We start from the raw sequence: 71758 nt of genomic DNA on the forward strand, positions 1-71758 counted from the left end.
GACTTGGGTTTTCTTAAAAGCTACCAACTTGCCAATCATGTAAATCAACCTATGTTTCTGCATTAGTTGAAAGAACCAGAAAAAGGCCAAAAGAGAAGATATTTGCAATACACATGAAAAGGTGATGTTTCCTTTTTTGTATAAAAGGTTCACATAAATCAAAAAGAAAAACATTTGCCACTCCTTCCACTCCTTCTCTATTAGTCAGGGTTCTCTTAGAGGGACAGAATTAATAGAATATATATATATATATATATATATATATATATATATATATATATAGAGAGAGAGAGAGAGAGAGAGAGAGAGAGAGAGAGAGAGAGAGAGAGAAGTTTAAGTATTAACTTATACAATCGCAAGGTCCCACAATAGGCTCAATAGGCTCTCTGCAAGCTGAGGAGCAAGGAGAGCCAGTCCCAAAACTGAAGAACTTGGAGTCTGATGTTCAAGGGCAGGAGGCATCCAGCACGGGTGAAAGATGTAGGCTGGGAGGCTAGGCCTGTCTCTCCTTTTTATGTTTTTATGCCTGCTTTACATTCATTGGAAGCTGATTAGATTGTGTCCACCAGATTAAGGGTGATCTGCTTTCCCCAGCCCACTGACTCAAATGTTACTCTCTTTCGGCAACACCCACACAGACACACCCAGAATTAATACTTTTTATACCCCAATCCAATCAAGTTGACACTCAGTATTAACCATCACAAGTTCACCCCTAGTCAACTTGAACCCATACACATCTCCTGAGATCATACATAATCTCCAAATAAAGACAATCGTAAGGTCATATTTACATCTAACATAATACAACTGTCCTTTGCACAACTGCAAACACACCAATCCCCAACCCAAATACTATTACATAAAGTTAACAATACTTAAATGTTCATATGAAGTCAATAAATCTTATGTCACATGATAAAAGAAAAGGAACTAAAATGAATATATTTTCTTAGTACAAGTGTATACAAACACAAACATGTTTTTAGCAAAAGAATGAGGAAATATTCATGACAATTACAGTCCTGGTTTCTGCAGCTGGTCATGTGGTCGTAGCTGGTATAGATGACTACCTTCTTCTACTACCTATTCTGTATTCCCTTTGCCTTTAGCAAGCACCTCAGCAGGTTTTGTTATTTTTCCTGGTGGAGTGACCCAAACCTTCATTCCTGAGGGGTCTGGGCCATCTGTAGTCCTGCCTGAATTGAGCTGTTGTAGTTTCCCATTGACCTTGATCACAGGGCATGGTAATACTAAGACACCCCAATGGATCTCTTGTATTCCATGCTCACTTTCCCATACCTCCATTGTGGAGTAGTAGACTGATTTCATCTTAGTAGTCCGGGTCAATCACCCTAGCCAACACAGTAACTCCCTTCTTAGCCTGTTGACTTAAAGGTAGGAGGATCCCAAAGTGTCCAAGTGGCGATCTTAACTTCCAGTTTAATGGAATTGTTCTTGTGTCTCCTGGTGGCACTGTTCCTCCCTCTGGAACTGAGACCTCTAGCAGCAGAATGTAATGTCATGGGAACAGGAAGGAAAAATTTTGAGGGGTGATGGTAAGTGATGCCATTTCCATTTCCACCCTGTGATTCCTGGACCTGTGAATCTTGGCTATGGGAGAAACAGTACCATATACTGGATGCTGATGCAGAGCATACATGGCCTTCTGGAGAACTTTGCCCCAGCCCTGCAAAGTATTGTCTCCTAGTTGGCGTTGTAATTGTGACTTCAAAAGACCATTCTACCATTCTATCAATCCAGCTGCTTCAAGATGATGGGGAACATAGTAAGACCAGTGAATTCCATGAGCATGAGCCCACTGCTACACTTCTTTAGCTGTAACATGAGTGCCTTGGTCAGAGCCAATGCTATGTGGAATACCATGACTGTGGATAAGGCATTCTGTGAGTCCACGGATGGTAGTCTTGGCAGAAGCATTGCATTCAGGACAGGCTAACCCATATCTGGAGTGTCTGTTTCAGTGAGGACAAATTTCTGCCCTTTCCATGATGGGAAGAGGTGCAATATAATCAACCTGCTACCAGGTAGCTGGCTAATCACCCCAAAGAATGGTGCCATGTAGAGGGCTCAGTGTTCATCTCTGCTGCTGGCAAATTGGGCACTCAGCAGTGGCTATAGCCATGTCAGCCTTGGTGAATGGAAGTCCATGTTGCTGAACCCATGCGTAACTTCCATCCCTGCCACCATGGCCAGTTTGTTCATGGGCCCATTGGGCAATGACAGGGATGGCTGGGGAAAGAGTCTGAGTGGAGTCCACAGAATGAGTCATCCTATCCACTTGATTATTAAACTTCTCCTCTGCTGAGGTCACCCATTGGTGAGCACTCACATTGGATACAAATATCTTCACAGTTTTTGACCACTCAGAGAGGTCCATCCACATACCTCTTCCCCAAATTTCTTTGTCACCAATTTTCCAATCATGTTTCTTCCAAATTCCTGACCATCCAGCCAAACCATTGGCTATGGCCCATGAATCAGTATGTAATCACACATCTGACCATTTCTCCTTTCATGCAAAGTGCACAACCAGGTGTACTGCTTGAAGTTCTGCCCACTGGGAAGATTTCCCTTCACTGCTGTCCTTCAGGGATGTCCTAGAAAGGGGCTGTAGTGCTACAGCTGTCCACTTTTGGGTGGTGCCTGCATATCATGCAGAACCATCTGTGAACCAGGCCTTAGTCTTCTCTTCCTCTGTCAACTGATCCTAGGGAACTCCTTATGAGGCCATCGGTGCAGGCTCGGGGAGAGAAGGCAGGGTGGCAGGAGTAGAGACCATGGACATTTGAGCCACTTCCTCATGTAACTCACTTGTGCCTTCAGGACCTGCTCGAGCCTGATCACGTATATGTCAGTTCCAATTGATGATGGAATGTTGCTGTGCATGACCCACTTTATGGCTAGATGGGTCAGAAATCACTCAGGCCATGGTAGGCAGTTAAGGTCACATGGTGACTCAATGACCCATAGTCAAACATTCAGTTTCCACCAAAGCCCAGTAACAGGCCAAGTGCTGTCTCTCAAAAGGAGAGTAGCTATCTGCAGGAGATGACAGGGCCTTGATCCAAAATCCTAGAGGCTTCCACTGTGATTCGCCTATGGAGCTTCCCAAAGGCTAACACCTTAAGCACCACTGGATCTGATGAGTCATATGACCCAAGTGGCAGAGCAGCTGGCACAGCAGCCTGGACCTGTTGCAGAGCCTTCTGCTGTTCTGGACCCCACTCAAAACTGTCAGGCTTTCAGGTCACTTAATAAATGGGCCAGAATAACACACCCAAATGAGGAATGTGTTGCCTCCAAAATCCAAATAGACCCACAAGATGTTGTGCCTCTTTTTTGGTTGTAGGAGGGGCCAAATGCTGCAACTTATCCTTTATCTTAGAAGGAATATCTTGACAGGCCCCACACCACTGGACTCCAAGAAATTTTACTGAGGTAGAAGTTCCCTGAATTTTAGTCAAATTTACTTCCCATCCTTTGGCACATAAATGTCTTACCAATAAGTCCAGTGTGTTTTCTGCTTCTTGCTCACTGGATCCAATCAGCATGATGTCATCAATATAATGGACCAGTGTGATATCTTGCAGAAGCAAAAAGTGATCAAGCTATCTCTGAATAATATTATGACACAAAGCCGGATAGTTGATATACCCCTGATGTAGGACAGTAAAGGTATATTGCTGGCCTTACCAGCTGAAGGCAAATTGCTTCAGGTGGGCCTTATGGACAGGAATGGAGAAAAAGGCATTTGCCAAGTCAATGGCTGCATACAAGTTACCAGGAGATGTGTTAACTTACTCAAGCAATGAAACCACATCTGGTACAGCAGGTGTAATTGGAGTCACCACTTGGTTAAGCTTACAGTAATCCACTGTCATTCTCCAAGCTCCATCTGTCTTCTGCACAGGCCAAATGGGAGAGCTGAATGAGGATGTGGTGGGAATCACCACCCCTGCATCTTTTAAGTCCTTGATGGTGGCAGTAATCTCCACAATCCCTCCAGGGATGTGGTATTCTTTTTGATTTGCAATTTTTCTAGGTGATGGCAGCTCCAATGGCTTCCATTTGGCCTTTCCCACAACAGTAGCCCTCACCCTACCAGTCAGGGAGCCAATGCAGGGGTTCTGCCAGCTGCTAAATATGTCTATACCAATTATGCATTCTGACACTGAGAAAATGACCACAGGATGAGTCCGGGGACCCACTGGGCCCACCGTAAGTCAAATCTGAGCTAAAACTCCATTAATTACCTGACCTCCATAAGCTCCTACTTAAACTGGAGAACCACAGTGACAGTTTGGGTCCCCTGGAGTCAACATCAGCTCAGAGCCAGTGTCCAGTAGTCCCTGAAATGTCTGATCATTTCCCTTTCCCCAATGCACAGTTACCCTGGTAAAAGGCTGGAGGTCTCCTTGGGAAAGGATGAGAGAAAGATTCATTGCATAAACTGTCAGTAATGTAGTGGGGTCCTTCATCAAGGGGACCCGGCCTGTAAACTGGGTCTGTAAACTGGCTCAAGTATGCAAATTGATTGAGGGGCCATGATTCTCTGTTTTCATAATTCAGATTAGTATTTTGTCCATTTGACCTAGAAGTTTTCCATTTGTATAATGTAAGTAGGAATGTGGTAGACTTCCTATCAATTTCACTTCTAGTAACACCATGATTATTTAGCTGATGCCAGAGCTCTACACAAGTCAGACTATTCTTATTGCCGCTTTGACTCTGCTGTCCATTATGGTAGCTATGGCCACCTTGCCTTTGACAGTTGAGTGTTGCCACGTGGCCCCTGCCACCTCAGGATCCAATTATTCCAATCGTATTTAAATTTTGTAGCTGAGTGACTGCAGTTCCCACAGTTAGATCTGACATACAGAGAAGAGCAATACAGGGCTCTTCAAAGATGCAGTTGCTGCCCTCAAAAATCTATTTCTCAAGGAATTGGTCAAGAGTATATCTTCTGGACCCTCCCAGTTGGGATGAGTAGGTCTAAAGTGACTAATGCACTCCACCATCCCAATCTCTCTAAGCTTCTGGATCCCTTCCTCTACATTAAACCAAGGGAGATCAAGCGTTTCCAGCTCACTCACAGTGGGCCATCTTTTAACCCATATTTCAGCTAACCAAACAAATAAACTATTAGAACTTTTTTTTAACTCCCCAAGCTGCAACATTAAATGCAGAGTCCCTACTTAGTGGGCCCAAATCAATAAATTCAGCCTGATCCAACTCATGTTCCTTCCACCATTATCCCACACCCTTAATGTCCATTCTCATGCCTGTGCTCCAGATTGCAGTTTACATAAATTAGAGAACTCAAACAGTTCTTTTCGAATGTAGTGCACCTCCTCATGGGTCACGCTCTGCACCTCACCTCTAGGGGCCCACCAAGCCTTTAGTCTAGTTATAGGCCTAGAAGCAAACAGAGTTGTTGGGGGTGGCTTCTGAGGAGAATCAACATTATTTTGCCTGGCAACTGCCTCAGGGAAGGCAATTACTGTTGCCTCAGGCAGCGCAGGGTTTATCTCTTCAGACAAAGGTGGAAAGGCTGATAGCAGCATGGGTGGGGGAGAGGATGTTGCCACTACTGGGGTTGGGGAAGCTGTTCCTTCTGGCCAAAAATGTTCATCAGAGTTTATTAACTCAGTGTCCCCAGCTTCATCAGGGTCCTCCCACATGTCCCCATTCCAAGTTGCAGGGTCCCATTCTTTTCCAATCAATGCCCTCACTCTAGCAGTAGACACCTGGTGAGGCTGCGCATGCATCTTTCATTGCAGGTCAGCCACTAGTATAAGAACTTGTGACTGTTTTTCCACAATTTCAGCTCTTTCTCTATAGAAGTTCAGACTTTCGCTCAGGGCAGTCTTAGCAGATTTGAGGCTCAGTATCTGCTTCTGAAGCCGGGAGACAGAATCCCTGAGTTCATCATTTTTTTCATCACTTTGTCCCTGAACTTAGGAGCAACCAACCAGCTTCAATATGTTCCTTGTTTCTCCACATATGGTCAAAGGCATTATGTATAGGGTTACTAAACTACTGGCCTCTCACGAGTGAAGAATCAGGAGTGTCAAATGCATTTATTTTGCATAACTCTCTAAACAGTTCATGCCAAGGACTATCAGTGTTCTCCATACTATTATAAGTAGATTCCTTAGCATTTTGGGGTCTAATCATCTTAAGCAGCCAACTCCAGAAACCCCAAAACAAATGAAGGAACTCCATCCTTCATATTCTGTTCCTCTAGAACCACTCCTGGTACCAAAATCTGTGTTAGTCAAGGTTCTCTTAGAGGGACAGAACTAATAGGATCTATATATATATATAGTGTGGAGCTTATTAAGCATTAGCTTACATGATCACAAGGTCCCACAATAGGCTGTCTGCAAGCTGAGGAGCAAGGAGAGCCAGTCCAAATCCCAAAACTGAAGAACTTGGAGTCTGATGTTCCAGGGCAGAAAGCATCCAGCACGGGTGAAAGATGTAGGCTGGGAGGCCAGACCCATCCCTCCTTTTCATGTTTTTCTGCCTGCTCTATATTCCCTGGAAGCTGGTTAGATGGCGCCCACTAGATTAAGGGTGGATCTGCCTTCCCCAGCCCACTGACCCAAATGTTAATCTCTTTTGGCAACCCTCTCATAGACATACCCAGGATTAATACTTTGTATCCTTCAATCCAATCAAGTTGACACTCAGTATTAACCATCACACCTCCAAATGGGGAAACAGTGTGAACAAAATATTCACCTAAAAGAAGCTGTGATTTGTAAATAAGCAAGTGACAGCATATTCGGCCTCTCTGGTAATCAAAGAAAATGCTGACACAAATAACTATGTATGTTTCTTTTCTACGGAATTAACTATGATTTTAAGTTTGCTGTTTAATTCTGGCAAGAGACTCTGAGATAAACACTGGTACTCTTGATTGGGAAGAAAGTAAAGGTTACAGCCAGAACTTATGAATGTATCAAAAGCTTTAAATGCATTTGTAACCTTTGATTGAGTAATTCTGCTTGTCAGAATATATGCTGAGGAAAAAATTATGAAATCCAGATATTTATGTTCATATGGTTATCACAGCACTATTCAACCAGCAAAGAAAATGAAACAACCTAGTAATTAAAATGAGTTAAAGAGCTTTTCTACTTTTATATGAGAAAATGCTCACGACATAATGTTTGGTAGTAAAAGCTCAGCACTTGAAATCATGTATTCAGTAAAATCTCAAGAGTATAAAGCAAATATTCGTAAATGCATAAAAAAGACTAAAGGTAGATAACCTTAATGTGCTGGAGATTGCAAGCAATTCTTAGGGTTTAGGTATCTTTTTGGCTTTTTCTTTATTGTTTTTTTCTTTTTGCACAAAGAGCATGTGTTACTGTGAGGAGGGGCAAAACCTTTCATTAAAGGCCCAAGCAACATCTACCTACCACCGTCTGTAAGGGCTCACCCAGGAGACAGCAACAGCAGCAGGGGACCTCCAACTCCGCTCCCAATAAGGAACTAGCACTGAGGATTTGGAAGGCAGTTTCCCATGAGTAGTTTCTTCCCTGAAGAGGAAGAGAAAATTCATCTCCAGGACTGGATCATACCATCTCACACCTTGGAGGGCTCTGCAGCTTGTATCAGCCACAGTACAGTCAATGAAGACACAGCTAGAACCGTCCATCCCGGCTGCACTGCAGAGCAAGTTCTTGTCACTGTGCTGAACTTCTGGGTTCTCATCTTTACAATGGACTCTTGGCAATACTCCGTTTAAGAGTATTTATGGGAACTAGACAAGATAAGAACTGGTTTATTATTGCAAGATATAGCTGAGTTTTTTTTTTTAATTTCATTAATAAATATCCAACACATGAAGACACACTAATAATACATTTCTTGACTTATGTCAGACTGTTACCATATAATTAAATTTTTCACATAATTATTTTCCCTTAAGAGTCATTTATTTAACATTAGACACTTTCATAGTTAAATTTTCTAAAATATATCAAATGTTTCCCTGTTAGCTAATTTGCTACACACTAAGACACACTATTTACTTTCTTTTTCAAATGACTTGGGGTCCTTACTATGAACAAAGTATGTGTTAGAGGAGGAAGGGGGCCAATATCTTTAAGTAACTCCAGTGTACTCTCCTTGTAATTACCTCTTTAATTATTATCGAATATATTACTCACAACAGCCTAACTTTGCAGATTGCTCCAATTTCCAGGCTGAGAAAAATGAGGCTCAGAGAAAGAAAGTGAAATGCTGAAGGTTATGCAGCTAGTAGGCAGTAGAGTAACTAACCCAGATTGAGTTCCAAAGCCCTGTGGTCTTTAATAGCGCAAGGAACTGTCACATCCTCCAGTGATGGCTGGAGCTGAGATTGCTTTAGTTCTGTAACAAATGCTACTTCGTTCTTGTATCTGACCTCTGCAGTTTGTGGGGCTTTCAATTTTCGCTGTTTAGTTCGTTAGTTTATTAATTTTTGGCTTCTTTTCTGTAAGGAATTCTCTGCAACATTTTGATGCCTTCAACCTGTCTTACCCTAAGAAATTAAGGAAATCTCTTATGATTACGTCTAAGGCCAGCAGTTTCTAAATGAGTCTGTAAAAGTGACTTCTCTAAGTGTGCTGCAATGACCTAATGACTTGTCCGTTGTTACCTGGCAGAACTTTCTGCTTCTTTCCAACTTTCCAGCTGCATTTCAGATAATTAAAGTTATTTTCTCTCAGGACAGGGGAGCAGGACTACTGTTCCACGTAGACATATGTGTATGTATTACCAAAAAAAAAAGTTAAACTGTTGAAGTAATCACGGGTGCAGTGGCTCAAGCCTGTAATCCCAGCACTTTGGAAGGCCAAGGTGGGTGGATCACCTGAGGTCGGGAGTTCGAGACCAGCCTGACCAACATGGAGAAACCCCGTCTCTACTAAAAATACGAAATTAGCCAGGCGTGGAGGCACATGCTGGTAATCCCAGCTACTCGGGAGGTTGAGGCAGGAGAATTGCTTGAACCCAGGAGGCGGAGGTTGTGGAGAGCTGAGATCACGCCGTTGGACTCCAGCCTGGGCAACAAGAGCAAAAACTCCATCTCAGAAAAATAAATAAATAAATAAATAAATAAAAATAAATTAATCGTTGCTCATTGCTGTTTATTAAATGCCTTTTCTGTTCCCACTGTGATTCTACAATCACTGCTTCTGTAAAACCCCGGAATGCAGGTGTTCTTGCCTCCATTTTATAGATGAGGAAATCAAGACTCAGGGCTTCCCCACCAGGCCAAAGGCATTCTGTGAGTAGTTTATTTCAATTCAACATGGCTGTGCTGCACATGGCAGTTGGAGTAGAGATCTATCAGCATCGGGGGTTCTTCATGATTTAACTAAAGTGAATCACCAGTGCTTTCCCACTGCGTCAAGAAGGCCTGGAGTTTGTGCAGCCCGGCTAGAGGTGAGCAAAGCCTCTGTGTTGCATATCTCCAGGGCGCAGCCTCTCATTGTATTCAATGTAGATGACAGCCCCAAAGGCACCGCCCATACATTGTACAGACAGCTGGCCTGGCTCTCCGGATTGTGCAGGACAGGCCTTAATGGCAGAAGGTAGGGGAGAGGTGGGCATCACAAAAGTGCTTGGGGAACTATAAAGTAAACAATGAAAAGCAGCACAGGAAGGTTCAGACATCACACAGGAGAAGCACAGGGTGTTCCCCTGGGTGGGGATTTAAAACAAGGGCCTCAAGTTCCCTGCCCTTGTCTCTGGGCAGAAGGGGCAGATAATGCTATGATACGTTTTTTGTAGGTGGTGCCATTTGACTGCATTTAACCAACAAAGGTATGTATCGAAATCCACGTGGAGGTTTTCATGGCAAAAGTAGAGAGAATTCACAAACTGCACTGTGTCTGGCAGCTTCAGACAAAAGCAATGGGAACAAATCAGGACTCTTGTCCAGCAGTTCTTCCTGTTTTGGAATGATCTTTGCTCAACAGCCCATCCATGAGTACAGGGCCCCCAAAGGCCAACAAGACAGGGACTCTCTCCAGGGACAAATGCCCCGCAGCTGAGAGAGGCCGCCCAGCTATCCAGCGGCCGCGCAGCCAAACAAGATTTCAACACAGGTCTGCCCTATTTGGTCACCATCCCCGACAGTGCTGGGCCAGGCCATCATGTCACATTGGGGAGTTTTCCCTGCACTCCAGGGGGAATTCTCAACTACAACCTCTGTATCCGGTAGTGGCAGATGGAAAGAGAAACGGTTAGAAAAGCGTGGTTCTTGCGCAGGAAAGTTGGAGCAAAGAAGAGTTCAGAAGTGGGCGGGTGTGTGTTTAAAAAAAAAAAAAAAAGGGGTGGAAACCCCACCAGCCAAGTCTGCAGAAAAAAAATAAATGAAGTCTGCCTATCTCCGGGCCAGAGCCCCTCCCCTCGGCCCGCGCGGGAGGAGTGTGACCCAGGTGCCGCTTCCTCTCGCCGCCGAGGGTCAGGAGACCGGGAGCGCGACCCTCCCCCGGCCCGGACCGGCCCGGCCTGGCCAGTCCCCGCGGTCTCTGCCCGGGCTGACGCCCAGGACTGTGGTCGACGAGAAGCCCCAACAGCACAGCGTGGCCCCTCAGCCTCGGTGAGTACCCGTCGTGGGGAAGGGTCCTGGGGACCCACTGGAGGCCGCGGCCCGCAGCAGCCAGGGGCCGAGCCACGGCCACGGACGCCCTGGTGTCCCGGTCCGTGCCCGGCCTCCGCTGGGCTCAGATCCCCGACTCCAGCCCCGGTTCCCCGGCGCCTGGGCTGCGCGGAGTCCCTGTCCCGCGTCCCGGACCCCTACGCGCAGCCTCCACGCGCTCCGAGCTGGAGAAGCCGCCAGCCCGCCCTCCCAGGGCGTGTCGCCCGCTTTCTGTTTCTTTGTGCGGGGCATGTGAAATGTGTGGGGCCAGAATTGTCTCCCTAAAGAACAGTTAGGTAAGAGTTCACATCACAAGTTGCTTCTGTGCTGCTCCCCAGCCAGGGTCCGACCGGCCAGGCTCCGGTGAACTCCAGGCAACTCCAGCCTTGCCCAGGGACTTGCTCGCTCCGCTGGGCGCCGCAAAGGCACACAGATGCGAGGGAATCCTGCAGCCTGGATCCTTTGGGGATTTGTAATTCCTCGCTGCTGGTTTTCTCTTTTAAACCATCACGTTTTCTTGCTGAGAGGAAATCATATGCGATGAAAGTCTTTGTAGATGCTTGGAAACATTGCTGGGCCTCTCTCTGCCCTCTTCCTCTGCCGTTGGACTTTTGCAATAAAAACTACCATTTGATTTTACCAAAAAACCTAATGTACATCCCTCTTACCCCCACCCTGCCTCGGTCTGATTCTTGGAGTCTGTCAGAGAGGAGATATCCTGAGCCTATCATGTGACAATGATACCTTATTGATATGATAATGATATGGGTATTGGAGACACCAACTCTTTTATAAGTCTTTGAAATCCAGGGAGTTGTGAGGCCTCACCCCTCACCCCGCCTGAGCTTGGAGCTTGGCGTGGAGGAGTGCTGCTTTGGTCTACGTGTGTACACGGCACTCCATGTGCCTGTGGTTGTGCTTGCGTCAGCCTGGGAGTGCGCAGGCATCAGTGGTGCTTGGGAGTGAGGCCCCTCAGTCTGCACTGGGATCATCTGCACTGCCTATAAACAAGGCAGCCTCTCTTAGCTCCAGTTTCCTCATCTGCAAAGTAGGAAAGTAGAAATAATAACAGGAGATAACTCATCCAGCAGTAAGAAGTGCGTATAAATGTCCCGGCACGGAGACTGACACATCCTAAGTGCTGGATCCGTGCTGGGCATGTTTATATAATTGTACATGAGACTGTGGTTCTCGGAGCACGTAACTTGAGCATATGTTTATGTGTGTGTATACGGCGGGTCCTGGGTTAAAGGGACAGAAGCCACTGTCATTATTCCAATTCAGTCACTGAGGAGGTGAGGCTGAGAGGCATTCTCATGTCTGAAGAGGATGGGCTTGCCTGACCCCCGCCCCCGTGAGCAGCCCAGCCCAGCCCAGCAGCCCAAGCAGTTCTCCAGGACTCAGGTTTCAGACCTTCAACACTTGCCTTGGGAGACAAACAGCGGTGCAGCCCTTGCTTGCAAGCCATTCCACATTAGACTTCGGATTGATTTATGGCACGATCCCTGCTGTGCGAGAACTGCAGGGGGTGGGGGGCGGCTATTTCTTGCTGCTAACTCAGGCAGGATGTGTCTATATCCTGTCTCAGTTTATGTAGCTGCTCATCAGAGCCAGAGGTTAGAGCGGAGAGGACCCACTTCCGCCAGGCCGGCCTGCTCTGCTCAGCTCAGCTGGGCTAGGCCCCAATGCCACAGTTACTGCGCGTGAGTCATGCACAGCAATCCGTTGCCTTGCCCTTGGATGGAAGGGGTCAAGGCTCAGTGAGAAGACGGCCAGGTTTGGCAGCTTTATATAGAATTCACTGCCTCTGGCAGAAGCAGAGGACTGCATTAAGTGCCAAATGAAATTCCACCTCAGCCATTGCTCAATTCCTCCAGATGTCACTGGCACTGGGAGTCACATGATGTTGGTGGTCAGCAGCTGGACCCTTCCAAGGGTGCCCGTGGTTGGGCAAGTATTTCTGCGGACTTGCAGAGCTCCCTGGGGAGCAAAGGGTTGTGAAGTACAAGGCATTCTGCACTTGTAGTGGGAACAAGTGAACCCATCTGCAGTGAGTAGGAAGAGGTCCCCTCAACAGAGGTGAGAGGTTGGGCCAAGTCAAGTCAGTTTGCCTCTTCAGGTGGCAGACCTGTATGTACATCTATGCCTCAAGTGCCTGTCTGAGGCCACAGCCAAAACATCTTCCAGTAACTGAGCATACCCAGTGGGCCAACAAGCACGCTCTAAATACAAAACCAAACAAACAGTAAAGTTAACAGTGAATGAAGAGTTAAAAATAGGAGAAAGACACCTTCTCCCTACCTCAATGGCAATAACCTTATTTATTGAGGATAATCCTTCTAGAAGTAAATTTGCTGATACAAATATTTCTTATTTTACATAATAAAAATACATTTTATATATTTTACTTCATCTTGTTTTTTTCCATCAGAATATCTCTTAAAGGTTATACCTTGTTATTTTCTTTAACCAGTTCCTCTGCTGATGGGCATTTAGGCTGTATGCAGACTTCATTTAATTTTTTTAAACCACACAGTAGTCCTGTGACAATGAGTAAGGAGGATTTTACATGCATGTGTCTGTAAACTGTTAGGAGAAATTCTCCCACCTCAGCATTTGATTTCTGGGACAAAGTGTGTATTCATTTAAAATGTTAGTAGATCTTAAGAAACTACCCTCCTAAAGGTCACACCGGTTTCTCATGCTCACAAATAGCCTATGAAAGTCACTATTTCCCTGCATCCTCACTTACACTGCATTTTTTATCTTGGCCAAACCGAGAGGTAAAAAAACAAAACAAACGCTGTCACTTTGGAATGAGCCTCTGTAATTAAGTGAGACTGAGCATGTTTTCTTACTTCCATAAGAGGTTGTATTACTTTTCTGGGAAGTGTCAGTTGATGCCTTTGTCCATTTCCTGTCAGCACCCCACCCCCGTGAGGAAACGTGCCCCAGAAGTGAAAGGACGTGTCCTCATCACATGATGAGTGAGGGGCAGAGCAGAGGCCAGAGCAACATCCGTGCTGTGGAGTCAGCCCTGGGTTTGACTGCCCTCCAATGTTCACCAGCTTTGGGAGAGAGAGGAAATACCTCAGCACCTCAGTTTTCCCATCTGTGAGTGGGAATGATAACAGCCACTTCCCCAGAGTCACCCGATGAGCAACAGCAGAAGGGCCTGGACCTGCTCCCAGTGGCAGAGGCTTGGGAGGTGGCTTTTGTTAGCGGAATTTATTGTAGCAAACCTGGCCTGAGGATGCTGGTAATTTCAGGAGTCGCCCTCCAGACAGCTGTTGTTTTTCGCTTTTGATAAAATAACAACAAACTTAGATGCCGAGCCCTGGTAAGGGGCTTTCCTGGGTCTCCCCTGCATACCTGCTATGATAGGCATTTTCTTTTCTTTTTCTTTCTTTTCTTTTCTTTTCTTTTTTTTTTTTTTGAGACAGAGTCTCGTGCTCTGTCACTCTGGCTGGAGTGCAGTGGTGTGATCTCAGGTCATTGCACCCTCCACCTCCTCCACCTCCTGCGTTGAAGAGATTCTCTGCCTCAACCTCCCAAGTAGCCAGGACTACCGGCACACGCCACCACACCCAGCTAATTTTTGTATTTTTTGTAGAGACTTTCGGATGAAACACCAGAGGCTTGGGGGAGATAAGCTGCCACAGGGCACCCAGGCACTGAGGGCGCAGCCAGGCTGTAGTTACAAACTGCCAGACCCCACAGGCAACTGAGGCCAACCCAAGGGGAGAGTTGCAGGGTATGTGGGCCCACAGCTTGTATGTGCCAGGCAGGGCCTGCTGCTGTAGCTCTGCACACTGAGGAACTGCACGCACAGACACTCAGGACCTGCCTGCCTCCCCCAGCTCCTCAGCCGGGCCTGTGTCCCACCCCAGTCCACCGTTGTGTCCATGCTGTGCTTTCTGTGGTCAGGCCTGGCCTGCTCTGGGCTGCGGCTGCCCTTGCCCGCCTTAGCAGCTGGCTCGGGGTGGCCCTTGAGCCCTCCCTCATGCACCGTCCCAGGCTTGCTGCGTTTCCAGCTGCACCTCTCACAACTGCTCACGACAGGCCCCTCAACACACCGCGGGCCTGGCACACACTCACCTGCTGGTCTGCTAGGACCCAGTTTCCCAAGCCTAGAAAACGACCCACCACAGCCTTGGGCACAGTTTGCAGCCCTGACAGATTCCTGAGTCTGCCTTTTCCCAGAGTTCTGACCTCTCCAGGGGCTCTGTGACCCTGCCTGTCCCCCACTCAGGGCCTGTCACAGAGAGGGGTTTGCTGAGCCACTTACAGGCAGGTGGATGATTGCAGGGATGACCCAAGGCCCACGCTCCCAGGACTGCCACCATTCCAATACCAAAAGAGCCTTTAAAAAGCCTTCACTCAGGAGCTCCTGGTCCAGAACTTGGCATGGACTTGGAGGCCAGTAAATACTAAGTTGAAATGGACAGGAGTCAACCCCAAACAAATTCTAAAGGCATAATTGTTGGGCCCCAGGGATCCCACCTAGTCCTTCCCACCTTCTCACCCAGCTGGGGTTCATTTTCATATCCACTCCCTTCCCCTACCCCACCTCCCTCTCATCTTGGCCTGGGGTTTTCTTCAGATCCTTACATAATCAGAACTTCTGACAGAATGCTGGCTCCTCTCCTTAGACTATACATTTTCATTTTTCTACATTCTTCCAGAACAATGTTCCTATACAAAATCTTAACCCATGGCAGAAACTGGCAAGAGCCCATTTCCCATGTGCAGGCAGAGCCAGGCCCGCAACACTGGGTTCCTTCTTAGGCAAGGTGAGGGTTGGGTGGGCCCTGGCGTGACTTCTCCAGCCCCTGGAGAGCCTCTGCAGTTCTGACCCCTTCACAAGTGAGCCCTGGGCTTGGTGAGGGGTGCCTGCCTCTCCTGGCATCCCCCAGCTGCAGATGGGGGCAGAGCAAGACTTGCTGCCGACCTGCCTGGCTCTGTGGTCCCTGCTCCCTCTCCTGTTCTGCTGGCGTCACCACCCCTCCTTCAGAACTCTCTATGGAATTGCATTCTAGTCTGTCTTGCTTCTGCTTATGCATGTGAAAGCCAGATGCCCCTTTTCTCTCTCTCTCTTTTTTTTTTTTTTTTGATATGGAGTTTTGCTCTTGTTGCCCAGGCTGGAGTGCAATGGCGCAATCTTGGCTCGCCGCAACCTGCGTCTCCTGGGTTCATGCGATTCTCCTGCCTCAGCCTGCCGAGTAGCTGGGATTACAAGCGTGCACCACCATGCCTGGCTAATTTTGTATTTTTAGTATAGACAGGGTTTCTCCATGTTGGTCAGGCTGGTCTCGAACTCCCAACCTCAGGTGATCTGCCCTCCTTGGCCTCCCAAAGTGCTGGGATTACAGGCGTGAGCCACTGTGCCCAGCCTACCAGATGCCCCTTCTCTTATTGCCAAAACACTGTGGTCACACACTGCTTGGGGCCCAGCAGGCACAACAGTGACCCCTTTCCAGGGCTCAGGGGAGGAAGCTCCGCTTCGGGGCATGTAGAGCCAGCCCTGGGCAGGGTGGCCTTGGTTATCTCCCTGCACCCCTGGCACACCCTGATGGCGCTGATGGCACTGTTTATCTGCACTTTGCACATGATGGTCTTGACTGACACATCCTCGCAGGGAGCCACTGCCAGGGCGCCTCACACCCGCTGCTCCCACACGCAGTGGGCATTTTTACGAGGGGCTCAGGCACAGGGTCTCCAGCTGACCCAGCCCAGCACTGCCACTCTTCCTCCTTGAACTCTGGAATGGAGAATCTTCACATGTTGTCAGCAGCCGATGGGCACATGTATTCTCAGCACAGTCTTAAAAGGGGGGAAATTATGGGTTGCCAGATCAAAACCTGATAAAACAATGATGCCTCTGGTGTGGGGCCCAGCCAAGCCCTTCTCCTGTATTCACCGGGCAACAGGGGCCTATTGGATATGAAATCCACTTTCGCTTGAGAAACTCATCCAGTGCTCTTGCTGAAACCTACACACAGGCCTTAGCAATGCTTGAAGCTTCAAGTTCAGGTTCCCCTTCTGTATTTTTTTTTAAACCTTTAGCTCAAATAGACTTTGTGTCAATTTGCTAGTGATAAAGGGTTAGCTTTGAAATCTGAGGATCAGGTTTTGGGTCTGGATCCACTATGAGCTGGCTGTGACCTGGGACAAGTTGCTGGTCCATCGTCTGGCACAGGGATGGCTTCACAGGGATGGGACCTGCCCAGCAGGGTCCTGCACTTCCTAGGTTTAATGCTCTGTCACTGCTATATTCAAATTCTTCTCTTTCGAACAAGGGGCCTCATGTTTTTATTTTGCACTGGGCTCTGCAAATTCTACAGCTAGTCCTGAACCTGTCAATGGAGCTAATAACCGTCTCTACCTCAGGGCTTTGTTCTGAGGATTCAGTGTATTCTCACAGATAAACATCCTAGTGTAGTGCCTGGTATGTGCTCATAATTGTGCTTAATTGCTTCCGCTCACTTAAGCTTCCGCTCACTTAAGCTTGCGTGTGTGCTTAAACGCCAGCTTCCTCCCCCCTGCCCTGCTCCCTCCTTGCTCTCCAGACTCCTCAGATGTTTGCCCCTTTGCCACTGAAAGTCATACCCAATGACAGGGGGCCATCTGCATCTGTGTGGTCCCACAGAGACCAGGGCAAGGCCCTCTTGCTCCTGATGCTGCTCCTTCATGGTTTTTATTGTTTTTGTTTTTCTTTTGAGATGGAATCTTGTTCTGTCCCCAGGCTGGAGTGCAGTGGCATGATCTTGGCTCACTGCAACCTCCGACTCCCTGGTTCAAGCGATTCTCCTGCCTCAGCCTCCCGAGTTGCTGGGATTACAGACATGTGCCACCACGCCCAGCTAATTTTTGTATTTTTAGTAGAGATGGGGTTTCACCTCGTTGGCCAGGATTGTCTCAATCTCCTGACCTGATCTGCCCACCTTGGCCTCCCAAAGTGCTGGGATTACAGGCATGAGCCACCACACCCAGCCTCCTTCATGTTTTTATCCAAGAGTCAGCACTGCAGTGGAGACAGCCCAGAAAACACACGCAGGCCCTGCTCTTGGCCACGCACGCCAGCTGTGTGATGGGGAGCAAGCCTCTTACCTTCCGGAGCTCCATTTCCTCACATCACCCTGGAGAGAGGTCATCTTTACCCCCACCTCATCTGGGCACCAGCCCCTCAACCACTCATACCTTGGCCATCTGGTTCTCCACGGAGAAGAGTAGGCTCTTTGAAAGCACCGTATGAGTGAAGGAATGAGTGAATGAGTCAGCAAACGGATGGAGGGATGTGAAGGTCCATCCATGTAGGCAAGCAGGGTCTGCAGAGAATGCCCTGGGCCCCAGCATTCACTGCACCCTCTCCCTGCCCTGGGCGAGGCCCTGACCCTGGTGCACTCTAAGCTCCTCTCAGCTCAGCCCCGACCTCTCCCCCTGCCTGCCAGTGCCCCTCCCCTGAGTGTGAAGCGGGGGGCCTCCTTCCCACGGCTCACCTGGCCCTAATGCGCCCTACCTTTCAATGTCTTCTTTAGGCAGTCATTTCTCCTTTTTCCTTCATGCTCCCCTTTGAATGGGCTTGGAGCTGGGTCTCTCTAAGGTTCTGCTCTCTCTCTCTCTCTCTCTCTCTCTCTCTGGAGAAAGCTCCTTCTCAGCCTTTTCCAGCTTTTCCAGGTCCCAAACTCCTGGGAGGGGAGCCAGGCCTTGCTTGATCATGCCCTGGATGGACTTGTCATATGAATCCCTTTCCTTCAACGTCTGCAAAACTTCTCATTTTAGCGAGATTAATTTCAGTTATGGTTGAAAATCCTGAGTATTCCCTTTTTAAAAAATTTTCATAGTCTTTTTTTTTCTTTGTCACTGATTCTCTACACTATCCTGAGCCATCCTCCTCATCTGGTGACTGTAGCCCTGTCTCAGAGAGTAGAGATGAGGCTCCACTCCACAGACGCCATCTCATGTAGCCCTCTGGCAGCCCCAGGGAGGTATTTTTATCTCCATTTTGCATGTGATGATACCGAAACTAGCAAGTGGATGTGACTTCCAGTCCCTCACACCTCCTTCTCTTCCCCCTCTACATTGAAAGCTCGGCCAGGGCCTGACCCCAGATGCAGTGCTCAGAGACCACAGTGCTTCTAGAGGCCCACAACAGTATTAGAGCTTCTTTTAAAATCAGAAGGAAGGAAATGAACCTCTAAGATCAAATAGTACATTTGCCTTTATACCAATGCAGCTATACAATATGATTTCTAACATTTGGGAGGAGAAGGGACCCGTAAGGTAAAGCACCTTGGCCCATGGAAGTCACCCTGTGACCTGAGCTCAGCCCATTGGAGGTTGAGGGGCTGAAGCCCACTGCCTCTGCTCTCCCTGCCTGAATCTGCCCCTTGCTCCCAGGGCTCTGATCCTCCTCTACGTTGGCAGTCCTGGTTCCTTAGCAGTTCTGTCTGTCACGGGAGGACTCCCTGGGCTGGGCATCTGCAGGGGCAGCCTCTACCTCTCCCTGTGGGACTTCACTAACACAGCTGGAGTAGGTGCTAGGGAGGCTCAGGTCATGCACTACTTGCTGTCTTTCTCTCTCTCTCTCTTTCTCTGTGTCTCTCTCATTTTCTATCTCCATCTTTCTCTTACTCTTTTGGCCTTTTAAGTCAGAAGAATAGGCTACTCTTCACTTACAAGTTTAAAAATAAGTTGTCTTTGCCCTATTTCATTATTGCAGAAGCAATTCAGGTTCATTGTAGAATTGTAGGAACAAGATCAAGAGGAAGGATGTAGGAAGAATCTCTATGGGGAAGAGGGTGACTTTGAGATACAGTCTCTTGCCCTGATCTGAGCTTTCAGTTACCTAAGGTACAGTACAGTAAGATACTGAGAGAGAGAGAGAGAGACTAGTTCATATAACTTTTATACAGTACGTTGTTACAATTGTTTTACTTCATTATTCATTGTTGTTAATATCTTACTGTGTCAAATTTATAAAATAAACTTTATCATAGTTATTCGCATATAGGAAAACTATCATGTATGTAAGGTTCAGTGGTATCTCTGGTTTCAGGCATCCGCTGGGGGTCTTGGAAAGCATCCCCCATAGGTAAGGGGGAACCACCGACTCATGGGACAGATAGATGATCACCCAGTGGCAGCTCGGAGGGAGATTAGGGCACAGATAAGGCTGGAGGACGTCAGTGTAAAGAGGCCACCCTGTGAGGGGCCCAGAAGGGAGCCCTGGAGACCCTCTGGGTGCATTGATCACCTCAGATGGGGGCCCAAGGGATGCCGACGCAGGGCAAAGCACTACAGCAGACTCAGCACAGGTGCCTGGGGCTGTGCACGCCCTGGCAAGCGCCCACTCTGCCCTGCTCCGCGCCTAGTGAGGATGTGTAACACACACAGTGCCTCCTTTAATGCTGAAGGCATCACACAGATGCAGATATTATTAATTCCAGTTTAGGAAGACAAAAAGTGAGGCTCAAAGAGGTGATTTCCCCAGTGCTTCCCTGTGCATCACTGACACGCTCTCTCCTGGAAGCCAGGTGTGTCTTCCTCCAGCTCTGGGACTCTGCAGCCTGCCCTGCTGGGGGGGGGCTGCCCATGACCCCTTGCCCTTCTGCTCAGCTTGTTACAGCCCTGAGGTCGCTCTCCTGGCCTCTGAAGAAAAGGCCTTTCTTTGTTCCCCCCACACCCGGAACCACTTGTGTTCCCTCTGCCGTCCTCCGCAGGCACCCACCTGTGTCCCAGCAGCTGCGAATGCAGTGCTCAGAGTGGTACACAAGGGCTGGGTTGTGACAGTCCTGCCAGCCCAGGCCAACCCACTCTTCCCCCGGGGAAGGAGTGGGCAGCTGCCTCCCAAGGTCACTACAGGGGCACTGGGAGAGAATAATGCCCCCACCAACTCCTGGCCAATTCCTGGAATGCCTCCACCGTGGAACCACCCCTGGGCTGGCAACTTTATTCTGTGTTAAAGTACAACAAGCCAGCCGGAGGATCATTGTCACTGCATGACAGCAATTTCTGTTACACTTTGCTAGGCACTTTCAAATCTGTTTCCTCTCTTCATTCGAGAGATACTAGTCTCCCTCTTTCGCAGGTAAATAAAGCAGACCTCAGGAAAGTTCAGTGACTTGGCAGAATTTACACAACCAGGTTGCAATAGAGGAGCCAGAATGGACCAGTCCTCGGTCCCTGACTCCTTTGTGAGTATACTGTTCAGGCCACTGAAACTCATTCATCATTCTTAAGTGGGAGGGGCTGAGGCTGAAGAGTCATTGCAAGTAAGAAACTGTGATGCTGGCCTTCCATTCTCCTGCCCCCCTCCCCTCCCTCCCTACACACACACACACACGCACACACACACATATGCACGCACACACACAAGCACACACACATTTCTTCCTACACACCATCTCCTTGCGTTTCTTAGCAGCAGACAGGTATCAGCCCCAGACCTGAGGCAGACCCTTGGGGATCTGGTTCGGGACAGGGCAGACAGGCATTTGGTGCATGGATCCTACTGACCTCCCAAAGATAACTAGAAACAAATGTAAGAACTGCTGCCTACAACATCTTTTTGCCTTGGGTGTTAGGTGCCCCATGCTTTTGAAACTTTTTCTACTCCACTATTTTTAGGACTCTGTTCCCACTTCTTTGCTCAGTGTAGAGCATCTGCCATGTAGAATATCTCCTCATAGCCTCTTCTGTCTGCTTGTCACTCAAGGTCGTTGTAGCCATCAGACCCCACCTAGCAGACAGAGGATTTAGAGACAGAGGATTTAGAGATACGTGGATTTAGAAAATTCAGCAAGACTGTTTTGCTTATTTTTGGTTTGGGTTCAGCACTAAGTCTCCCATACCCTTCTGCAATGAATCCCTCCGGAGTGTATCAGTAAAGAAAACAGAAACAACCTTCCCCAATCATACCCCAGCAGTTAAATATTTGGGTCAGTTTCCAGACATGACTCCTACATGCATTGCCTATCACATGATCTGGATATCTTTTTTTTTTTCTTTTTCTTTTTTGGAGATGGAGTCTTGCTCTTGTTGCCCAGGCTGGAGGGCAGTGGCATGATGTCGGCTCACTGCAACCTCCTCCTCCCAGGTTCAAGCAATTCTCCTGCCTTAGCCTCCCGAGTAGCTGGGATTACAGGCATGCGCCACCACGCCTGGCTAATTTTATATTTTTAGTAGAGACGGGGTTTCTCTATGTTGGTCAGGCTGGTCTCAAACTCCCAACCTCAGGAGATCCGCCCGCCTTGGCCTCCCAAAGTGCTGGGATTAGAGGCATGAGCCACCACGCCTGGCCTGTGGAGTCCTTTTCTAAGTTCCAAGTCTGCAGGGACCTCTTGTGTAGCAGGTGACCTGAGCCCTGAGCCTTGAACTTTTCATCCACTTATAGTGAATACAGTCAAGAGCCCCACCATTCAGATCATCCCAGTCCAATCTGATGCATTTGATTTTAATCCGGGGAGTCCCTCCTGCATGCAACGTGCTGCACAGGAGACATAAAGGGACAAAGACCATATCTTCAAAGGGGCTTCAGCCTAGTAAGGAAGGGGAGATCCAGGAGCATCAGAAAACAGAATAAGTCAAAATGCTGATTAGAGACACGTGGCCCAGCAGACTGCTTGCTGCACCTGGCTCAGACACAGGTAACAGTACCAGGCTGCTTTGAGATGAAGGCCACATCTTCCTGAACTTTCAAAAGAAGGGGGTCTTCACCTGGGATCCCCACCCTAAAAGTCACACACACACAAAAGAGTGTCACAACTACCAATCTCTATTGCAGTATTTTTGTTTTTGACTTTTTTTGCAGCAGTGGCGATTTTATAAAATTAATTCTTAGATGAAGCCTAGAGATACATAAGAGATAAAAGTCCATCTGACCCATTTGAGTAAGGAATAAGGCCTGGTGGCCACACCCCCAGGGCCGCTTGTGATGGCTCACTCCCGAGACAAGTTTGAGATCTCCTGCCTGGTGCCTTCCAGAGCCAGAGCAGTTAACTGATGCTCGGTCACTATTTGCTCTCAGGGAGGACACTTTGAGGCCTGGATCTCAGATGATCCCTCCATAGCAGACGTCTCTACCCCAGGCAGTTGTAAAATGCTCTCATTGTGGTTAAATATTTGCCTACAGCCAACTACAATGCACACACAGCTGTTTATCACTTTACCAATTAGTTCCATGAGAAAAATGCTTATCAAACTTCAGAAGGTCTACGCTCAAACTCCAGGAAGAAAATCTGAAATGTTAAAAAAGAGACTGGATACAAAATTGGATTGCGAGAGCAATTCATCCGCAAGCAATTACTGATCACTTTATACATCCCTGGTTCCACCATCATTGGAAACACTTGGCGTTATGGTGGTTCTCCCCTGCCGTCAGTCCTCAGAATTGAGAGGGGACAAAGATGTGAGATGAGATGGCTGCCCTCGAAGCCTTGCTGGGCTTCTTGGGACAGCAAGGTTCACATCATGACAGGAATAAAATGCATCCAGTCTTCCTGGTGAGAAATTTCTTATCACACGAATTCAGGTTTCGGATCGAATTGCCTATGACTTACTGCGATTAGTTGCTGAACTGGCTCAATAGCTATCTAGCTACTTAGAGAATAACTTCAAGGAGTATAATTCCCCCAACGTAAATGGGTGCTTTTCTAGCTAATAGGAAATTATAGTAAATTTTGACCTAGTTAGACATCGTCGCAGCTTGTTGAATTAAAATCTTGTGCTTGAAGAGACAAGTTGTCGGTGATCAATGCTGACTGCTGAGGATGCTCTAACTCTGGAGAATGAATTGGTAAAGACAAGTTGCAGGGATACAAAGCAGGAAGAGCAGTGCTAATGTCCAGAGCTCACTACGTGCGCAGTGTTGCCTGGCGACATTTGTCCCTGGTCATCATCCTGTGCTGCGAGTGGATGCTCCAGGCCGTGCCCCATCCTCAGGGTACAGGACACGTCTGTGAGTGTCAGGGTTGTGATTCAAGCCCAGGGGTTCCAACCCCTAGGCTATCTCTTCATCCCTGCACAGCACTACCCCTCCCTCATATGTGCAGAAACTGGGGAGTTTCAAGGAAGAACAGAGTATCCTCTCCCAGAAGGAGGGAGAGAAAGTTGGTTCAAGCAGGCTGTCGAGTACATTGATTTATATCAGGCCTTGGTAATTCGCCCTGGGTCATTTCTTATTTCAGAATCCTGGAGCCTCTGAAAAACCCTTTTGGGACAGGCTATTTTTAAACAATTTATTTGAGCGAAATGAAGCTTGTCACTCACTGAGAAAACCAACAATGCTAGAGGAAGTCAAAATGCCTCTTTCAGGACGTGGCGGTCACAGGCGGATGAAATCCACGGTGTTCGTTCGAAGTTCCTATGAGCTAGTGTTTCCCGCTCATGGGCACTTCTGAGCCTTATTATTATTATTTCCTGGAGGCTTTTGTCCTCTGCCTAACTCTCTTCATGGTCCTAATCTCTTCTGTTTCCAGGGTGGTGCTTTTGGTAAAAGTCTTCTCTGAGGTTGCAACATCTCAGAGGCACAATTATCTGAGTTTCTGGCCACATCTCGTCTTCCTCGGCCCAGGGCTGTGGGAACAGAGGCTGAACTGTCTGGAGGATGAAAGGATGAAAGGCTGGCCTCTCACTGCCCTGCCTCCTGCCCTGAGAGCCCCAGTGGTTCTCAAAGACGGTTCTCCTTTGAATTCCCTGCGTGTGAGGCCCTCCCCAAGGAAAAACAAGTTCTCTCTGCTCCAGTTCACGATGTCTCCTTCTGAGACCGCAGCTCCCACTCAGGGAGGCTTGTGCTGCAGCACGCCACTGCCCAGAGCTGCTCTAGCCTCACTGGACCAAGCCTTAAGTTTAGCCAGGACTCACTTGCTGGGGCCCTTCTGGGACACCCCGATTCCACCCCGGGGCTCAGGATTGCCTGGAGAAATCTCACTGTGCAGCGCCTCTCCAACCAGTGCACTCACAGAGGGGCACAAAGAGCCCAGCAGGCCACCCACCTCACCTCCCCATTGCTGTCTCGGCCCTGCCATGAGCCAGTGAGGGTGGCTTTGGGGTACTGGTTTCACCCCCTTTGGCCTCTGCTTCCCCAGCAATGCCTGTGTCCTCACAGGCACTTCTGTAATCCCTAGAAGGGACTGAGGCAGCAGGGATGTGCCTGCGCTCTGACAAGAAGCAGGATATCGCATGGGTCACAGGCTTCGAGGGGGCCAGGCTGGGCTACAGGCACAGCTCAGCCTCTTGGTGGCTTAGTCCCCACAGGCACCTTGCGTGAGAGGCTGTGGATGAAGGCCCAGGCCTAGCACGGGGCACACACTCAGTAAATGTTAACCAGGGAGGGACCACAAAGACTCAGAGACAGGGAGACTTAAACAGGAGGGCTGCAAACTGAGACCCACTGCCAAATCCAGCTGCCCCCTATCTGCACACTTGAAGCTTTCTTGGGGCCCAACAGCACCTATCATTTACGGAGTGTCATGTGCTGCTTCCCTGCTACAATAGCAGCATTGAATCTTTGCCATAGAGACCGGTGGCCCCCAAACCTAAACTATTTACTGTCCAGCCCTTTATAGACTCCTGACTTTAACCAACAGGAGACTCTCTGATGGCACAACTTCTAGGCCTGGGCCCACCTGACCCCACTGCACCTCAACCCCATGAGTGGATGGGAAGCCATGGAAGAAAAATCCACCCCGAGGTCAGGGAGCAGGCAGCAGCCAGGGAGGCCCACTAACCTGGGCCCACGAGAAGAGCATCCGTTCCCGTTCCCTGACCTTCCACTGCCCAGGCTGCTAGCAGGTAGGAGGGGCTCTTGTAGTCTTCCCCTCTCTCCTGCCCTCCTCCTACCTCCTCTGGAAATACAGGCACTCGGGGCTTTGCCTCTGCCCTGCAGAAAATCCCCACCTCACTGGGCAGGTGCAGGAGGGAGAGCCAGAGCAGGTGCAAGCATGCGAGGCAGGCTTCCCTGAGCCCGACAGCCAGGGACAACCAGCTAACACCCAAGTTCAGAAAACAGTGCTTTATCACAAGCACAAGCATAGGGGAGCAACCTCTCCATGCACGGGGCCAGGTGTCAGCTGTGCACTTGCATGCTTCCTTATTGAAACCTCTCCCTACCGGGAGGCCATCGTTAGATTTGGAGATGGAGCCTCGGGGGTCGATGTGTGTCCATATTCGTCCAGTCATAACCTGGTAGCTCCTGAGCTCAACCGTGGTCTCCTGGAGTCCACACTTCTGCCAACTGTCCTAGCACACACGTGGCCTGGGAGCTCAGATTCCACAAATGGTCACTGAGCACCAGCTGTGTGTCAGGCCCAGGCCAAAGCCCTGGGAATAAGACAGTGAACAAACCAGCAGGAATCCCAAGAGGAGCTCACACTTTGGCGAGGTGGACACATGGGTAGAATGCCCAGTACATCAGATGGCACTAAGGGCTGGGTGGCCAGTGAAGCCGGGAAGGGAGATGGAAGGTGAGGAGTGAGGGGGTGCCATCTTATAGGGTGGCCATAGAAGGCTTCACTAAGGGTGGCAATGTTTGAGAAAGCCCTGAAAAAAGTGAGTGATCCAGACATGGGGCCATCTGAGAGAAGCATGACAGGCAGAGAGCACAGCAAGTGCAAGGGTCCTGAGGCAGGTGCAGGCCTGGTCTGACCAAGACACATCCAGGGCCAGGTGGCTGGGGGAGGAGGGAGGGAGAAGGTAACTGAGAGATGCAGGTGGACAGGTGAGGTGGCAGATAGATGAGGGGACCACCTCCCGGCACCTGTTACAGCATCCAGAATTCCACCATCCCCTCTAAGTCTTGGAGCCTTCAAGGCCCCTCCAGAAGGCTCATGACTCTGAGGAGGTGCCCTTCTGCATCTCACCTTAGCCCTAAAAAGAGACTGAGAGGAAGGCCCGGGCAACCTGTGACATGAGGTGGGAGCTGAGAAGGAGGAAGAGAATAGTGAGCCCTCCTGCAATCCCTGAAACGGGGGGCTTCACACAGTGCCCAATTTGCACATTCACCTGCACACACACAGACACACACATACACGCATACACACACATACACACACACACACAGAGGCCAGCTTTCAGAGCCTGTCTGAAATTGTCAGTTGTATCTTTCGGGTGCCTGGCCCTTCAGGGAATGAGTGTGAGTGTGGGTCCCCTGTCCCCTCAGCACCTGCAGTCCACAGAGCACACAGGACCGTTAGGGAGCAGGGAGAATGTGCATGGACCCCTCAACCGCAGCTCTGGGTCAGTGCAAGCCCTGGAGGCATCAGCCTCAGAGAGCACAGAGCAGCAACCTTCTCCCCTCACGGTGGAGGGGCTGGCCCAGCAGTGGACAGAGAACAGAACTGTGAAAGGAGGTGGATAAAGGAGGTCTCGACCTGCTGCTTCTAGGTCCAAGCTGCCACCTAACCTGGGGGAGGAAGGCCAGGAACCACACTCAGCCCCACCCACACTTCCCTGGCACAATGAAAGCACAGCCCAGATACATAGCCTCCTTCTCCTCTCTGAAATCAGAGAGGCAGAGAGAACAGCTCGGGCTCACACAGCTCAGGCTAGAACCCAGTATTCCACCACCTCAGTCTTATCCTCACCCATGTCAGAGGTACAGACTAATGTAACTCACCCAGAAGGCAAGTCACACTCGAGGTCAGGATCCTAATACCCAGAAGGGTATTGGGAGACCCAGAAGGGTATTGGGAGGTGCTTTTCATCTGCTTAATGTGATGAACGGTCCAGGGAGGGCAAGCGAGCGAAGCCCTCCAACCCAAGCACAAGGGCTCTTTCTGTGCTCTTTCTGTGTGCCTCCTGTCCTGACTAGTATGATGCCAGGGCAAGAATCCAGTTGCTCCGGAAGAGACTGACTCCTGATTCCCGCGCTTCTCATCTTCACCCAACATCTTGGAAGTTGGCCCCTGGGCATCTGTCTGTACTTGGAATCGCTCATGCACACCAAAACACATTCACATTTCGTATCCCTCTGTCCTCACCACAGCCTGGGACAGTGGCAGGGTAGGGGTGGAGAAGGTGATCACGTTCACTGAGCCCTCCGTGTGCCAGTCGAGCTGCCAGTGTGCTCTCGGGAGGAGAGTGTCATTATGACCTTGTTTAAAAGACAAGGTCTGGGGTCCTAACACAACTTGGTATCCTGAGTGTTCCTAAATAAATGGGATTGGAAAGGTGTGAAATAACAATCCTAAAGCCACACCAATAGCAAATGGTGGAGCCACGACTAGAATTCAGGTGTTTTCCACAACCTCTGTCCCCCACAGATTCCTGGGCAGGCAGACTGTGCCAACTCCTCTTCTCAGTTCAACCAGGTGCTTTAGGTACCATAATTTTAAGTGGACAAATGGTTTCATGCTTAAACACTGCCAGATCCTCTCCATGAGATGCACACGTGTACACACATACATGCACGCACACTCACACACACACATGCACATGGGCACAGGCACACTGTTGGGAGACTTAAATGACACCTCTTAAATCCAGGAGGATCAGCCTCTTGGATTTAAGCTCGAGTCTCTGCTGAGCTTGGACCCTACGCGACCTGAGGGCTCCCAAGTCCTTCCAGAGCAGGACTGTGGCGCCTTGTCCTAAGAGACCCTGTCTCTGAATAGAAAGTAAGACACCCGCCTCCTGTCTGCAACATCAGGACACAAAGCCCGGACTCACAGGCAGGCTGTATGTGGCTGTGTCTGAGTGTGCCTGGGCATTGTATTATAATATTTCTTCCAAGGGCCTTCTTTCCATCCTCTTATTCAAGCAGATGGAAATGGCTCCTCCACCCAGGCCTGCCTCTGATAAGCCTCCGAGCGGGAGAAGCAGAACTGAGCCTCTTATCAGTCAGCTGCAGGGGTACCTGGTGGGCCTGTGCTGGGTGGCCTGGTGCTGATAAAATGGGCTTGGGCCAGCCGCTCACCAGCTGCTCCCTCAGACCCATCCCCAGGCCCCAACCTCTTAGAAATGGGAGCAGTGAGACCCAGAAAACTTCTTTACTTTCTGAGATACCAAAGCAAGGCAGGCTTCTCGGGGCCATGGGCAACAGGAAGGACCTGATGGGAAACAAGTGGGGATACAGGCTCGGCAAGGCCGCGGGTGGAGAAAGGGGCACTAGAGAGGCCCTCGAGCCCTGAATGTGGTGGTGGGAGCTGGTGCCTCCCACAGGTGTGGCAGGATTTTGGGTGTGCTGAGAATTCCCTGTGAGGCAGACTCTACTGCTCCCATGTGACGGCACTGAGCCTCAAAGAAGATGGAAGCTTTTTTTTAAGTGTTTTGTTCATTTAAGGTATGATGTGGTGTGGTCGGGTTGGAAGCCAGATCTGCTGGTGCCGAAAGCCCAAGCACCTTGCTCCTTCCTGGGAGCTCTGGCTGGAGGGGTTCACCCCTCCGAATCCCACCCCTGCCACACACACACACCCTGTTTGAGACAGCACATTTTACCTTCAGAAGTTAACTTTTTTCCTCAGCTTCTGTTACTGTTAACCCCCCAACACATTTGGTGAGTTCAAACGGAGGCTGGCATGCAATATTTGGGACATACTTGTATTCAAACAATTTTCATTTTTTATCTGAAAGTCAGATTTCACTGGCTTCCTATATTGTGCCTGGCAGCTGTGGTAGAAAAGGACCTGAACATGGGTGTTTCTGAAAGGGTCCCAGATGATTCCAAGGTGCAGCCATAGCTGAGTGCCCAGGGTGAGTGGCTCCTGCTGAGCACACCCACCTGCTGCAGCCCTACCAGGCCCCACCGCAAAGCCCAGGGTGGACGGACCCTTCGTCATCAGAAACATCCTCCAAGGGGCTTTCCCAGATTCCCTTCCCATCCTTTGCATCCATCTCGTGGATTCCTCCCACAATGAACAGAAATCTATTTTGTATGTAAATGTAGAATCTGAGACACATCTTAATTTTTAATACTTTACTGTAATTGTGGAAGTGATTCAATAATGGGGCATGTGGAAACAGAATAATAAATAATTATTCATAACCCTCCTACATCTCCCATCACACTGATGTTCCCTTCATTCGCTTCTACTCGCACTCCTGCTTGAACCCCAAATTCTCACACCGCCAGCCTCTCCTGCAGCTCCTACCTCACACCCAGACCCTTGTCTCTGTCCATCATTCACTCCTGTGAGCCTCTCATTGTGTCATCCTGATTCTTTCTCAGTAGCTTCTAAGTGCTATTCTAAACAATGGGCTCTCCTTTCCATCCTTACCCTGCTTCAAAACTCTAGAGAATCCCCTTCTCTATGACCTCTTCACCTGTCGTGGCTGTTCGTCACTACCCGAGAAAACACAGACTTCTTAGTCTGATCTTCAGGATCCTTCATTGCCCTTTCCTCACCCAAGCAGGTGAGTAATAAAATTTATTAGTGATATTCACCGTAGTAGTGATGGTGGAAGAAGTAATAAGACAAGGAAAAGAAAAAGAGAAAAATAAGCTAATGATATGTACTGGGTTTAGCCATTTATATTCTTTCATTTTTTCCCACCTAAAACCACAGATTTTATACTTTCCAAAACAACTCAGAAGTAGTTATGTTAAATGTGTAAAGAAAAATTAATGCATTTGTTTCATTATGAAACCATCTATACTTGAAAATGATACAATTATTTGAAATCTGTACAACCTGGCTTCTTCCAGCTGTGCTGTGAGCCCTCCACGCAACCTGGCTTCTCTAGGAGCCTCTAATCCTGATTGAAAAACAGATCCGCCCCTGTAACTGCCTCATGTCTTTTTGGGTAACTGCTTTCACTCCATTACTTGGTTTGCTTAAGCAAAGGCTTCTTGCCTTTATCAAGGAAATTAGCACACCAGTCTGACAGAAGAGTAGATTGTGTTTGCGCTTACCCTTCTTCTCCTAAAATTAAGTGTTAGCTTTCAAACTTGCTTTTGAAGTGCTAAGAACCCTGATGATAAATGAAGAACAAAGCCTCCTGTTTACATTGGAAGCATCAAAACAGCAGGACTGGGCCAATTCACCCATTCCTGTTGATCATTAGACATTAACTGGTTGTCCAACTTCAACCACATCAACTACAAAATCCTGAAGTGAAACAAAGTCTAAGTTAGTTGACTTTTCTTTGATTAGTCTCCAGTGCATTTATCACTTTCTATGAAACAAGCATCTAATTTAGATGGCAGTTGATTTGTGTCATGGGATTTCTTCTGACAGGAGGCAGAGTTATGTATGTGTTTATGGCTTCTTTGCCTTTAAAAGATTAATGTTGGGCAAATATAAATCACAAGACCTGGATAGGGGGCTGGGAAGATGGAGCAGGAGCTTGCCAGGGTGATGGATTGAGATGTATTTTAGAGGATTTTCATCGCTAGAAAAACACTGGGAAGATGTGGCAGAGGGGTGGTGGGGCAGGGACAGTGAAGAGAGATGGCTTTTTCTCCCTAAGCACAGAGAAAGGACAGGATGGGCACTTGAGCCAGGGCAGGTGGCTTTCTGGCTCTGTTTCAGAAGCAAAATGAAATTGAATTGGTAACTTCCTGAAGCTTCTTTCCTGCCCTGATACCCAGAAGACAGGATTGGAGGACAAAGGAGGGTTCACAGCACAGCTGGAAGTGCTCAAGGTACCCAGCTGCTCCAGGAGATAAAGCACTCCCTGCCTGCCCCAGTCACAGGAACTGGCCCCTGAAGCCAGGCTGCCACACCCTATCTTCCCATAGAGCAAGTTTAGGCTTCTGTCCCCTGAGGCTGTCTGTGTGTGTCAGTGTGTGTGCATGTTTGTGTGTGCACCTGTCTGTGCATATGTGGAAGAGTGTGAGAGGAATGTGCATGAGAGTGTGTATGTGCATGTGTGCCTGTGTGTGCATATGTGGGAGAGTGTGTGTAAGAGTATATGTGTATGAGTGTATGAGTGCATGTGAGAGTGTGTGAGTGTGTTAGAGTGTGTGTGAGAATGTGTGTGATAGTGTGTACAAAAGAATGTGAGTGTGTGAGTGTGAGAGAATGAGAGTAGGAGTGTGAGTGTGTTTGAGTGTGTTAGAGTGTGTAAGTGTGTGAGAGAATGTGAGAGTAGGAGTGTGTATGAGTGTGTATGAGAGTGACTGTGTGTGAGTCTGTGAGCATGTGTGAGTCTGAGTGTGTGTGTGTATGAGAGTGTGTGTGAGTCTGTGTGTGTGTGAGTCTGTGTGTATGTGAGTGTGTGTATGTGAGTGTATGTGTGTGAGTGTGTGAGTGTGTATGTTCATCCTTAAATATATGAGGACAATAAGAATAGCTCCCATGTGCCAGGCAACACCCCGAGAGCCACACTCAGTGCTGCTTTGTGTGTGTTGCCTGCCGTAATCCTTCGCTAGGGACGAGCACACGAGGGTCCGGGAGGGGTGCTTGGAGTTGGGACCCAGAGCACCAGGACTTACTGTCAAATCTCTCTGGCACCAAAACCCATGCTCCCTATGCCACCTATCAGGATGCACCCTTAAAGCACTTTTAAGATGCTTTTTGGAAAGAGCCATTTGTTGGTGTGCATTTGTCTTCACCACTGCCCCAAACATAGCTGTCCAATATTCAGGTGAAAATGTCCCCCATTGGCCGGGTGCAGCGGCTCACACCTGTAATCCCAGCACTTTGGGAGGCCAAGGTGGGTGGATCACGAGGTCAGGAGATCAAGACCATCCTGGCTAACACGGTGAAACCCCTTCTCTACTAAAAATACAAAAAAATTAGCCGGGCCTGGTGGCACGCACCTGTAATCCCAGCTACTCAGGAGGCTGAGGCAGGAGAATTGCTTGAACCCAGGAGGTGGAGCTTGCAGTGAGCCGAGATGGCGCCACTGCACTCCAGCCTGGGCCACAGACCGAGACTCCATCTCAAAAAAGGAAAGGAAAGGAAAGAGGAAAGAAAGAAAAGAAAGAAAAAAATAAATGCCCCCCTTCTTTCCAACAGGCTTTCAAATGCGAGTCTGACCTAAAAGACAGATCACAGCATCACCAACAGCAATGGCTAAGATGTACAGTGTATACACTTCCACGACCTTCACAGGCATCCTTTCCTGTGAGCCTGGTCACCACCCTCTGCTGCAGGCTCCCTCCCCATCCCACTGAGCCTGTGTGCCTCTGGCTCATACAGAGCCAGTGTGCCTCTGGCCGGCCTGAGTAGGGAGAATGCAGTGGCCTTTCCTGAACCCTTGAGTTCTCACGGAGACCTCTCTGGCTAGGGAGGAGGAGAAGCCTTCTAGGGAATGAGGAGAAGCGGCCCCCTGCATCCTGCTCCTGCACTTTTCCTTCCTTCCAGCATCCTTCGCCACTGCATCTCCACCCTTTGCGCCCATAAACTGTGGGTTCTGTTGTCTCTGGGCCACTTTGGCCTCCCCTTCCTCAGCACATCTCCTGGGGAAGCATGGCCATCTGCCTTGGGATGTAGCCACGAACCTCCTCCTTGGAGCCAATCCTCCTGAATGTTTGAACTGAGCTTCCAGGCAGCAGAATGTTCCCTCCTGCCTCCTGCCGCCCCTACGGTCCTGCCCACTCCCCACATGGGCTCTGCTGCTCCTGCCTGTCAAACCCGGTGGAGGAAGGAGAAAAACACTTTCCACATCCTGTTAACCAACTGATGAGCCTTCTGGAAACCCAATAACAAAGCGTACCTAACTAAATCATCATTATTTACACATGCAGCCCAATCGAGGACATTTAGTCATGTAATTAAGCACCTAATTATGGTAAAAATGCAATTATATGATTTTTTAAATGAATTAAGTCCTCCAGAGAAGTGGTAAAGATTGGCACGCAGCATCTGTCTGGGGAGCAGGTACCTCGAAGGGCACCCAAATGTGACTCCAAGCTGCACAGGGGCCAAATGGTCTGAACCCAGATCACATGTGTGAGCACACACGGGCCCACACAGGCTCACATGCAGAGGATGCCAGCTTCACCTCTGTGTCTCCAGGACTCTACAAAGGTCTGGTGCACACCAGGAACTTGATAAATGACAGTCATTAATGTCATTGGAAGCATAGTATACATCTATGGAGTGACTATTGAGCGACTTAGAGAATCTTAGGAAGGTTATTTATCCAGCATCTCAGAGGCAGGTGTGTAGAGAAAGAACAAAAAAATGAGAGAAGGATCAGCCAGGATATGTCAGAGTATATTTTAAGCAACATCACTCATTCATTCAGATGCTAAAGCAAAAAAACACAATCAGTGTCTTCTAGGAGCTCAAAAATTAGTGCAGAGTTGGCTGGGCCTGGTGGCTGACACCTGTAATACAAGCGCTTTGAGAGGCCAAGGCGGGTGGATCACCTGAGGTCGGGTGTTTGAGACCAGCCTGACCAACAAGGAGAAACCCCGTCTCTAAAAACACAAAATTTGCCAGGTGTGGTGGTGCATACCTGTAATCTCAACTACTCCGGAGGCTGAGGCAGGAGAATCGCTTCAATCCAGGAGGCAGAGGTTGCAGTGAGCCGAGATCGTGCCACTGCCCTCCAGCCTGGGCAACAAGAGTGAAAAATCCATCTAAAAAAAAATTAATGCAGAGACAGAAAAAGCATCTTAATGGTGATATGAACAGGTTGTTCAGCAAACTACAACTTGTGGGCTAAATGCAACCTGTGGCCTGTTTTTGTAGAGTCAGGTAAGCTAACAATGATTTTTACCTCTTTAAGGTGTTTCCTCACTTCCATCCCATGCAACTCAGGTTCCGAGGCCATAGTATTAATCACTCACTGTACATGCACAACTCCAGTGGGGGGTCCAGAGTGATCACTGCGTCCAGGAGCGAAATCTCATATTTCTTTATAAATATTGAAACAAAACTGTGGAGCCAAATTGTTAATGAAAGAAAGATTCATTATATCTTGGAAAAGGAAGCCAATGATGTGAATAAGGATGAAGAGGTTGAAGATGGTCACAGGAATTGTCAGAGGAGGAGATGGAGAAAGATGAGGCCAAGAGGGGAAACTGAGTCTACACACTTCAGTGTAGGGTTTCCCTCCATGAGCCCAAAATCCAAGGGACAACCTGGAGCCTCCCCTCAAATAATCCTGGCAGCGGACTCTCAATGAGCGTAGGAAGTGAGAGGAACCTTTCCAGTGTCTCTAGGAAACCGTTCACACTGGAGACCCCTGAGAGGACAGCTGAGTAACACACCAATAACAAACTTAGGGAGCTCGAGAAGCAAAGTCTGTGGCCAGCAGCCCTGTGATTCCAAATGCCCAGCCTCTGACCTGCTCCCTGAGAGGTCAGAACTTCCCTTCATTTCCAGCTGCAGAAGCAAGGGACTGGGGGTGAACCATGGACTGAAGCCACAGCGCACATTTCTCAGTGTGCAATTGCAGCCCAGGGAAAGGGTGAAATGAGCTGTGGTCACTGAATGCACTGTCTCTTTTCCACAACATGCATGTCTTTCTTGAAAATGAAAATGGCTACTTGGAGCATCTCCTAACCAGGTTAGGCAAAGGATGTGTGGACACAAGACTCAGAGGACCATTCAGAGAGGGTGGTCACGGTCCTACTATCCAACAACAGCCTGACGCCAGCTCACGGGAGACACCGCCAAGCAGGTGCAGGCACCCAGTGGGAACCTGGAGCAAGGCGGGCAGGTCAGGGCGGCGGGAAAGGACCTTAACAGACCTTCTAGTCGGCGACTTTGAAGATTCTTCAAGACAATAGCCAGTTCTGAAGATTCATCCCCATTTCTTCACTGTAAAAGTAACACGTTTTTTGTAGATGACTTGGAAAATACAGACAGCCATATATTAGAAGTAAACAAAACCACTCCTAACCCGTCTACTTCTTAAAAGCCGGTACTTAACATTTGAAGCGTATTTCTTTTCATTCCTTTGTTTTAAGGTTTTTGTGGAATATTTTTCATCATTTCTATTTAGAGGGTCCTGTTTTCTTCACTTAACATCATACCCTAAGCATTTCCTCCTGTTGCTAAGTTCACGTGCACCCCTTCCCTAACTGCATAATACTGGGTCATATGGGGGTATCATAATTTACATAACCAATGCCCAAATATGGAACATTTAGATCGCTCTCTCTCTTTAATTTTTCATTTGAGACTGCATTACCATTTACTTTCCCGAGCACGGACTTTTGTTCCTGTTCCAGATTGTTTCTCTAGGATCAATTCCTAGAAGTGGATTGCTTGATTCTCAGGGTGATACATATGCCAAATAGTGTACCAGAGTATTGAAGGTACTTGTTTCTAGGAATCCCACTTTGACATATCGACGATGAGAATAATTAATATTCAAACAGCCTGACCTATGTCAGGCACTGTGTACCACAAACTAGCTTACAACGGGGCTACACTGTTGTGCCACCGGGTTTTACATGTGAAGAAACCACGGTTTGCAGTGAGCCGAGATTGCGCCGTTGCACTCCAGCCTGGGCAACAGAGCAAAAACTTCATCCAAAAAAAAAAAAAGAAAGAAAGAAAAGAAAAGAAAGAAAGAAAAGCTACATAGCATTCCTCAAAATGGTCTGGCCATGAGTATCGTCACTGAGGGGCCACTCCCTCACCTGTCTGCGCCATGCCTGGCAAGTGTGCTGACTTCACAGCAGGGCGGCCAGATGCCTGGCCCTGAGCCTGGCAGATGGGTGACCCCAGGAGCACGGTGCGCAGGATTGCACACCCTCACTCTCCTCAGGGAGGTGTCTGGGTGGAGCTGGGACTGGAAATAGGTGTGTCCAGGGTGTTCTGTGCTCCAGCCACCTCTGGTGGAGCTTGGAGCTGGCAAGTCAAGCAGATGCTGATTGGGATACACGGGCCTTCCTGGCTCCTCAAAACATCTGCACACAGCCATTTTCTTTGCCATTTTGGTACCCCAAACACCTATTTTTGGAGAAGCATTTCCCTGCTGCCTCACTGGAGCTCAGCTATCCTTAAATCAATCAGCAGTGGTCTGGTAGGTGGATCAGCTGGGAACACGTGCTTAATTTCCCAACAACAAGGCCAAGGAGACTGCAGTCTCAGGAGCTATGGAGCAGAAGGGTGTGTGCATGGACCAGACCCTGGCACAAGGGCCCCAAATCCCCGAACCCAGCACCAGGCATGGGGGTAGACAGGGGACACGCAGAAGGAATAGATTCTCCAAGTCCTCCACTGTGCCCGGTCCCCATCTCTGTCAGGGTGGGGTTCTTGAGAGCCTGGTTGCTGCTCACTCTCAGATGGCATCTCCTGCTTCTCCCTTCAGCTTCAGTTCCCTCTTAAGGACTCTGTTCTCCTTCCACTTCCGCTGTGAAGATCCCTCAGTGTGATGAAGATGCAGGGGCAAGTCAGAGGTTACACAGTGGGGGCTGCCCTGCTAGTGTGCTGAAGCCATGCCAACTGTTCAGGGCAGCTTTCTGCTTCCAGGAAGAACACATTGACCTGGCTCCTTTCAGCAGTCTGGGCGTTGTCTTAAGCCTGAGCTTCTTCAGTTGCCTGCTGACCCCAGACACCCCCTCCAGTCCCTACCCATCTCCAGCAGCCAGATGGTGACCAAGCCCCAGGAGCTTCCCAGACATAAGAGCCACTAGAATCGCCTCCTCCCCACTCTTCCTGCCTCTTTCAAATTTGATTTCCCTAGAACTCTTCCAGCAGGGTGTGTCTGCTGGGGGTCAGGCTGGGGGAATTGTGGTTCTGCTTTCCTTCAGTCTATGCCATGAGTAAAGAAGGATATTTGTGAACAAGTGAGATGGCTCATGCCTGTAATCCCAACACTTTGGGAGGCCAAGGCGGGCGGATCATGTGAAGTCAGGAGTTCGAGACCAGCCTGGCCAACATGGCGAAAAACCCATCTCTACTGAAAATACAAAAATTAGCCAGACATGGTGGCAAGTGCCTGTAATCCCAGCTACTCGGGAGGCTGAGGCAGGGAGAATCACTTGAACCTGGGGGGCAGAGGTTGCAGTGAGTCTAGATCGCGCCATTGCACTCCAGCCTGGGCAACAGAGCAAGACTCTGTCTCAAAAAAAAAAGGATATTTGCTGCTTTCCTGATAAACTACAAACGCTGCACCATCCACAGCTGACAAAGTCCTCTCCCCAGTGGTGGACAAGGGCAACTCCACCTTGCTCAGCCAGCTTTTATCCCCAGATTCTTCCTCCTTCAGAGTGCCTTGCTGATTTCTGCTGTTGTCAGCATCCTGGACTTTGGAGACGATGGTTCCACTTTTTCATACTCTCGCCTCACAAGGGAGAAAAAGCGCTCTTTCCTTTTACTTAGATGTCGTAGCTCAACTGAGGCAGATTGGTTATGGTGTTGAAGTAAGGTTCTGTTTAAATTTTTTTTCTAAGGCTCAGGGCGAGTAACAGGGAAATCTATACAGAGGAAACCCTGGAACCAGACATTTCAAGTTCTAAGTCACGGCAGCCTCACTTTCTTTCCAGTTCCCCTCCTGGGAGTACATCCCAAAAGCAAGTGACTAGGTATGAAAAGTTATCCAGCAAGACTCCAAGATGTACATAAGGAAGAGATGTCCTTTCCTGACTCTGCCTTCTGAGTGTTGAGCCTCTGCTTCATCCCAATTTACTGACATAGGAATGACTGTCTTCTCCAGGGCAGAGAGGCCACATCTCCTCCCCACCTATCTTTGCAGGCCTCTACACTTCCATCCAGATGGTGCAGTGCAGCCTGTGTGGGTCCAATTCTGTCATCGATGTGGAGTTTTGATACCATAGCAGCAGATAAGACCGGATAAGGGTTAGGAGGAGGAAAGCACTGCTGATCATCTTATAGAGTGTCAAAGCAGTACAGCTAAATTGCACAGCACCTTGGCAGCCCTGGGGATTGTTGGGGGACTGTTGTAAGGTCACCCATACAGACCTTCAGGGCAATCATTTTGACCTTGAGACTTTCAGACACGTTCTGAACAGGCTGGTCAAGTTCACATCAACCTCACCTGTGTATTCCATCTGCAAGACCAGACAAATGCACACGTGCTTTCTGCACAGATAGGAAGAGTGGCCATGCCTGAGAGTGATGGCAGATTGAAGCCCTCATAGCATACATCCAGCAGGTCCCTGGAGCCCATGGGGATCAGGCATCCAGGGAAGCTCTCCACCCAACCCAGAGGCTTACTGACCACTCTATCATCATGGTCTTCCCTTCATGTATCCCTCCCACCACCATGCCCACTACCACACTGGCATTGCCCACCCACTATCTCAGAAGGATAGACTTGGGGCCACCTCATCAGGAAGCCTTTCCTGAGGACACTGGAGATCTGTGGGTTCCAACAGAGAGCAACCTTTTCCCAACTTACCCACATGCATTTGTCCTTGTCGGTTACACAGCGTGCTCCTGATGGCAGGGACTTGGCCTTAACGGTGGAGCATATGGCTGGAGCGTAGAAGGTGCTACAAAAGGTTTGCTGAAGGAAAGAATGAACCAGCACAATTATGAGCATCCCCATTGCCACAGAATCCTAGAGTCCTGGGGCTCAGTCTCACAGTTGTGTCTCCACAAGTCTCCCGAGCACCTCGTCAATGCTCATTTTGACGCTTCATCACACAGAGACTGTGGGCAGTCTGACTTTTGCACCTCCCCAGCCAAGTCATATGCTTCCGGGAGACGTGCACCATATTCTCCTCTCCCCTGTAACTCTGGGGCTGAATAAATGCTAACTGCTTAGCCAACACTGGCTGGCTTCTAGGAGAAATGGATGCGTGGGTAATAAGCTATTCATTTATTTCTTGGGGGCACTTTATTCTGAGACCCTACAGCCTGTACACTGTGTCTTTTCTGGAAGCAATGATAGCCAGCCATCAAGGGCAAGTAAATGCATTTGACCTTTCCTACCAAAAAGAAAAGTTGGTTAATGTACTTCAACTCTCATCTGATTTCTACTTCACTTGTGCAAGGACGCTCAGGAATCTAGAGCAGGAAGAAAAACCACAGTGCTAGCTGAGAAGCACTTTCCATGTCCCCAAAGGTTACTGTTCCTTCCCCCATCGCTGTCTGGCTCTTGAACCCCAAATCAGACTTGCACAAAGCCTTTCTGCTTCAGAGTGCTTGTTAAATTGGCTTTTCTTTCTTTCTTTCTTTCTTTCTTTTTTTTTGAGAGGGATTCTCACTCTGTCGCCCAGGTTGGAGTGCAATGATGCAATCTCAGCTCACTACAACCTCCACCTCCCAGGTTCAAGTGATTCTCCTGCCTTAGCCTCCTGAGTAGCTGGGATTACAGGCACCCGCCAGCATGCCCAACTAATTTTTGTATTTTTAGTAGAGATGGAATTTCACCATGTTGGTCAGGCTGGTCTTGAACTACTGACCTCAGGTGTTCCACCCACCTCAGCCTCCCAAAGTTGGGATTACAGGCGTGAGCCACTGCACCCGGCCTGGTAAATTGACTTTTCTAACCAGGCTTGTAGGTTCCTCGCAATTGAACACTCCAGGTAACTGCCACAGCACCTGGCCAACTGTCAGGCAGTCAACGTTGCTGTTGCTGCTGCATCACTGTCATCAACAAGGTTTGTCATTGCAGGAAGTCTCCAAGGACCCCCATGAAAAACTTGCATTTCCTGTCATGATTTTGAGGCTGAAATCATCTTCCTCCTCCCAGAACACCTAGGTGTTCTAGTCTGAAGCCATCCTCACTCTCAACTCCCCTCCTTCGAGCCCTCACCCTGTGCCTGAATTCTTCCTTCTTTGCTGGGACAGATGGACAGGAGGAAGACAGGAAGTGGGGAACCCCTTCAACAACTCCTATGGCAGAGGGGAGCCATGGGAGATGGGCCAGGAAATGTAAAGACCAGCCCATGCAGGAAAAAAAGAGAACTTTTTAGCACAGTGTCATCTGAAAATGCAAGAGAAGAGAGGCTCTTGGTGGCAACAGAGGAGTGTGACTTCCATCCTCAGGGCTAGCACCTGACCCCTGCTCTCTGTCCACATCTGAAAAATACCACTGGCCCTGAGAATGCATTGCAACTGAGGTTCTGCACCCCAACAGCTGCACTCAAGCTGCCAACTGAAGCAGAGAGCACTGCCCGCACTGCAGGGTTGTGCCTGTGTGCCCCGCTGCCTCCAGGGGTGGCTGCCTTCTGCCAGAGAATGGACAGCTGACATCCTGAGGACATAGACAGTTAGTAGGAATGACTGTAGCCAATGGCAAATCCCATGGATGAAAAGCCACTCCCAGCTCCACAAAAATGAGCATAGTGAAGGCTGCAGTTTAGTTGGTTCGTGGTTCCCCAGAAGGCTTTCAAACATTCATCAGTTGTCATTCAGTGCCAGGCACCCAGTCTAATGCTGAGTATAGAGTTGTGAGCAAGACAAGCCTGAACGTGTGGAGCTTCCTGTCTGGTGGGATGTTGCAGGGGGCCGGGGGGACCTTGCAACCTGGAGGAGGGCTAGGAAGAAAAAAAGTAGGATGCTTGGGTCTTTCCAAAAAATAGGTCCTCTCATGTCTGTCCAATCGTTGTGCTGGGTAATTGTCTATTTCTGATACCAGACCCAAGCTTGGCCGTAATCAACACCTTATTCTGCCATGAACCCACCCCCAAGGCTGCCCGCAGATCACCCCCATCCTAGTTGCTGAGCTCAGCATGATCCTAATCTCAACCTCAGAAGTATCCCTCAGCTCCAGCAAGGGGCAGGCTTTCATTCCATGCCCCTTAAGCTGGATGCAGACCAACCACCTACTTTCTGGGCAGGATCTGAGCTCACTCAGCCAGTCTTCTCCAAAGACCTGATATCACTGCTGCTAGCTGAATGGGTACAGGGTAAGGGAGTGCGCCAAGGGGGGCTCTCACCCTTCCATCTCCAGAGGCTTCCGGAGCCTTGGAGCCGTGGATGGCAAGCAGACACTGGGGAGAAAGCTGAGAAGTGGGGAGAGCTGCCTTAGATGCTGAGCTCTCTGCCTGGAATGCTTATAGGCTTTATGCAGCAAACTCCTATTTGACCTTAAAGGACCAATCCTGATGTCACCGCTTCTGGAAGCCCTCTTTACACCAGCACTTCCCAGCCTACAGCATGAATCAGAATCTACTATAGTAATTACTGGGTCCCAGTCCTAGTGTTTTTCTTCAGTAGGTCTGGGCTGGGGCCTGAGAATTTCTATTCCTAACAGGCTCCCAGAGGATGCTGTGTATCCAGAGACTATGCTTTGAGAATTGCTGTCTCACAGCATCCGCACCTTCCCAGACAGCCTTGAGCTTCCTCTCTATGCTGATTCTGATCTATTAATATAGGGCAGCTCTGGTTGGGCTGAAATGTCACTCTCCTGGAGTCTGTCACATTGTGAAACGTGTAAATTCAGCTCCACACACTTGGTGGGGTGGGGGGCATGGAGAGAGTAGTTCCACCTGAGGGATCTTTCCTGCCCACCACGCTCCTCAGGGGGCATGAGCTTGGAGGGAGCCCACATTGGGAGGCCCAGCTGGCAATCCCAATGGTCTCCCAATGAGACCCCGAAGCTCTCAGGTCCTACCTCCCCTCCCAGCCTGGCTGCCCTGCTGAAAGTGTGTCTAGTCTCCCAGTATACAGATTTGGGTACAAGGTCCCTAACCAGAAGCAAAGAAATGCATCCCAAGTTGTTCAAGCCAAATATCTCATCTGGAAACCAGCTTACCAAGGCTCTACACTTCGCAGTGCCCTGTAGGGCTAAACACTGACTCAAGGCTGCCAGGGCTTCAAATGATTGACTTCTGACTCTCAAGGTACAAGCCGGGGAAAATAACACTTTTCTGGGACGCAGCTGCCAAATCTGGAAAATGGGGCTAATAATAACTCCCATCAAATGGAAATGTTGCAAGGTCTGAGTTAAAATACATTAAATGTGGAAAGCAGCACCTGGCATTTAGTATGAAATTATTACCTGTTTTAAAGGAAAGGAAAATAACAGTCTCTTCTAACCCTGATTGTGTTGGACAAACTGTCATAAGAAATGCTGGTCTTCACCTGGAAAATTTCAAAGGGCAGTTCTGGGTATTTGAGCTTCTATAACCATCCATGCCTACTTAAGCAAGCTGTTATTCTTTCTTTCCGAACTTTGAGGTGCATAGTGGTTAGAAAAGTCTAGAACTCCACCACTAAATCCATTCATTTATATATGCATGCATTTACTCATGCATTCAGTGAGTATTTATTGAGTACCTACTATGTGCTAGACACTAAATTGGAGGCTGCACTTGCTCACTGTATAATAAAGTCTAGCACCCACTTGAACTTGCTATGGCTCCTGCTTCAGGTCTTGCTACTGAGAAGCACTGTGAATGCTGGATCCTATACCCTGCCTGGTTCCTGGCTCCCAAGGTCCTGACTCCTGACCCAGTGTTCACTGGGTCCCTTGGCGGCCTCAATGCCTTGTATTATCTTCTTCCCCAACTCCAAGCTCCTTGGTGGCCCCAGACATCCCTAGCGTGGCCCACCTGCTTCCTGCTGTGGGCCCCTAGCTGGGAGTCTGTTTTCCCCTCACCCACTATGACTCCTGACTCTAGCAGGCAGTTACTTATAAGAAAGAGGCATCTGGCAGCTGCACTGGGGAGAATGACCTCATAGCACTATAATTAAAGTGATTATCTGAGTGGAAATGACTATTATGAAGCATCCTTCTCTGTTTTATTATGTAGAGCCATTGTAATGGGAACATGGGATTTCCTATGTTAACACTGATATTTCTGTGATCCGATAAATCCTTCTTCACAATCATCTCCCAGAGGAGAGAAGGCATTCTGTGCAGCAGTTCTAGGAAACATCAGGTCCCCAATGTCCTAGATATCCTACCCTCTTTGGCCAGGCCATTAAGCTGTGAAAAAACACACTCAGTAACTTGGATAGTGTCATAGAGTGGTCCTTCCCACAGCAGAGTCAATGTAAAGACCTATGGGAGGGCTTCAGGAATGACTCCTCAGACAGGAGCCCTGGGAAGGGCTTCTCCAAGAGAGAAAGTGCACTCCAGAGGCAAGAGCACTGGCCAAGTCCTGACCTGATATCGGATGAGCTGTGTGATCATGGACACATCACGTCTCTGAGCCTTGGTGTTCTTCCTGTGAGATGGGCCAATAACACCAGGCACCTCATAGAATGGATGTGAAGACTGCATGATAGAGTAGATAGAAGGCAGTTAAAGCAACACCTGGTGCTATGGTTTGGATGTGGTTTGACTCTGCAAAAGCTCATGTTGAAATTTGATTCCCAAGGTGGCAGTGATGGGAGGTGGGACCTAGTGGGAGATATTTGAGTCACAGGGGCAGATCCCTCATGCATACATTAATACCCCCTTGAGGGAGGGAGGGAGTTCTAGCTGTCGTGAGACTGGATTAGTCACTGGAGAGCAGGTTGTTATAAAAGCAAATTCAGCTTTCTAAACTCTCTTGCTTTCTACATCACCTTGTGGTCTCTTTGCGAATGTCAGATCCCCTTCTGCTTTTTGCCATGAGTGGGAGCAGTATGAGGCCCTCACCAGATGCAGCTGCCCAATTTGGACTTCCCAGCCACTAGAACTGTGAGCCAAATAAACCTCTCTTCTTTATAAATTACCCAAGTATTCAGCTATAGCAACTCAAATTGGACTGAGACACCTGGTGTGAGCATCAGACACTCCACAAACATTCTTTCTTAAACACAACAAGAGTCCCTGCCTTCATACACAGCACAGATATCTGTTGAGCATCTACCACATGCAGGCACCACTCTCAGTGGAGGCATACTGCAGAGAACTTAAATGGGCCTGGAGTGACCTGGTGGTTCAGGTTCAAACAGTTCCATCCCAGTCAGTGACCAAGCAGAACCTGGTTCCTGGTCTGTGCACCCCTGCTAGGAGTCGGTGGGTGCACCACACTGTCTCTGTCCACTTGGACCCATTCTCAGAGCTGCTTACACCTGAGCAAAGGATGCAGCTTGGGCCAAGGTGCTGCTAGGCATGGAGAGTCTTCCTCTCTGACCTCAGATTCTTGTCCTCTGTTCACAGAGCCTGATCCAGGGATGGCCTCCGCCTCCACCACAATGCATACTGCCACCATTGCAGGTGAGTTCTCATCACAGAGCCTCACCATAATGGAAACTGCCATGACTTCAGATGAGCTCTCATCACAGAGCCCTTTAAGCAGCCAGGGTTGGGGGACTTGGTGAAAACATCCAGGGGAGAACTGACCTAAGGACTTGGACAGGGGTGGCTGTGGCCATTTTTTCTCCCCCTCAGAGGTGGTTTTGAATGTGGAATGGAGGAGTCTAACCCTGGGTAAATATATATACATAGGTATGTCATATGTATCTGTATATATATTTATTGGCCTTTCTCAGGGCTGTTGACTCACAGGAATTCAGGAACTGGAGAGGCAGCAGTTTTGGTGGGGGAGGTTGACGGTGGAGGTGGGATGAGGGTAGACTGACCAGGCTACTTAGACTTCTCCACCATCTCCCTCATCCCACATTATTTTCTTCCCTGGGTCCATGACCCCCAACCCTCCATCCTCAAGGAAACTTGAGCCTGCCTTTGCCTTGCTTTGAACCCTGAGCAAGCGGCTCCCCATGGGTCATGGCTGTGACTGCAAACTGTGTTTGAAGAACAACCAAGTTTGGGAGGTGCTGTGTGCTCTGCGACCTTCTTTGAGATCCACACTTCTCAGCAGCTTATTAATAACTCAGGAAACATCTATAATTTGAAAAGAAAGAAAAAGCAGCAGAAGCAAGCAATCAAACACACCTGTTGCACTCTGTGTAACCTGGCATTCTCCAACTCATTGCACCACTGAGCTTTTTTTCTTCTTAGATATTATTAACATTTTGCAGATACAAGTGTTCCCCTGAAGGTAGTAGGAAGTTTAGGAAATTGTTCTATAAAGGTGGGACTTGGGAGCAGTTTCAGACTTTCCATATTCTTCAGCAGTCCCTCCCCAAGGCCTCCAAATAAACCTGCATTCTAAGAAAAGACAGAGTCTTGTTCTGTAGCTTCAAAGAAAATGCCCAAACTCAAAACACCCCCACCCCATGAGACTGCTGCCCCCTCAGTTTCAAGGTCCTGAGTGATCTGACCCCTTCTCAGCAGCCTTACACTGTACTTCCCCACCCCTCTGGAGTCCCAGCAGAAGTGAGGGGTGACTGCCCCTCGCACAGCCACCAACTTAGTTAGCATCCTCTGCGTTACCCTCTCCCACTTCAGTCCTTTGTGTGGCCAAGTTAACTGCTCCTCCAGCAGATATCCGCACTCCTCAATCCCCAGGAGGGAATGGGAGCAGGGTAGGGTGAGGAGCAGTCATCAGGCCATTGAAAAACACAAACCACACAACCTGCCCCAAGCACAGTTAATAACCTCATCTTTTTACCCCCTGTATAGTGTATATATGGCAACCAGCTCTGCCCTGTTTTCTGGGACTTTCCTGGTTTTAGAATGAATAATCTCCAAGCAACGTTCTTGCAACTGTTGCAAGGACCGTGTTAAAATGCATTAAATGTTGAGACCAGCACCTGGCACCTAGTAAGTGATTGTTAGTTGTTTTAAAGGAAGAGGAAATAACAGTCTCTTCTAACCCTGATTGTGTTGGGCAAACTGTCATAAGAAATGCTGTCTTCACCTGGAAAATGTCTGAGGGCAGTTCTGGGTATTTGAGCTTCTATAACCATCCATGCCTACTTAAGCAAGCTGTTATTCTTTCTTTCCGAACTTTGAGGTGCTTGGTGATTGGAAAAATCTAGAACCCCACCACTAAATCCATTCATTTATATATGCATGCATTTACTCATGCATTCAGTGAATATTTATTGAGTACCTACTATGTGCTAGACACTAAACTGGAGGCTGCACTTGTTCACACTGTATAATAAAGTCTAGCACCCACTTGAACTTGCTATGGCTCCTGCTTCAGGTCTTGCTACTGAGAAGCACTGTGAATGCTGGATCCTATACCCTGCCTGGCTCCTGGCTCCCGAGACCCGGATCCTGACCCAGTGTTCACTGGGTCCCTGGGCTGCCTCAGTGCCTTGTGTTACCTTCTTCCCCACCTCCAAGCTCCTTGGTGGCCCCAGACACCTCTAGCTTGGCCCACCTGCGTCCTGCTGTGGACCCCTAGCTGGGAGTCTGTTTTCCCCTCACCCACTATGACTCCTGACTCCAGCAGGCAGTTACTTATAAGACAGAGGCATCTGGCAGCTGCACTGGGGAGAATGACCTCATAGCACTATAATTAAAGTGATTATCTGAGTGGAAATGACTATTATGAAGCATCCTTCTCTGTTTTATTATGCAGAGCCATTGTAATGGGAACACGGGATTTCCTATGTTAACACTGATATTTCTGTGATCCAATAAATCCTTCTTCACAATCATCTCCCAGAGGAGAGAAGGCATTCTGTGCAGCAGTTCTAGGAAACATCCAGGTCCCCAATGTCCTAGACATCCTACCCTCTTTGGCCAGGCCATTAAGCTGTGAAAAAACACACTCAGTAACTTGGATAGTGTCATAGAGTGGTCCTTCCCACAGCAGAGTCAATGTAAAGACCTATGGGAGGGCTTCAGGAATGACTCCTCAGACAGGAGCACTGGGAAGGGCTTCTCCAAGAGAGAAAGTGCACTCGAGGCAAGAGCACTGGCCAAGTCCTGACCTGATATCGGATGAGCTGTGTGATCACGGGCACATCACGTCTCTGAGCCTTGGTGTTCTTCCTGTGAGATGGGCCAATAACACCAGGCACCTCATAGGTGTGTCTTCACATAGGATGTGAAGACTGCATGATAGAGTAGATAGAAGGCAGTTAAAGCAACACCTGGTGCTATGGTTTGGATGTGGTTTGACCCTGCAAAAGCTCATGTTGAAATTTGATTCCCAAGGTGGCAGTGATGGGAGGTGGGACCTAGTGGGAGATATTTGAGTCACAGGGGCAGATCCCTCATGCATACATTAATACCCCCTTGAGGGAGGGAGGGAGTTCTAGCTGTCGTGAGACTGGATTAGTCACTGGAGAGCAGGTTGTTATAAAAGCAAATTCAGCTTTCTAAACTCTCTTGCTTTCTATATCACCTTGTGGTCTCTTTGCGAATGTCTGCTCCCCTTCTGCTTTTTGCCATGAGTGGGAGCAGTATGAGGCCCTCACCAGATGCAGCTGCCCAATTTGGACTTCCCAGCCACTAGAACTGTGAGCCAAATAAACCTCTCTTCTTTATAAATTACCCAAGTATTCAGCTATAGCAACTCAAATTGGACTGAGACACCTGGTGTGAGCATCAGACACTCCACAAACATTCTTTCTTAAACACAACAAGAGTCCCTGCCTTCATACACAGCACAGATATCTGTTGAGCATCTACCACATGCAGGCACCACTCTCAGTGGAGGCATACTGCAGAGAACTTAAATGGGCCTGGAGTGACCTGGTGGTTCAGGTTCAAACAGTTCCATCCCAGTCAGTGACCAAGCAGAACCTGGTTCCTGGTCTGTGCACCCCTGCTAGGAGTCGGTGGGTGCACCACACTGTCTCTGTCCACTTGGACCCATTCTCAGAGCTGCTTACACCTGAGCAAAGGATGCAGCTTGGGCCAAGGTGCTGCTAGGCATGGAGAGTCTTCCTCTCTGACCTCAGATTCTTGTCCTCTGTTCACAGAGCCTGATCCAGGGATGGCCTCCGCCTCCACCACAATGCATACTGCCACCATTGCAGGTGAGTTCTCATCACAGAGCCTCACCATAATGGAAACTGCCATGACTTCAGATGAGCTCTCATCACAGAGCCCTTTAAGCAGCCAGGGTTGGGGGACTTGGTGAAAACATCCAGGGGAGAACTGACCTAAGGACTTGGACAGGGGTGGCTGTGGCCATTTTTTCTCTCCCTCAGAGGTGGTTTTGAATGTGGAATGGAGGAGTCTAACCCTGGGTAAATATATATACATAGGTATGTCATATGTATCTGTATATATATTTATTGGCCTTTCTCAGGGCTGTTGACTCACAGGAATTCAGGAACTGGAGAGGCAGCAGTTTTGGTGGGGGAGGTTGACGGTGGAGGTGGGATGAGGGTAGACTGACCAGGCTACTTAGACTTCTCCACCATCTCCCTCATCCCACATTATTTTCTTCCCTGGGTCCATGACCCCCAACCCTCCATCCTCAAGGAAACTTGAGCCTGCCTTTGCCTTGCTTTGAACCCTGAGCAAGCGGCTCCCCATGGGTCATGGCTGTGACTGCAAACTGTGTTTGAAGAACAACCAAGTTTGGGAGGTGCTGTGTGCTCTGCGACCTTCTTTGAGATCCACACTTCTCAGCAGCTTATTAATAACTCAGGAAACATCTATAATTTGAAAAGAAAGAAAAAGCAGCAGAAGCAAGCAATCAAACACACCTGTTGGACTCTGTGTAACCTGGCATTCTCCAACTCATTGCACCACCGAGCTTTTTTTCTTCTTAGATGATGTTATTAACATTTTGCAGATACAAGTGTTCCCCTGAAGGCAGTAGGAAGTTTAGGAAATTGTTCTATAAAGGTGGGACTTGGGAGCAGTTTCAGACTTTCCATATTCTTCAGCAGTCCCTCCCCAAGGCCTCCAAATAAACCTGCATTCTAAGAAAAGACAGAGTCTTGTTCTGTAGCTTCAAAATAAATGCCCAAACTCAAAACACCCCCACCCCATGAGACTGTTGCCCCCTCAATCTCAAGGTCCTGAGTGATCTGACCCCTCCTGAGCAGCCTTACACTGTACTTCCCCACCCCTCTGGAGTCCCAGCAGAAGTGAGGGGTGACTGCCCCTCGCATAGCCAACACCTTAGCATTCTCTGCATTACCGTCTCCCACTTCAGTCCTTTGTGCAGCCAAGTCCTGCTCCTCCTGCAGACTCACCCCAGTCCTCATTCGCCAGGAGGGAATGGGAGCAGGGTAGGGTGAGGAGCAGTCATCAGGCCATTGAAAAACACAAACCACACAACCTGCCCCAAGCACAGTTAATAGCCTCATTTTTCCCCCTGTATAGTGTACATAGAGCAACCAGCTCTGCCCTGTTTTCTGGGACTTTCCTGGTTTTAGAATGAATAATCTCCAAGCAGTGTTCTTGCAACTGTTGTAAGGACCGTGTTAAAATGCTTTAAATGTTGAGACCTGTACCTGGCACCTAGTAAGCGATTGTTAGTTGTTTTAAAGGAAGAGGAAATAACAGTCTCTTCTAACGCTGATTGTGTTGGACAAACTGTCATAAGAAATGCTGTCTTCACCTGGAAAATGTCTGAGGGCAGTTCTGGGTATTTGAGCTTCTATAACCATCCATGCCTACTTAAGCAAGGTGTTATTCTTTCTTTCTGAACTTTGAGGTGCTTGGTGATTGGAAAAGTCTAGAACCCCACCACTAAATCCATTCATTTATATATGCATGCATTTACTCATGCATTCAGTGAATATTTATTGAGTACCTACTATGTGCTAGATACTAAACTGGAGGCTGCACTTGTTCACTCTATATAATAAAGTCTAGCACCCACTTGAACTTGCTATGGCTCCTGCTTCAGGTCTTGCTACTGAGAAGCACTGTGAATGCTGGACCCTCCACCCTGCCTGGTTCCTGGTTCCCCAGGTCCTGACTCCTGGTGTGTTCACTGGGTTCCTTTGCTGACTCAATGCCCTGTATTATCTTCTTGCCAACCTCCATGATTCTTGGTGGCCCCAGACACCCCTAGCTTGGCCCACCTGCTTCCTGCTGTGGACCCCTAGCTGGGAGTCTGTTTTCCCCTCACCCACTATGACTCCTGACTCCAGCAGGCAGTTACTTATAAGAAAGAGGCATCTGGCAGCTGCACTGGGGAGAATGACCTCATAGCACTATAATTAAAGTGATTATCTGAGTGGAAATAACTATTATGAAGCATCCTTCTCTGTTTTATTATGTAGAGCCATTGTAATGGGAACATGGGATTTCCTATGTTAACACTGATATTTCTGTGATCCAATAAATCCTTCTTCACAATCATCTCCCAGAGGAGAGAAGGCATTCTCTGCAGCAGTTCTAGGAAACATCCAGGTCCCCAATGTCCTAGACATCCTATCCTCTTTGGCCAGGCCATTAGGCTGTGAAAAAACACACTCAGTAACTTGGATAGTGTCATAGAGTGGTCCTTCCCACAGCAGAGTCAATGTAAAGACCTATGGGAGGGCTTCAGGAATGACTCCTCAGACAGGAGCACTGGGAAGGGCTTCTCCAAGAGAGAAAGTGCACTCCAGAGGCAAGAGCACTGGCCAAGTCCTGACCTGATATCGGATGAGCTGTGTGATCACGGGCACATCACGTCTCTGAGCCTTGGTGTTCTTCCTGTGAGATGGGCCAATAACACCAGGCACCTCATAGGATGGATGTGAAGACTGCATGATAGAGTAGATAGAAGGCAGTTAAAGCAACACCTGGTGCTATGGTTTGGATGTGGTTTGACTCTGCAAAAGCTCATGTTGAAATTTGATTCCCAAGGTGGCAGTGATGGGAGGTGGGACCTAGTGGGAGATATTTGAGTCACAGGGGCAGATCCCTCATGCATACATTAATACCCCCTTGAGGGAGGGAGGGAGTTCTAGCTGTCGTGAGACTGGATTAGTCACTGGAGAGCAGGTTGTTATAAAAGCAAATTCAGCTTTCTAAACTCTCTTGCTTTCTATATCACCTGTGGTCTCTTTGCGAATGTCTGCTCCCCTTCTGCTTTTTGCCATGAGTGGGAGCAGTATGAGGCCCTCACCAGATGCAGCTGCCCAATTTGGACTTCCCAGCCACTAGAACTGTGAGCCAAATAAACCTCTCTTCTTTATAAATTACCCAAGTATTCAGCTATAGCAACACAAAATGGACTGAGACACCTGGTGTGAGCATCAGACACTCCACAAACATTCTTTCTTAAACACAACAAGAGTCCCTGCCTTCATACACAGCACAGATATCTGTTGAGCATCTACCACGTGCAGCACCACTCTCAGTGCAGGCATTAGGCAGATAACTCAAATGGGCCTGGAGTGACCTGGTGGTTCAGGTTCAAACAGTTCCATCCCAGTCAGTGACCAAGCAGAACCTGGTTCCTGGTCTGTGCATCCCTGCTAGGAGTCAGTGGGTGCACCGCACTGCTCCTTTCCACTTGGACCCATTCTCAGAGCTGCTCACACCTGAGCAAAGGATGCAGCTTGGGCCAAGGTGCTGCTAGGCATGGAGAGTCTTCCTCTCTGACCTCAGATTCTTGTCCTCTGTTCACAGAGCCTGATCCAGGGATGGCTGGATGGCTGGATGGCTTGATGGAGGCCTCCTCCCTCACCATAACGGACATTGTCATCATTGCAAGTGAGCTCTCATCACAGAGCCCTTCAAGCAGCCAGGGTGGGGGGCCTTGGTGAAAACATCCAGGGGAGAACTGACCTAAGGACTTGGACAGGGGTGGCTGTGGCCATTTTTTCTCTCCCTCAGAGGTGGTTTTGAATGTGGAATGGAGGAGTCTAACCCTGGGTAAATATATATACATAGGTATGTCATATGTATCTGTATATATATTTATTGGCCTTTCTCAGGGCTGTTGACTCACAGGAATTCAGGAACTGGAGAGGCAGCAGTTTTGGTGGGGGAGGTTGATAGTGGAGGTGGGATGAGGGTAGACTGACCAGGCTACTTAGACTTCTCCACCATCTCCCTCATCCCACATTATTTTCTTCCCTGGGTCCATGACCCTCAACCCTCCATCCTCAAGGAAACTTGAGCCTGCCTTTGCCTTGCTTTGAACCCTGAGCAAGCGGCTCCCCATGGGTCATGGCTGTGACTGCAAACTGTGTTTGAAGAACAACCAAGTTTGGGAGGTGCTGTGTGCTCTGCGACCTTCTTTGAGATCCACACTTCTCAGCAGCTTATTAATAACTCAGGAAACATCTACAATTTGAAAAGAAAGAAAAAGCAGCAGAAGCAAGCAATCAAACACACCTGTTGCACTCTGTGTAACCTGGCATTCTCCAACTCATTGTACCACTGAGTGTTTTTTCTTCTTAGATGGTATTATTAACATTTTGCAGATACAAGTGTACCCCTGAAGGTAGTAGGATGTTTAGGAAATTGTTCTATAAAGGTGGGACTTGGGAGCAGTTTCAGACTTTCCATATTCTTCAGCAGTCCCTCCCCAAGGCCTCCAAATAAACCTGCATTCTAAGAAAAGACAGAGGCTTGTTCTGCAGCTTCAAAGTAAATGCTCAAACTCAAAACACCCCCACCCCGTGAGACTGCTGCCCCCTCACTCTCAAGGTCCTGAGTGATCTGACCCCTCCTGAGTAGCTTCACACTGTACTTCCCCACCCCTCTGGAGTCCCAGCAGAAGTGAGGGGTGACTGCCCCTCACACAGCCACCACCTTGGCATCCTCTGCATTACCCTCTCCCACTTCAGTCCTTCGTGTGGCCAAGTCCTGCTCCTCCAGCAGATTCGCCCCGTCCTCAGTCCCCAGGAGGGAATGGGAGCAGGGTAGGGTGAGGAGCAGCCATCAGGCCATTGAAAAACACAAACCACACAACCTTCCCCAAGCACAGTTAATAGCCTCATCTTTTTTCCCCCTGTATAGTGTACATAGAGCAACCAGCTCTGCCCTGTTTTCTGGGACTTTCCTGGTTTTAGAATGGAAAATCTCCAAACAAGGTTCAGTCCCGGGGTATGATTCTAACGTGTCTGCAGAGTGCTTAGAGTGGTTAGTAGCAGAACTGTGAGGAAGAAAAAGAAAAGGGAGGGATGTAAGGAGAGGAGAGAAGGGGAAAGGAGGATCATTTTAGGAAGGCACAGGTTATAGTGCCACCACACAACAGGTTGGTGAAGCATGGGGAAGGAATGAACTAGCCTGTTTGGTGTTGGTACAGTTGTCTCCAGTGTACACGGTTCAACTTATGAGTTCTTGAGTTTGGAATGGCGTGAATGCAAAAGCATTCAGTAGAAACGGTACTTTGAATTTTGAACTTTGACCATTTCCCAGGCTGGCAATATATAGTATGATACACTATATTATAAAATAGTCTCTGGGTCAGATGATTTTGCACAACTTTAGGTTAATGTAAGTGTTCTGAGCCTGCTTAAGGTAGGCTAGGCCAAGCTTTGATGATCAGTAGGTTTGGAGTATTAAATGCATTTTTCATTTACAGTATTTTTAACTTATTATGGGCTTACAGGAACCTGGCTCCCATCATAAATCAAGGAGCATCTGTTTTGGTTGTGGCATTGTATCTGTCCTCACACTACCCCTGTGGGTCTTGACCCCCATCCCAGGCCCCAGAGCCCCTGCCTCAGACTGACCCTTGCACCTCTTCCCACCTGCAGGCGTGATTGCTGCTGTGGCCATCGTCCTAATCTCCCTCCTCTTCGTCATGCTGCGCTACATGTTCCGGCACAAGGGCACGTACCACACCAATGAGGCCAAGGGCACAGAGTTTGCTGAGAGTGCAGATGCAGCCCTGCAGGACGACCCTGCCCTCCAAGATGCTGGTGATAGCAGCAGAAAGGAGTACTTTATTTGAGGGATAACAGACTTCACTTCCCTGAATGCCTCCCCCATCTCCATCAGGAAAAAATACACCCCATGGCCCAGCACCCCTGCTGATACCACCAGACAGAGAGAGAGAGCACTTGATTCTTCCCAAGATAGGCACCTGGAAACACTAGGTGCCTGCCCAGGGAGGAAGGGAGGAGGACTCACGCTACAAGAGGCCTCTCCCAGGGACCCAGGGAGGCGATGGCCACCCCAGAGGCCACCTTTTGCTCCACGGAGGTGGGAGAAAATCTGGGCACAAGGGGCCCCCTGGGCAGTGCAGGACAACATCAGCTCACTGGCAGGAAAGTCCTTGTTGAGGGTGAGGGGGTGCCGGGGTACCCGGGGGCTGGGGAAGCAAGGAAATAAGTCATCTGTATGCTGACTGGGGATAATGGCATCAAATGTCAGTCCTTGACATTTGGGGGGAACAGCAGGTGCCAGAGCTAAAAGGTACCTTTGTCTGCCATTGATCCAGCTCAGAACGATTGGAAATAAATTTGAAATGTAACCGAGCATTCAGAGTCCAACAGTATTACTGTAGTTATCTGGGGAAAGATAAACGCCACCCAGGCCTTGCTTTTCACCTGTGCAATATTATATTCTCTGACGGGGCCAGGACAGTTCATTTCTGGCTCCTGTGGGGGCCAGTTCCCAGAGAGCACAGCCAGTACAGGCGGCTCCCAAGCCTGCCAAGGGAGGAAGGACAAGTGACCAGCTTTCCTTTCCCTACAGGGGCACCAGCTGCATGAAACAAAAGGAAGGGTGAAATGTCCCTCTAGAAATAGCCTTTCCCAGTGGCCAGGGCACTAGCTGAAGTGTTGATTTTCCAAGGTGCAGTATTAGGACAAATGGACCTGATCCAAAAATAAGAGTGAGTCTTGTCCTTCCAATCACAGTGACCGTGGCACCCAGGGGTGGAAGCAGAGGCTGCAGAGCTCCGCTCGATGGCTTTGGGTCCCAGCTCCCCTTTCCTGGTCCCAGGACCTTGAACAACTTGTTTGACCCCTCTGGCCTCCGTGTTCTCCTCCCCCACGTACAAATGATGCTGATAATGACAGCTCTGTTGTGCCTGACTCCCAGCGTTGAGGGTCAAGGGCTCAGACCTCCCTGCCTTCCAGTGTCAACAACTGTGTGCAGCGGTAAACAAACATTCCTCATTGCACTACTTTTGCACACTTCCTGAGGAGTAGCTGTCACTCAAAATCACAGAGTAACAGAAAGAGAAGATGAACTGGTTAACCATCCCCTTCCAGGCTAGTTTTTCCAAGATTCCCAACAGCTCAGCTGTCACTCCAAGGACCAGCAGCTATGAGGTTACAGACTGCACGCCAGGTGCTGGGGTCACCTAGGTACTCCCTGGGGCTCAGGCTTCTTGAGGCTGCACCATCTCCACTTGGGAGTTGGCAGAAAGGTCCCAAAGATCTCCCTGGGAGGATTATGGGGATGTGAGCTCAGTGGGGGGTCCACCTGTCAGAGGAGCTGGCAATCCTGGGGCCGTGGTGGGGGAGATGAGCTGGGAGCTCATAGAAGCAGTGATGGCAGAAGCCTCGTCCAAAAGTGAGACCTTTTCCTGGTGACCCGAGCTCGCAGACCTTCATCTATGAAATAAAGGGCTTGGCTGTATCTGCATGGCCCACACTGATCTTCAGAACACCAGTGTGGCAAAAATGGCGATAAATAGTCCCAATGAATATGCACAAGTCAGTTTAGAAAATGACGTATCATGTAAAGTGAAAGCAGTGCAGGCTCCTCAGCGTCTTCACTGGCCCAGTGTGGATGCTGACACTGGTGGGAGGGGAGCTGTGCACACAGCCTTTCCCAAGCATGTTGAACCAGAGACCCCATTTGCTCACAGGATACCTGCTAGGAACTCGTGGACCAAGTGGTCCTCGGAGCACATTTTGGAAACACTCAGGTAAATGGTTTCTAACATCCCTTCCTGTGGCAATGCCATTTCAGGTTTTTGAGCACCCACATCTTCCAGGTTTGGGAGCACAGATCACTGTCCAGTGAGCACAGAGGAGGCACCAGAACCTACACATAGACACTCATCGGGGTGAAAAGGCTCCAGAAGAGGATGAGCCCAGGGCTCTCCAGGCCTCCTAGAGAGCAGGTGCCTATGTGGGGGAAGGATGATGGTAACTCATTCCTTTCTCCCTCATTGGGCCCAGGAGCTGTCTATATTAAGCTTGACTCCCTGGCCACTCACCTCCCCTTCCTCACCTCCCTTTATCCTCACTCTTTTGCCTGCCTAGTGTCCTGGAAAACAATTGAAACACAGTCTGCTCCCAGTCTACTGGGTCCCCAGACCCAGCCAGAATCAGGCTCAGCAGCAGTAGTGATGACATGGAAGCTACAGAGCTGGTTTGTCCCAGGTGGCCTAGCTCAGATGCCACGAGGAGGGAACTGTTGCAGGCTAACTGCAGAGGCCAGATGGCCACACCAGAGAGCAGGGCAACTTAAAGAGATAATGCACACACACACACAGAGTGCACACTGGTGGACACTTGTGGGCAATTAATAATCCTCTCTGAGATTAGGGACCAGGTTTTTAAATCTGATACTTCCTCCAGCAATGCACTAAGTCATTCTGCAGCACGCCAGCAACCAGTGTTAGCTGGGGTAAATAATGCACAAATTTGCACACACCAAAGAGTCAAAAAGACTGGTAAGAAGGAAGAAAGAGGAGAGGAAAGGAAGAGAGGGGATGGGGCAGAGAAGGGCTGGAAGAAGAGGGAAAGGGACAGAGCTCTGTCTGTAGAAAATCCCAGCTTCTTTGCACATAAGCCTCCTTTAATCCTCGAAATAATCCTGGCAAGTGGATATCCTTATCCTCCCTTTAGATCTGTAGAAATTGAGGTGCAGAAAGGTCAATGAGCTTTACTGGAGGTCTCACAGCTTCTAATGGCAGAGGAGCCATTTAACTCAGGCCTGTCTGGCCTCGCTTCAGCAGGTTGAGATGAGTCAGCAGGAGCTGCCCAGGGAGCAGAGCAGGTGGCATCAAGACTCATGGATGCTGGCATGACTGACCAGTGTTGGGATTAGAGAATCCCCAGCCAGGTCTCTGCCACCCAGTGGCCCTGGACAGTGATGGCCCAGGCACCTCTGCCAGCATCCCCATCCCTAGTCAGAGCTGGCCTGGTTGAGAGGTCTCTCCTCCTGGTGGGGAGAGATAATGCAGTGGAGCCTATCTGCTCTTGGTGGGATGATTAGCTTATAGAGATAGCAAGTGCTGCCAGCCCGGTCACGCCTCATCCACACTTCCAGCACCCAGGACACTTGCACCCAGGCCACTCTTATGAAAAGGAAAGTGATCATCTAGATTACATCATGCCAAAGCATCCCTACCAACACTTCTTAGATGATTTGTGCTTCTTCAAAGTGCTCATGCCCAAACTAAGAGTATTTAGTGATTAAATTTCAGATTCAGAGACAGATAGATAATATATATGTGTGTGTGTCTGAGTATATAGCTGTAATCCACAAACATTTATTAGGTACCATGTAAGTGTTGAAATGACATAGCTGAATATAGCAGCCTCTGCCTTCAGGGGTCCCTAGCTTAGGGGAGAAGATAAACATGTAAATATATATAAGCCCTAAAGTATTATGGATGCTGAGAGAGTAGTGATACAGATCAATTTAAAACACTAAGGAGAGAGAGATCAGTTCTATCTTGGGAGTGAGATGGACTTAGGAAAGGTTTTAGAGAGGAAGGGAGGTTTGGGCCAGTTGCACAGTATATAAGGGCTTGACCACAGAGCGGCTTCAGTCCCAGGCTAAGAAATTTGGACTTTGTTGCATAGGTAATAAAGAGTCACTGAAGGAACAAGTCAGTCTCTATCATATGGATAAGATAATGATCAAATTAAACAAGACAGAAGATGAAAATGCACCATGGAAATTCACAAAGGGGCTTCAAAAGATCTAGCAAGGCTCAGACCCTGCCTGTGGAGCTGGAGGCCTCCCCACCCTGGGGCTCACCCGCTCCTCCAGCTGCCCCATTGTTTAGTCTGAATTTCACATGACTCGGCCCATCCTGCTTGGAGAGAGATGGATCTCATCTATTCACCAGAAGAAGCGGCAGGAGGTCAAGGCTTTGAGCCAATTGTTATGTAAATATTAGAGAGAATTTTCTCTTCTTTTTTTAATGGAAGGAACTCCCCTTCATGATTTTATCTTTTTGTCCTCACTGGAGAGAATCTGCTCAATTGTTTTTCATTCCTTACCTAAAGATTTTTATCATCATAGCAACGGGAATGATTTAGGGGCCAACAGTACTTTAACTGGCCCACTGCCGCAAGTAGAACTACAGGCATTTTAATGTTTGCAATTTAGCATGTCAGCATGATGCTATGAAAAGAGAGTGGCTCTGGAATTGGACAGACTTGGACAAAAATCTCATCTCAGGCACTAACTAGCTCTGCGTGACCTAGGAAGAGTTACTTAACTTCTCCGTGCTCCACGGTTCTTACCAGTAACATGGTGACCAAAATATTTGCATTTTCACGTTTTGAATAGTAATTTAAAGGAAGATATAAACTTGCCAAGAATTGTGAAGGGTCTGAGGTTTTGCCCTGCTTTTAAGTGAGCAATTCGGCCTATACCAGTTTCATAGATGCTGACAGAAGACATGAGATTCCTGGGTCAGAGACAAAGGCACTTACAGCCCAGCAAGCAGCATGACATCAGCATATTTGAATGACATCTCTTCATCTCCAAGTTACACGTGGGTGATGTGGGTGATCTCAGAGGATGTTTATCCATATGGTGGGTGGAGTTCCAGAAGAGAAATCTTGAACCAAGAAAATCAGAATCTCATAATGGGCAGTAAAATGCCTGCCTTTTGCACTGGAGGGAGCTACTACTGGGTCTTCCAAGTCTGTTTAATACACAAACATCCTGGAAAAGGTAGTCAAGAACACAGTGCAGTTCCTGCCTCACTCAACAGATGTGAAAAATGCAAGAGACCCATGGAGAATTGTCTCCCAAAAAGGTAGGCACTGCCTAACATTGTGCCTGGTACCTGTGAGTACTCAATAAATACATGTTGAATGAACAATGCAATGAACTAAACAACAGGGCTCGTAGGTCTTTAAAGTATCCCAGCTTTCTCTCCAGAAAATCAAAAACATCTTCTGTTTCTCAAACCACATGCAAGAGTTTAAAGCAGAAAACTTTTCTCCATCCTCTGGCCAGTGTATGAGAGATCTCACTGCAGGCTTGGTCTTTTTTATTGGTTTGCTATGACAGGAACACATAGAGGCATACAGCTGTGAGAATGTTTTGGTTCATGGGTGGATCCATAAATCCAGAGCCCTGGCAATAAGGTTGGGTGGAGTTCGCCAGCCTCTATTCTAAGATCATCCTGTAATCAAGAGGTCTCTTGCCAACATTATAGACCTCCAAAGCTGTTGTTAAGATATGCAGATCTCCTAGTTTTTTTAGAACCAAATACATTACATTAGCCCCCTTTTATTTTTCAAGTAGCTGAAATTATTATCATTTTTTCTCTCTCAAAAAGTACTTAGAAACAAGTCCTATATTCAGCTTTCTCAAGATAAAGCTTCCTCTGGGCTTACTGAGATTCCCCAAGTCAGAGTGAGGCCACTCCTTTCTCCAGGGAAGGACTTTTTTGTTTTGTTTTGTTTTGAGACAGAGTTTTGCTCTCGTTGCTCAAGCTGGAGTGTAATGATGCGATCTTGGCTCACTGCAACCTCCGCCTCCCAGGTTCAAGCAATTCTCCTGCCTCAGCTTCCCAAGTAGCTGGGATTACAGGCACCCACCACCATGCCCATCTAATTTTTTGTATTTTTAGTACAGAAGGGGTTTCACCATGTTGGCCAGGCTGGCCTTGAACTCCTGACCTCAGGTAATTCGCCCACCTCAGCCTCCCAAAGTGTTGGGATTACAGGTGTGAGCCACCATGCTCAGCCCAGGAAGGACCATTTTGTTCATAGCTGCAGTGCACGGACATTGTCTTCTTAAGGTAACAAATGGAGGTGTTAGGGTGAAAGGATGGTAGGCATCCAGACCTCAGCTCCCAGGCAGAGATAACACCATTAATTCCTTCATTTGGAACACAAATGTTCTCTGCATTTACACTACAGGTGGTGCAATGCCAGAGATTTGGAGCTGAGCAAGGCCTTACTGGCTCCCTGGAGGACACTGGCTGCAATAAGAGATGTGTTAAAATAGTTCAAGCTGCGAGGGTTCCATCACAGAGGACCAAATGGCCTGAGGGGAAGTCAGGGAAGGATTGTTGGAGGGAGAATTCTGACATGGGTTTTGAAGGAGCTATCTAGGTGAGGGGATGACAAATGCAGAGAAATCGAGGTGATATTGGAACCTGCAAGTGTGCAGTTCTTCCTGCAGCTTCAGGCATGTATGGAAGTAACCGAGGATGACTCCAGACACAGAGACTGCAAAGAACCAGCTAATGAGGGGGCTGGCCACTATGCTGTAATTGAAGGTGGCAAGAGCCCTTTACAGGAGGAAAGTGGGTGCAGATATGGTCAGATTTGCAAATCACGTTGCATCCAATGTTGAGAGGAATTAGACGTTGTACTCTGGGGAGGAAGACAGCCTAGAAATTACTGAGGCCTGAACAGGGAAAAGCACCTTATGAGAGATCTTTCAGGATGAGACAAAATCCTCTTAATTTCTTTTTTAAATAAAAATATGGAACGCTTCATGAATGTGCACATTATCCGTGCACAGGGGCCGTGCTAATCTTCTCTGTATCATTCCAATTTTAGTATATGTGCTGCGTAAGCGAGCACCAAAATCCTCTTTTAACACAATCGTGAATCAATATGACCCTGAATCGGTTATGAAGCACCATGTGTACAGAACACAATAGCCCCTGGAGCAAAAGATCAAACTAGACCGTTGAGTTTGTGGATGAAGACCGTTCATCGGCCTTTGTACTAAAATCTCTATGGAATAAACCAAGTTTTTAAGTATCACATAGACACATCTGCAGCTCCTCCGCAACAAAAGATACCTAACTAGGATCCCAAAGAGAAAATGAAAGCAAAGGATTCAGAAGGGCTACCTCATGAGGCCTGGCCTCTATGCCTCTGGGAGGCCAGGGGGAAGGCCATTCCACCCAGACTTTTGACCTGAGTCAGAAATTTTACCCTGCAAGTTTTCTTCTTTGGGATGAGTATTAGAAAGCGCTCTGCCAAGTACATCCCTCCAGGCAGGGAGGAAGCAGGGAGAATAGTGAGAAGGCCCACTACCTTCCCTCTTCATCTGGAGACAGGAGAGCCGAAAGGGATGCCGAGGCATGTGTGTGGAGTATGTGGTGGGAGGGACACAGGAGGGAAGAAAACGTAGATGATTCCAAGTTCACTACTCTTCCCCGGCTCAGCTCTGACACGCTTCTCAGGTCGGAATGCCATCCTGTGCCCATGTGAGAACATGAGACCAAAAAAAGGCTGTGCTACAAGTCAGGCAAGTGTTTCAGACAAAGTCATAAAATCCAGTATGGGACTCATGTCCCACTTTCTCATTTTCCTAAGAAATGAGGTCATGGAGATGCCAGAGGGAGCAGGCTTCATATATGTTATAAGTACTGGATACCTGTGCAATGCTAGCATCTGGTCCATACTGGGCACCTGTGCAATGCTGGCTAGCTGTGGAATACTAGCCACCTGGGCAATACTGGCACCTGTACAATACTAGCATCTAAGCAGTACTGAACAGCTGTGTACCACTAGCATCTGAGTAATATCAACACATGTGCCATGCAGAATACCTGTGCAATACTGGCCCCTATGCAATACTAAGCACCTATTCTATACTGGGCACCTGAGCAATACTGGCTCCCGTGCAATACTGGACAGCTGTACAACATTAGCATCAAACAATGTTTGCACCTGGGCAATACGTACCTGTGTAATACTGGGTATAGCTGTGCAGTACTAGCATCTGATCAATACTGGCACCTGTGCAATACTAGATATTTGTGCAATACTAGATACCAGAGCAATACTAGGCATCCATTCAATACTGGGTACCTGTGCAATTACTAGACACCACACGTGGGCTGACAATTGAATGAGTCTGTTGGTGTCTTGCAGTTGATACTCACTAGGTGAATAAGACAAGGCAGCTCCTGGGAGAAGACATGGAGCAGAGTCAGGTGGCTCTCCTCTTGGAGTTTTGTTCCTCATTAGTAAAAAAGGGGTGATAGGCCGGGTGCAGTGGCTCACATCTGTAATCCCAGCACTTTGGGAGGCCGAGGTGGGCGGATCACTTGAGACCAGGAGTTAGAGGCTAGCCTGGCCAGCATAGCAAAACTCTGCCTCTACTAAAAATACAAAAATTAGCCAGGTGTGGTGGCACGTGTCTGTAATCCCAGCTACTCAGGAGGCTGAGGCAGGAGAACTGCTTGAACCCAGGAGGCAGAGGTTGCAGTAAGCCAAGATTGAGCCATTGCACTCCAGCCTGGGTGACACAGCGAGACTGTGTCTCAAAAACAAACAAACAAACAAACAAACAAACAAAAAACCCCCCCAAAATAAGGGCGGGTGGGGGGTGATAAACCTTGCTCCTTTCTTCTTCCTTAAACTTAGAATTAGCCAATGTAGTGAGATGCAGAGGTGCCTAAAAGTGAAGAAAGCTCTTTACCATGAGTATTTTTCATTCCTTTCAATACCCTGCTGACATGTATTATCAGAAAGATATTTTTTGTTTGTTTACATGGAGAGAGATTTTCCCCTCACAGACATGTTTGATTTTTAAAACAAGGCTGGAGGTTTTAAACAGCAAAGCTGAATTGGAATTCTTGGCAGCTAACTGCAGCTACCCCCAGGGAGGTAGAAGGAAGTTCTGTAGCTTGTTTATTCCACCCACTATAAATCACCTGCCACTGAAAAATGATTCTAACAGGAAGAAAATGTGCAGCTGCATTACTAATAAAAAATACATATATGCATGTATGTTTGTATATATGTATGTATATATACACCACTGACCCTTGAACAACACGGATTTGAACTGAGCAGGTTCACTCGTATGCAGATTTTCTTCCACCTCTGCCACCCCTGAGACAGCAAGACCAACCCCGCCTCCTCCTCAGCCTACTCAACATGAAGATGAAAATCTTTCTGATGATCCACTTGCACTTAATGAATAGTAAATATATCAAATATATTTTCTCTTCCTTATGATTTTCTTTCTTTATAATTTTCTTGAGACATAGGTCTCTCTCTGTTGCCCAGGCTGCAGTGCAGCAGTAGAATCATACCTCACGGCAGCCTTGGACTCCTGGGCTCAAGCAACCCTCCCACCTGAGCCTCCCAAGTAGCTGGGATTACAAGTGCAAGCCACCTCACGCAGTCCTTATGATTTTCTTAGTGACGTTTTCTTTTCTCTAGCTTACTTTATGATGAGAATATACTATATGATACATACAACAATTGATTAAGGTTATAGGTAAGGCGTCTACTCAACAGTAATCTATTAGTAGTTAAGTTTTGGGGAAGTCAAAAGACTTATTCATGTATTTCCGACTGTGTAGGGATGGGGGTGGTATTCCTAACTCTCACATTGTTCAAGGGTCAACTTTATAGAGATGTAGATATAGATAGATAGATTCGATTTAGATATAGATAGGTAGATGTATACGTATACACTTGTATATATACATGTATGTGCATATATATGTGTAGTAAATATGGGTGTACCTGTGTGTATTGCATTTTAACATATTAAATTAGGGCAGAGATCATTTAAAAGACTCTTACCCAAAGTCACTAGGCTCGCACTGGCTAGTGAATATAAACGTGGGCATGACCTCTCTGACAGTACATGTGGCAGTGTGCCAAGAATCTTGTAACTGTTAGTATTCTTTGATCCAAAAATTGTACCTCTCAAAGTCTATCCTGAAAACAATATGCTGAAATATGGGCCAAAATTTCTGCTTAAAAAAGGCTTATAACAGCTCTATTTGCCATAGAAAAAATATAGAACTATTTAAATTTGCATCATTAGGGGAATGTTAAGAGAATTATGATGCAGACTTGGAATTAAATATTCTACAGCAAGAAAATGATGTTACAAAGAACTTTTAATAAGTTGAGGAAATGCTTGTGATATAATGTTAAGTGAAAAACAGTAAAATACACAATATACCCACTGTAAACTCAAGCATGCCAAAAAAGGACAGAAAAGATTGGAAAATTTCACCTGCATATTAAGGGTAATTACTTAGGGTACTAAGACCATTAAAAGAAGTTCCATCAGAATCAAGAAGTTTTCCAAGACCCCACCCGCTTCAGAGGCCGAGACAGGAGGGAGCATCAGCTTGTGCCTCTTCTCTTTGCCTTCCAGGATCAGACACCTTTATGGGTGTCTTTATGGGTCATTGTTTCCAGATACTTTTCTCCTACCAAGTACTTTTCCACATCCCCTACCAAAAATATATGATAAAAAGAATTTTAAAAATTAGATGAGCCCCACCAAGAATTGGCACTGTTGTAAATTGCAGAGTATTTCCCAGCCCACACCCAAGGGGGTGGTCTTTAGAACCAAAAGAGAAAAAGTGAATCATCATGATTATCACCCAAACTACCGTCAAGGCCCTTCATTCAGAGAGGGATTCCAGACCTGTGCCCAGCTGCACTGCTAACATGCCATGAGTGTTTGGAAGCCAACTAGGGTGGGACTGATTGGTGAAATGGGAGAGAACTAGGGCCCTCAGATGCTAGAAACCCAGCTAGGAGACGGGGCAAGGGCTTTTCTGAGGCTACACAGTGCATTAGACATGAGTTCTGACTAACATTTCTAAGTGTACTAAGCATTTACTATGTACAAGGTATAATCTATTAACTCATTTAATGCTCACAACAATCCTCTGAGGTAGGTATTATTATTTTCTCCCCATGTTACAGATGAGGAAATAGAGAAAATAAACATTAGAAAGCTCATCCAAATTGCATAGCACGAAGTGGCAAAGCCCGGAGCTGAACCCAGGCTTCAGCCGGTACACATAATAACTACACAATGTATTAGAAAATGCTAGCTCTGAGACGGAAGATCCACACTGAGATCTGGGAATGTGGGGTTTAGCCAAGGGACCTGCAGAAGAATTGCTCTAAGAGGGCCCAGACACCCTCCTGCTTGCCTCAAGGTGAGTGGGGATGCCAAGCCAGCATCCCCATTTGCAGAGCTGGCATCTATTCCCATTGAAGTAAGTACTTTCCCAAGCAAACCCTCAGGAGCAGGGCAAACATGTTCTCAGAGATACCCCACAAGGTAGCTGTCCCTTTGGGATTTCCCTGCTTTACCAGAGATGTCTGCCTGGGATGGGATAATGGAGGCAGTAATGGTACATCGTTCCAGAAATGTCTTATCTGGATACACACACTTAATTCTCAGGATAGAGGAAAGCCCTGGGGGATGGTGTTGCCCTAGATTCAAGTGGGAAGCTTTGTTCCTAGGCCAAGGCAGAGCAGGACTTGCAGGGCCCTGAGACAGCCCAGCACCACCCATACACCATAGTGGGAGAACACACCTTCATTCCAAGTCACCAAGCATGCATGTGGACCTCCTATGTGCCTGGTCCTGTGTGTACACTAGGTCTATAGAGAAGAATACCTGTCCTCAGTGAGGTCCCAGAGGCAGCAACAATAATAGAAAGTAACCCCCAAATGGCAATAAAGCTTGCTAACTACAGGGAGAGAGAAAACTGCAGGATGCTTCAATGCATGACCCAGAAGATGGTGGGATGGAGAGAGAGGAGTTGGTCAAGAAAACCTCAGAGGAAGAACTCTGTTAGTACTGAATGGGTAAGAACGTATGATTGAGTTACCAGAGTTATCAGTTATCTGAGCTAGTAAATGGGGGATTTCAGGAAGAGGTAAATAATTAGGTAGAAATGGCTGTGACATGTCCAAAGTGCTGTGAGTCGCTGGAGAGTATAGGTGGAGCGGGGAAGGTGGCAGGAGGCAAGCCTAGAGAAGGAAACAGGAAGATGCTCACTGACAGCCCTGTGGGTCCAGCTGTGAAGTTTCTACTTTGCTCTGTAATCCTCCTGGGATCCCCAGGAGGATTCTCAGCAGGGAGTGGCATCACCAAATTTGGAATTCAGAAACATCGCTTTTAGTGTCATGAGATGGACTAGAGGGAATCTTCCTTCACCACAGGCCAAAATGATGAAAACTCCTGCCATTTTTCAAAGTTCCTAATTTAGAAGAACCCATTATCTCTAGAAAGGAAGTGAAGAGCATGCAAATACATTCCCTGGGTATCTCACCTTACAATTCCTTAACATTCACCTACTAAGACATTAAAGTCCACAAGCATGTAAACCTTTACAGCACATGAACCTGCACCCCTTTCTCAGATTACATGACAAAGCAAAACTAGGCTGAACGTTCATGCAGCAAAGGAAAGCTCACTTAATTTAGGCTTAATATCATTATTATCACTTTTTTTTTTCTTTTGAGATGGAGTCTCGGCTCTGTCGCTAGGCTGGAGTGCAATGGCACAATCTTGGCTCACTGCAACCTCCACCTCCTGGGTTCAAGCAATTCTCCTGTCTCAGCCTCCCAAGTAGCTGGGACTACTGGCACCCACCACCACGCCCATATAATTTTTGTATTTTTAGTAGAGACGGGGTTTCACCATGTTGGCCAGGATGGTCTCGGTCTCTTTTATATACTTTGACTTTCTGTCAAGATAGCACATGTGTACTTCCTCTTTAGATGCATCCCTTCTGTTCTGAATATATGGTTATAAGAGAGAAAGCACAGAAGAGGGAAAGTAGCCTCAAATGCAAGGAGGACGTTTCTGTGGACTCAGAAAAGAAATAAAGATACAGAAAGGCACCAGCTTGCTGACTCAGGAAGTAAAAGTATTTGCCTGGCAAGGGAGACCCAGAGTTAGAAAACCAGACTCTCATAGCAAATGGGCCCCGCAAGCACCAAGTATGTTAAGCAAAATTAAGTCCATACTTCAGATGTGTGTCAAAAATATATGGAGGACTGAGTAATGAAAGCTAGACTACATCTAATCAGATTTCCAGAAGGGGAAGAAATGGTGGGAGGTAATAGGTGACTGAGAACTTCCCAGGATTAATTCAAAGCACCAATCTTCAGAATACAGAAATCCCAAAGACCCAAATAGGATAAATACAAAGAATCCACACCTAGCCATATCATAGTGAAAGTGCTAAATAATGATGAGAATAAGAATGTATTAGCAGTAATGTGAGAGAAAATACAGGCTAAATTTTAATGTGTCAACAGTATTTTGGCAAATGTCTTCTCAACAGCAACAAAGGAAGCCATGAAAACAGGAATAATACTTTCAAGGAGAAAGTAGAAAAAATTGTCAACCTAGAATTCATATTTGTCAAGAACATGATGATAAAATATAAGTAAATCTAAACAAATACAGATTTTACACAAATAATAATTATTATTATGTCCAATAAGGTTAGAAATATGGTTAAAACTAAAAGACTGGGCATCAATACTGTATTTAGAAAGGAGTTAAAATTAACATGTTCTTGGTTCCTATATTGTTTGGGGAAATTATAATGTATTAAATTTTGACTTTGATAAGTTAAACAAACCTGTTAAATAAATAACAGAAAAACACGTATAAATTCTAAACCAGAGCCCCCAAAAAATGGAATAAGAAAAAATATCTAATCAATTAAAAAGAAAGCAAGAGAAACAAATATAGAAAAGATTGGACAGAAAGTACAAAATGACTTATTAGAAACCAATCAATTATATTAGAAATACAATTAATGCAAATCTATTAAATTTTCCACTTAGAAGATTGTCATAATAGAAAAGTAAAACATGCTATTTATAAGAAATAGGTCTAAAACATATCAATGCAGAAAGGATAAAAGTAAAAAAGTAAAAAAAAATGCAAATATCAACTCCCCAAAGCTAATATAATAGTTATAAACTTGTATGCATCTAGAAATATGGTTTTGAAATATATAAAGCAAAAGTTGGCAGGAAGTTCACAGAGAAATAGACAAATCCATCATTATTTCAGGAGTTATTGACACAGCTGTCTTGCAAAGAGGGAGGAAAAAAGGAAGGAAGGGAGGGAGAGAAAGAAGGAGACACACAAGATTTGAAAAATACACCAGTCTTGATATAATGGAGATCAAGAAGGAAGGTAGGTAGGTAGGTGGATAGGAAGGTAGGTAGAGATGATAGAAGATAGAAGATAACAATGGACAGATAGATAGATAATAATTAGTATCCACAGCATCCACCAGTAAAGAAATACACATTCTCTTCAAGTCTACATAGAATATTTACAAAAATTGAGCTGGGCACAGTGGCTCATGCCTGTAATCCCAGCACTTTGGGAGGCTGAAGTGGGCAGATCACGAGGCCAGGGGTTCAAGGCCAGCCTGGGCAATGTAGTGGAACCCCTCCTCTACTAAAAAAGTATGAAAATTAGCCAAGCATAGTGGTGTGCACCTGTAGTCCCAGCTACTCAGGAAGCTGAGGCAGGAGAATCGCTTGAACCCAGGAGGCGGAGGTTGCAGTGAGCCGAGATTGTACCACTGCACTCTGGCCTGGGCGACAGAGTGAGACTCCATCACAAAGAAACAAACAAACAAAAAAACAAATATTTACAAATATTGTTAACATACTAAGACCAAAAAAAAGTCTCAACTAGTGTCAAAGGATTGGTATCTTGGTATCTTATAAACCCTAATCTCTGGCCATGATGAAATTAAGTTAAAAATCAATAACATAAAGATAATTTGTATATATATTATATATACACACAAAAATTATATATATATTAAAAATATATATATACATACACACGCAAATTCAACAACATACTTCAGAATAACACGAGTCAAAGAAGAAATAATAATAGAAATTAGAAAATATTTAAAAGACTGCATATGAAAATGAAATGAAATGCTAATTTGATATTCAAAGGGTCTTCAAAACATTCATAGAAAATGCATATTATAAAAAAACTAAGCATGGATTTGAAAATTTTTTTGCATCAAAACAAACTCATACTAACTTGTTGTAACATGTCTGTCAGGATCTAGTTTGAGGCACTAAGAAGGATAAGACATCGTTTTGAAAAGGGCCTTATCAAAGCAACATGAATTCTGCTAAAATTGAAGCAAAAACAAATGCAAATCTGTGGTGAAGCTTAGGTAGGTGGAAGAAAGATGAAATTATTGGTACCTTATGAAAAGTTTGTGGAAACAATGCCCCCAAAATCAGCAGTTTGCATATGGATAACTTATTTAAAGAAAGGACAAGAAGATGTTGAAGATGAAGCCCATAGTGGCCAACCATTCACATCAACTTGTGAGAAAAAATATTAATGTTGCTCATGCCCTAATCAAGGAGGGCTGAAGATTAGCAGCAGAAACAAGAGACAACACCATAGACATCTCAAATCATTCAGCTTACAAAACTCTGACTAAGAAATTAAAGTTGAACGAACTTTCCACTTGATGGGTGCCCAAGCCATTGTGCCCAGATCTGCTGCAGACAGGACCAGATCTCCCAATGGAAATTTCAAACAAGTGGAATCAAGATCCTGAACCATTCCTTCAAAGAACCGCAACAAGAGATAAAATGTGGCTTTACCTGAAGACAAAGCACAATCAAAGCGATGGCTACCAAGAGGTGGAAGTGGTCTATTCAAAGCAAAAGCAGATGGGTCAAGAGCAGAGGTCATGGGAACAGCTTTTCAGATGCTCAAGGCATTTTGCTTGTTGACTTTCTGGAGAACCAAAGAACAATAACATCTACTTATTATGAGAGTATGTTGAGAAAGGTAGCAGTTTCTGCTTTAGCAAAAAAATGTCTGGGGAAGCTTCCCCAGAGGATCCTTCTCCACCACTACAATGACCCTGCTCATTCCTCTCATCAAACAAGGGCAATTTCATGAGAGTTTTTATGGGATATCATGAGGCATCTGCCTTCCATCCTGATTTGGCTCCTTCTGACTTCTTTTTGCTTTCTAATCTTAAAAAGTTTGTAAAGGGCACCCATTCTTCTTCAGCTAATAATGTAAAAAAGGCTGCATTGATATGGTTAAATTCCAAGGACCCTCAGTTCTTTAGGAATGGACTAACTGGCTGGCTTCATCACTTGCAAAAGTGTCTTGAAGTTGATGGTGCTTATGTTGAGAAATAAAGTTTATATTTTTAATTTTTATCTTTTAATTAAATTTTCCATGAACTTTTTGAAGTTCCCTTGTATAGGTGGAAACGTATATCCTTAAATGTTAATAGTAGGAACAAAAAAGGCTACAATTTAATGAACTAAACATCTTAAGAAAAACAATAGAACAAACCTAAAGAAAATGGAAGGGAGAGTACACTAAAGATGAAAGCAAAAAATAATGAAAAATAAGCATATACAATAGGCAAAAAATGCTAAAAATTGGTTCTTTGAAATGGTAAATTTTAAAACTTCAGGCAAAAGTAATCAAGAAAAACTTGAGAGAAGGCATGAATAAATAATTTAGGAGTAAAAGAAAACATAACTTCAAATTCTGCAGCGATTAGGAAGGCAGTACAAGGACAGCAACATTATACCAATAAACTTGAAAACTTAGATGATATGTGCAAATTCATTAAAAATATAACTTACCAACACTGAGGAAAACTAAAAAACAAAAATCTTGAATGGTTCTATAGCCACTTAATGGAGCGGTAGCTAGAAAGATCTCTTTCCACAGAGAGAGCACCAGGTCTGAGTTCCACAGAGAGCTATATCAAATACCCACGAGATGAACAATTCCAAATTTACTGAGAATCCTCCAGAAAATAGACAATGGGATCATTTTATGAAGCTGGCACATCATGGATACCAAAATCCAACCACAACAGTGTAAGAAAATAAAATTACAGGCAACCTGTCTCTCATGAACCTAGACGTAAGAAAATCTTAAAATATATTAGCAAACTGAATCCAGCAATGTACAAGAAAGCTTATATACCACCATTGGGTTTATTCTGGTAGTGTAAAGTGGATTTAACATTTTTTAAAATCAATGAATGAAAGTCATACATTCACAGTTCAAAGGGAAAGATCAGTATCTCTTAGTTGAAGAAAAAGCATTTGATACAACTTTACTTTAATTATAAAAATTCCTAGCAAGCTAGAAATAGAAAGTTTCTCAACCCAATAATGCAAACATCACATAGAAGAGTGGCATGTTAAAAGCATTTCCCTAAGGTTAGGAGGAGGTAAAGGGCCCATTATCACTGCTTCCATTAAACATCATACTGTGGGTCCCAGCTCCCAAAGACAGGCAAGGAAAATATTGTTATGAAGATAAGGCAAGAACAGCCAAAACAGTCAGTACTTGCAGATACTATGACTGTCCATGTAGAAAATCCAGAGAATCTACAGGTGAATTATTGAATTAATAAGAGAATTTACCATTACTCTGTAGGGTGCTAGTAGAGGTCACTTTTTAAAATTGCATTTCTATACACTAACAACTTTTTAAAATGTCATTTGTAAAGGTATCATTTAAAATTGTCTCAAGCTTATAAAGTTCACAAGAGTAGATTTAACAAAGGATATACCTCACCTATACGGACAAAATTATAAACCTGATTTAAAAACATTAAAGAATATCCGTTGTCTATGTCTTCAATGCATTCCAAAGCACACAAAGCACTTATTGTGTTTTGAACACAAAAGTGGTTGGATTTTTTGTTTTTGTCGT

The 71758-nt window shown here is 47.2% G+C and overlaps 1 protein-coding gene and 1 non-coding gene across 6 annotated transcripts; one reads left to right on the top strand and one right to left on the bottom strand.

Moving 5' to 3' along the window:
* Positions 1 to 10056: 10056 nt before the first annotated feature.
* Positions 10057 to 54558, top strand: GYPC (glycophorin C (Gerbich blood group)). 5 transcript variants are annotated; one of them, XM_063694730.1, is made up of 5 exons: positions 10176 to 10627; positions 44522 to 44578; positions 48148 to 48204; positions 51755 to 51838; positions 53836 to 54558. In XM_063694730.1, the coding sequence occupies exons 2-5, from the start codon at positions 44536 to 44538 to the stop codon at positions 54030 to 54032; spliced, it is 381 nt and encodes a 126-aa protein (XP_063550800.1). In that variant the 5' UTR covers positions 10176 to 10627; positions 44522 to 44535; the 3' UTR covers positions 54033 to 54558. The 5 variants fall into 5 exon arrangements, with proteins under 5 accessions (XP_055236042.1, XP_063550802.1, XP_030864657.1 ...); XM_031008797.3 differs by lacking the exon at positions 48148 to 48204 and having other exon boundaries at positions 10172 to 10627; XM_063694731.1 differs by lacking the exon at positions 44522 to 44578 and having other exon boundaries at positions 10178 to 10627.
* Positions 54559 to 60721: 6163 nt separating this feature from the next.
* Positions 60722 to 60828, bottom strand: LOC115933933 (U6 spliceosomal RNA). The gene has a single exon (XR_004069759.1). It is a non-coding gene; the product is annotated as a U6 spliceosomal RNA (small nuclear RNA).
* Positions 60829 to 71758: the final 10930 nt, after the last annotated feature.

The sequence above is a fragment of the Gorilla gorilla genome, chromosome 11 (genome assembly GCF_029281585.2).
Source record: "Gorilla gorilla gorilla isolate KB3781 chromosome 11, NHGRI_mGorGor1-v2.1_pri, whole genome shotgun sequence".
Classification (NCBI taxonomy): domain Eukaryota; kingdom Metazoa; phylum Chordata; class Mammalia; order Primates; family Hominidae; genus Gorilla; species Gorilla gorilla.

Excerpts from the sequence above, each read along its gene's own strand:
- GYPC (XM_055380067.2), top strand. The coding sequence starts at position 10,253 with ATGGAAAGAGAAACGGTTAGAAAAGCGTGGTTCTTGCGCAGGAAAGTT. Across the intron at positions 10,628-48,147 it reads AGCGTGGCCCCTCAGCCTCG|AGCCTGATCCAGGGATGGCC; the intron begins GTGAGTACCCGT and ends CTCTGTTCACAG.